Source organism: Oncorhynchus masou, unplaced genomic scaffold, assembly GCF_036934945.1.
Source record: "Oncorhynchus masou masou isolate Uvic2021 unplaced genomic scaffold, UVic_Omas_1.1 unplaced_scaffold_1968, whole genome shotgun sequence".
NCBI lineage: Eukaryota > Metazoa > Chordata > Actinopteri > Salmoniformes > Salmonidae > Oncorhynchus > Oncorhynchus masou.
The window spans coordinates 1-72,089 of NW_027008461.1; the positions used below are offsets into that span (position 1 = coordinate 1).

The 72,089-nt window shown below is 50.4% G+C and overlaps 2 protein-coding genes across 2 annotated transcripts in view; both read right to left on the reverse strand.

Annotated features, from left to right (window-relative positions):
- Nucleotides 1–16,474: 16,474 nt before the first annotated feature.
- On the reverse strand, nucleotides 16,475–21,260 carry LOC135532649 (uncharacterized; the record flags this gene model as incomplete). Its single annotated transcript, XM_064960115.1, has 2 exons — nucleotides 21,177–21,260; nucleotides 16,475–18,691 (listed from the first exon to the last, which is right to left on the reverse strand). Coding segments are annotated over exons 1-2 (2,301 nt in total), but the record flags the coding sequence as incomplete, so codon positions are not given.
- Nucleotides 21,261–54,437: 33,177 nt separating this feature from the next.
- Nucleotides 54,438–72,089, reverse strand: part of LOC135532650 (uncharacterized) — a gene marked incomplete at its 5' end in the record, with an annotated part of 36,031 nt that continues 18,379 nt past the window's right edge. Inside the window, 2 exons of the mRNA XM_064960117.1 lie at nucleotides 54,438–54,471; nucleotides 69,422–69,581. Of these exons, the coding sequence (XP_064816189.1) occupies nucleotides 54,458–54,471; nucleotides 69,422–69,581 (174 nt within the window). The remainder of the gene's footprint in view (nucleotides 54,472–69,421; nucleotides 69,582–72,089) is intronic.

A 72,089-nucleotide genomic window follows, 5' to 3' on the forward strand; every position in this document is an offset into this window, starting at 1 on the left:
GACTGTCTAGTCGGGGTCAGGAGACTGTCTAGTCGGGGTCAGGAGACTGTCTAGTCGGGGTCAGGAGACTGTCTAGTCGGGGTCAGTAGACTGTCTAGTCGGGGTCAGTAGACTGTCTAGTCGGGGTCAGGAGACTGTCTAGTCGGGGTCAGTAGACTGTCTAGTCGGGGTCAGTAGACTGTCTAGTCGGGGTCAGGAGACTGTCTAGTCGGGGTCAGGAGACTGTCTAGTCGGGGTCAGGAGACTGTCTAGTCGGGGTCAGGAGACTGTCTAGTCGGGGTCAGGAGACTGTCTAGTCGGGGTCAGGAGACTGTCTAGTCGGGGTCAGTAGACTGTCTAGTCGGGGTCAGGAGACTGTCTAGTCGGGGTCAGGAGACTGTCTAGTCGGGGTCAGGAGACTGTCTAGTCGGGGTCAGTAGACTGTCTAGTCGGGGTCAGGAGACTGTCTAGTCGGGGTCAGGAGACTGTCTAGTCGGGGTCAGGAGACTGTCTAGTCGGGGTCAGGAGACTGTCTAGTCGGGGTCAGGAGACTGTCTAGTCGGGGTCAGGAGACTGTCTAGTCGGGGTCAGTAGACTGTCTAGTCGGGGTCAGGAGACTGTCTAGTCGGGGTCAGGAGACTGTCTAGTCGGGGTCAGGAGACTGTCTAGTCGGGGTCAGTAGACTGTCTAGTCGGGGTCAGGAGACTGTCTAGTCGGGGTCAGGAGACTGTCTAGTCGGGGTCAGGAGACTGTCTAGTCGGGGTCAGTAGACTGTCTAGTCGGGGTCAGGAGACTGTCTAGTCGGGGTCAGGAGACTGTCTAGTCGGGGTCAGGAGACTGTCTAGTCGGGGTCAGGAGACTGTCTAGTCGGGGTCAGGAGACTGTCTAGTCGGGGTCAGGAGACTGTCTAGTCTGGGTCAGGAGACTGTCTAGTCGGGGTCAGGAGACTGTCTAGTCGGGGTCAGGAGACTGTCTAGTCGGGGTCAGGAGACTGTCTAGTCGGGGTCAGGAGACTGTCTAGTCGGGGTCAGGAGACTGTCTAGTCGGGGTCAGTAGACTGTCTAGTCGGGGTCAGGAGACTGTCTAGTCGGGGTCAGGAGACTGTCTAGTCGGGGTCAGGAGACTGTCTAGTCGGGGTCAGGAGACTGTCTAGTCGGGGTCAGGAGACTGTCTAGTCGGGGTCAGTAGACTGTCTAGTCGGGGTCAGGAGACTGTCTAGTCGGGGTCAGGAGACTGTCTAGTCGGGGTCAGGAGACTGTCTAGTCCGGGTCAGGAGACTGTCTAGTCGGGGTCAGGAGACTGTCTAGTCGGGGTCAGGAGACTGTCTAGTCGGGGTCAGGAGACTGTCTAGTCGGGGTCAGGAGACTGTCTAGTCGGGGTCAGGAGACTGTCTAGTCGGGGTCAGGAGACTGTCTAGTCGGGGTCAGGAGACTGTCTAGTCGGGTCAGGAGACTGTCTAGTCGGGGTCAGGAGACTGTCTAGTCGGGGTCAGGAGACTGTCTAGTCGGGGTCAGGAGACTGTTCAGTTGTGCCTGGTGAGACTGTCTAGTCGGGGTCAGGGAGACTGTCTAGTCCGTCAGTCAGCAGGGACTGTCTAGTCGGGTCAGGACATCATTCAGTCGGGTCAGGAGACTGTCTGAATGGGAATGGTAGACTGTTCTGGGTCAGTCAGAGACTGTCTAGTCGGGGTCAGAGACTGTCTAGTCGGGAGTCAGGAGACTGTCTAGTCGGGGTCAGTAGACTGTCTAGTCAGGTCAGACTGTCTAGTCGGTCAGGAGACTGCCTAGTCGTGGACAGACTGCCTGGGTCGGGGTCAGGAGACTGTCTAGTCAGGTCAGGGAGACTGTCTAGTCGGTCAGGTGCATCTGTCTAGTCGGGGTCAGTAGACTGTCTATCGGGGTCAGTAGACTGTCTGTCGGGGTCAGGAGACTGTCTAGGTCGGGTCAGGGAGACTGTCTAGTCGGGGTCAGTAGACTGTCTAGTCGGGGTCAGTAGACTGTCTAGTCGGGTCAGTAGACTGTCTAGTCGGGTCAGTAGACTGTCTAGTCGGGGTCAGGAGACTGTCTAGTCGGGGTCAGTAGACTGTCTAGTGGGGGTCAGGTAGACTGTCTAGTCGGGTCAGGAGACTGTCCTAGTCCGGGTCAGGAGACTGTCTAGTCGGGGTCAGGAGACTGTCTAGTCGGGGTCAGGAGACTGTCTAGTCCGGGTCAGGAGACTGTCTAGTCGGGGTCAGGGAGACTGTCTAGTCGGGGTCAGGAGACTGTCTAGTCGGGGTCAGTAGACTGTCTAGTCGGGGTCCAGGAGACTGTCTAGTCGGGGTCAGTAGACTGTCTAGTCGGGGTCAGGAGACTGTCTAATGTCGGGGTCAGTAGACTGTCTAGTCGGGGTCAGGAGACTGTAGTCGGGGTCAGGAGACTGTCTAGTCGGGGTCAGGGGACTGTCTAGTCGGGGTCAGGAGACTGTCTAGTGGGTCAGGGAGACCGACAGGCTCACGGTCAGTAAGACCAATAGACCTGTATAATAACAGGGGCCTATGTAGGGGGCCATTTGACCACTATGTAGGGGGCCATTTGGGACACAGCCAGAGATATAGTGCCCTGTTACTGGCGAGGACTTGATATTTAATGACCTGGAGTCAATGAGAATGTTCCTATCAATTTTGTAAAAATGTAAACCTGTCTGGTGACCCAAAATAACACACCCTTCTTTAAGACCGGACCCCAAATATTTTTCAGGACCTAAAATTTTCTGAAGCCTAAAATGACACACCCAAATCTAACTGCCTGAAGCTCAGGACCTAAAATAACAAACCCAAATCTAACTGCCCTGACCTAAAATGACATACCCAAATCTAATGTATATGCATATTCTTGGTACCATTTGAAAGGAAACACTTTAAAGATTGTGGAAATGTGAAATGAATGTAGGATAATATAACACATTAGATCTGGTAAAAGATAATACAAAGAAAAAAACAGCACATTTCTTGCACCATCTTTGAAATGCAAGTGAAAGGCCATAATGTATTATTCCAGCCAAGGTGCAATATAGATTTTGGCCACTAGATGGTAGCAGTGTGACTTGGTCTCAACCTTTAAGTCTTTACTGAAGACTCATCTCTTCAGTGGGTCATATGATTGAGTGTAGTCTGGCCCAGGAGTGGGAAGGTGAACGGAAAGGCTCTGGAGCAACGAACCGCCCTTGCTGTCTATGTCTGGCCGGTTCCCCTCTTTCCACTGGGATTCTCTGCCTCTAACCCTATTACAGGGCTGAGTCACTGGCTTACTGGTGCTCTTTCATGTCGTCCCTAGGAGGGGTGCGTCACTTGAGTTGGTTGAGTTGCTGATGCAATCTTCCTATCTGGGTTGGCGCCCCCCCTTGGGTTGTGCCGTGGTGGAGAACTTTGTGGGCTATACTCGGCCTTGTCGCAGGATGGTAAGTTGGTGGTTGAAGATATCCCTCTAGTTGTGTGGGGGCTGTGCTTTGGGAAAGTGGGTGGGGTTATATCCTTCCTGTTTGCCTCTGTCCGGGGGTGTATCATGGGATGGGGCAACAGTGTCTCCTGATCCCTCCTGTCTCAGCCTCCAGTATTTATGCTGCAGTAGTTTATGTGTGGGGGGCTAGGGTCAGTCTGTTATATCTGGAGTATGTGAATTTGTGTGAATTTAAGTATGCTCTCTCTAATTCTCTCTTTCTTCTTTCTCTCTCTCGGAGGACCTGAGACCTAGGACCATATCTCAGACCACCTGACATGGTGACTCTGGCCGTCCCCAGTCCACCTGGCCGTGCTCTGCCGCTCCAGTTTCAACTGTTCTGCCTGCGGCTATGGGCCCTGACCTGTTCACAGGACGTGCTACCTGTCCCAGACCTGCTGTTTTCAACTCTAGAGACAGCAGGAGCGGTAGATATACTCTGAATGATCGGCTATGAAAAGCCAACTGACATCTACTCCTGAGGTGCTGACTTGTTGCACCTCGACAACTACTGTGATTATTATTATTTGACCCTGCTGGTCATTTATGAACATTTGAACATCTTGGCCATGCTCTGTTATAATCTCCACCCGGCACAGCCAGAAGAGGACTGGCCACCACTCATAGCCTGGTTCCTCTCTAGGTTTCTTCCTAGGTTTTGGCCTTTCTAAGGAGTTTTTCCTAGCCACCGTGCTTCTACACCTGCATTGCTTGCTGTTTGGGGTTTTAGGCTGGGTTTCTGTACAGCACTTTGATATATCAGCTGATGTAAGAAGGGCTATATAAATACATTTGATTTGATGTGCAAAGTTTTTAGACTGATCCAATGAACCATTGCATTGCTGATTAAAATGTTGTATCAAGATTGCCCAAATGTGCCTAATTGGTTTACTAATACATTTTTCAAGTTCATAACTGTTCAACTCTCCTCAAACAATAGCATGGTATTATTTCACTGTAATAGTTACTGTAAATTGGACATTACAGTTAGATTAACAAGATTTTAAGCTTTCTGCCAATATCAGATATGTCAATGTCCTGGGAAATGTTATTGTTACTTACAACCTCATGCTAATCACATTAGCCTACGTTAGCTCAAACGTCCTGCTGGGGACCCACCTGTCGTGTATTAACTTTTCCCCCTGGCCCAATCACATCAGACTTTTCATCCCCTTGCCATTTGTCATGGCCACACAGGGTCCTCAGATCCTCAAAAGTTCTACAGCTGCACCACCCTGACAGGTTGCATCACCGCTGGTATGGCAACTGCTCGACATCCCACCACAAGGCACTACATAGAGGGTGCGGCCCCAGTACATCACTGGGGCCAAGCTTCCCCTGCAATCCAGGACCTCTATACTAGGTGGTATCAGAGGAAGGTCCATTAAATCATTAAAGACTCCAGTCACCCTAGTAATAGACTACTCTGCTACATAAGGTAAGCGGTACCGGAGCACCAAGTCTGGGACCAAAAGGCTCCTTACAGCTTCTACCCCCAAGCCATCAGACTGCTGAACAGCTTCTACCCCCAAACCATCAGACTGCTGAACAGCTTCTCAGACTGCCCCAAGGCCATCAGACTGCTGAACAGCTTCTACCCCAAGCCATCAGACTGCTGAACAGCTGGATCTACCCCCAAACCATCAGACTGCTGAACAGCTTCTACCCCCAAGCCATCAGACTGATGAACAGCTTCTACCATCAGACCAAACCATCAGACTGATGAACAGCTTCTACCCCAAGCCATCAGACTGCTGAACAGCTTCTACCCCCAAGCCATCAGACTGCTGAACAGCTTCTACCCACAAGCCACCAGACTGCTGAACAGCTTCTACCCCCAAGCCATCAGACTGCTGAACAGCTTCTACCCCCAAGCCATCAGACTGCTGAACAGCTTGCTAGCTTCTATCCCCAAGCCACCAGACTGCTGAACAGCTTCTACCCCCCAAGCCATCAGACTGCTGAACAGCTTCTACCCCAAGCCATCAGACTGCTGAACAGCTTCTACCCCAAGCCATCAGACTGCTGAACACTAGCTTCTACCCCCAAGCCATCAGACTGCTGAACAGCTTCTACCCCCAAGCCATCAGACTGCTGAACAGCTTCTACCCCAAGCCATCAGAGACTGCTGAACAGCTTCTACCCCCAAGCCATCAGACTGCTGAACAGCTTCTATCCCCAAGCCATTTGACTGCTGAACAGCTTCTACCCCCAAGCCATCAGACTGCTGAACAGCTTCTATCCCCAAGCCATTAGACTGCTGAACAGATTCTAACCCAAGCCATCAGACTGCTGAACAGCTTCTACCCCCAAGCCATCAGACTGCTGAACAGCTTCTACCCCAAGCCATCAGACTGCTGAACAGCTTCTACCCCAAGCCATCAGACTGCTGAACAGTTCTTCAAATGGCTTCCTGGAGCCATATTTACATTGACCTCCTTTTTTACATTGCTGCCACTCTCTGTTCAGACTGCTATCTATGCATCTGAACACTTCTACCCCTACCTACATGTACAAATTACCTGGACGAACAGCTTCTATCCCCAAGCCACATTGACTCGCAATCAGACTGCTGAACAGTATCCCCCTGTATATAGCCTCCACATTGACTCTGGAACAGCTTCTACCCCAAGCCATCAGACTGCTGAATAGCCTCCAAGCCATCAGACTCTGAACAGTACCAAGCCATCAGACTGAACAGCCTGCCATCAGATATAGCCTCCACATTGACTCTGTACCCCAACACCCTGTATATAGCCTCCACATTGACTCTGTACCAGTACCCCCTGTATATAGACTCCACATTGACTCTGCCATCAGACTGCTGAACAGTACCCCCTGTACAGCTTAGCCTCCACATTGACTCTGAACCATAACACCCTGTATTTACATTGACCTCCTTTTACATTGCTGCCACCCTCTGTTTACCATCTATGCCATAACACCTACATGTACAATTTACCTACTAACTTGTATCCTCACATTGACTCTGTTGTACTCTGTACCATAACACCCTGTATATAGCCTCCACATGTGACTCTGTACCGGTACCCCCTGTATATAGCCTCCACATTGACTCTGTACCAGTACCCCCTGTATATAGCCCTCCACATTGACTCTGTACCGTAACACCCTGTATATAGCCTCCACATTGACTCTGTACCGGTATCCCCTGTATATAGCCTCCACATTGACTCTGTACCAGTACCCTCTGTATATAGCCTCCACATTGACTCTGTACCGGTACCCCCTGTATATAGCCTCCACATTGACTCTGTACCGTACCTGCATATGGCCTCCACATTGACTCCGTACCCCTGTATATAGTCCACCCCCTGTATATAACCTCCACATTGACTCTGTACCAGTATCCCCCTGTATATAGCCTCCACATTGACTCTGTACCGTAACACCCTGTATATAACCTCCACATTGACTCTGTACCAGTACCTGTATATAGCCTCCACATTGACTCTGTACGGTACACCCTGTATATAGCCTCCACATTGACTCTGTACCTGTACACCCTGTATATAGCCTCCACATTGACTCTGTACCATAGCACCTGTATATAGCCTCCACATTGACTCTGTACCATAACACCCTGTATATAGCCTCCCACATTGACTCTGTACCGGTACCCCCTGTATATTGCCTCCACATTGACTCTGTACCAGTACCCCCTGTATATAGCCTCCACATTGACTCTGTACCGGTATCCCCTGTATATAGCCTCCACATTGACTCTGTGCAACACCTGTATATAGCCTCCACATTGACTCTGTACCAGTACCCCTGTATATAGCTCCACATTGACTCTGTACCGTGCACCCCTGTATATAGCCTCCACATTGACTCTGTACCATAACACCCTGTATATAGCCTCCACATTGACTCGGTACCGGTACCCCCTGTATATAGCCTCCACATTGACTCTGCACCGGTACCCCCTGTATATAGCTCCACATTGACTCTGTACCAGTACCCCTGTATATAGCCTCCACATTGACTCTGTACCGTAACACCCTGTATATAGCCTCCACATTGACTCTGTACCAGTACCCCCTGTATATAGCCTCCACATTGACTCTGTACCGTAACACCCTGTATATAGCCTCCACATTGACTCTGTATCTGTACCCCTGTATATAGCCTCCACATTGACTCTGTACCGGTACCCCCTGTATATAGCCTCCACATTGACTCTGTACCATAACACCCTGTATATAGCCTCCACATTGACTCTGTACCAGTACCCTGTATATAGCCTCCACATTGACTCAGGCCACCGGACAGGAAGCAGGCCCTGTATATAGCCTCCACATTGACTCTGTACCAGTACCCCCTGTATATAGCCTCCACATTGAAGAGACAGGAAGACTCTGTGAGACCGGAAGCCCCCTGTATATAGCCTCCACACTTGACTCTTAAAGAGACAGGAAGCAGGGTAAAGAGACAGGAAGCAGGGCCCTGTAAAGAGACCTCCACATTGACTCTAAAGAGACAGGAAGCACCCCCCTGTATATAGGCCCTCCACACCTTGACTCTGTACCGTAACACCCTGTATATAGCCTCCACATTGACTCTGGTACCTAAAGAGACAGGTAGCAGGCCCCTGTATATAGCCTCCACATTGACTCTGAGACAGGAAGCAGGGTAAAGAGACAGGACCCCCTGTATATTACCTCCACATTGACTCTGTACCATAACCCTTATATAGCCTCCACATTGACTCTGAGACCAGGCCACCCCCTGTATATAGCCTCCACATTGGACTCAGGCCACCTTAAAGAGACCGGTAAAGAGACCCCTGCATATAGCCTCCAGGCCATTGACTCTGTACCGCCGCCTTAAAGAGACAGGAAGCAGGCCCCTGACATATAGCCTCCACATTGACTCTGTACCATAACACCCTGTATATTGCCTCCACATTGACTCTGTTCCGGTACCCCCTGTATATAGCCTCCACATTGACTCTGTACCGGTCCAAACCCCCTGTATACAAGCCTCCACATTGGTTCTGAATGAGAGACTCTGTACCGGTACCCCCTGTAAAGTGTGAAATAGCCTCCAAATTGACTCTGTACCGGTACCCCCTGTATATAGCCTTCAGTATTTGACATTGACTCTGTACCAGGTTACCCCCTGTATATGGGAAGCCCCACTCCACATTGACTCTGTCTCTCTTCACAGTCGCCCTGATGGGAACCCCCTGTATATAGTCTCCACATTGACTGTGCCCCACTCCGAGACAGTTCAACCCCCTCACAGTATATGGAAGCCTCCACATTGACTCTGTCTCTCTTTCACCGGTACCCCCTGTATATAACCTCCACATTGACTCTGTACCAGTACCCCTGTCATATAGCCTCCACATTGACTCTGTGCCCCACTCCGAAACAGTTCAACTCCTGTCTCCCCTGTATATGGGAATGCCTCCACAGTTGACTCTGTGCCGTAACACCCTGTATATAGGTCTCCACAGTTGACTCTGTACTCTTAACACCCTGTATATAGGCCTCCACATTGTCTCTCTTGCCACCCGTAACACCCTGTATATAGTCTCCACATTGACTCTGTACCAGTAATACCCTGTCTCTCTTCACAGTATATGGGAAGCCTCCACAGTTGACTCTCACAGTCACCCTGATGGGAAGGCCCCACCCCGACACAGTTCAATAGTCTCCACATTGACTCTGTACCTGTACCCCCTGTATATAGCCTCCACGTTGACTCTGTACCGGTTCCCCCTGTATATAGCCTCCACATTGACTCTGTACCGTAATACCCTGTATATAGCCTACACATTGACTCTGTACCGTCAATACCCTGTATATAGCCTCCACATTGACTCTGTACCAGTACCTCAATGTTGAGCCTCGTTATTGTTATTTTATTGTGTTAATATCTTTCTTACTTTAATTTATTCATTTAGCATTGATTTTCTTTACTTACTTAAAAAAAACATTGTCATTGTTGGTTAAGGGTTGTAAGCATTTCACAGTCACCCTGATGGGTATTCAGCGACTAGATTAGATTTGACATCAGACTCAGGAAGCCCCACCCAGGCTTGACTGCTTTAAAGAGACAGGAAGCAGGCTTGACTGCCTTAAAGAGACAGGAAGACAGGCTTTCTTTACAGTCCCAACAGGAAGCAGCTTGACTGCTTTAAAGTGACTAAGGAAGCAGGCTTGACTGCTTTAAAGAAGGGACAGGAAGCAGGCTTGACTGCCTTAAAGAGACAGGAAGCAGGCTTGACTGCCTTAAAGAGACAGGAAGCAGGCTTGACTGCTTTAAAGAGACAGGAAGCAGGCTTGACTGCTTTAAAGAGACAGGAAGCAGGCTTGACTGCTTTAAAGATGGGAACAGGAAGCAGGCTTGACTGCTTTAAAGAGACAGGAAGCAGGCTTGACTGCTTTAAAGAGACAGGAAGCAGGCTTGACTGCTTTAAAGAGACAGGAAGCAGGCTTGACTCCTGCTTTAAAGAGACAGGAAGCAGGCTTGACTGCCTTAAAAGACAGGAAGCAGGCCGCCTTAAAGAGACAGGAAGCAGGCCGCCTTAAAGATGGGACAGGAAGCAGGCTTGCCTTAATGAGACAGGAAGCAGGCCGCCTTAAAGAGACAGGAAGCAGGCTTGCCTTAAGAGACAGGAAGCAGGCCGCCTTAATGAGACAGGAAGCAGGCCGCCTTAAAGAGACAGGAAGCAGGCCGCCTTCAAAGAGACAGGAAGCAGGCCGCCTTAATGAGACAGGAAGCAGGCCGCCTTAATGAGACAGGGAAGCAGGCCGCCTTAAAGAGACAGGAAGCAGGCCGCCTTAATGAGACAGGAAGCAGGCCGCCTTAAAGAGACAGGAAGCAGGCCGCATTAAAGAGACAGGAAGCAGGCCGCCTTAAAGAAGACAGGAAGCAGGCCGCCTTAAAGAGACAGGAAGCAGGCCGCCTTAAAGAAACAGGAAGCAGGCCGCCTTAAAGAGACAGGAAGCAGGCCGCCTTAATGAGACAGGAAGCAGGAAGCCTTAAAGAGACAGGAAGCAGGCCGCCTTAAAGAGACAGGACGCAGGCCGCCTTAAAGAGACAGGAAGCAGGCCTCCTTAATGAGACTGGAAGCAGGCCGCCTTAAAGAGACAGGAAGCAGGCCACCTTAAAGAGACAGGAAGCAGGCCTCCTTAATGAGACAGGAAGCAGGCCGCCTTAAAGAGACAGGAAGCAGGCCGCCTTAAAGAGACAGGAAGCAGGCCACCTTAAGAGACAGGAAGCAGGCCGCCTTAAAGAGACAGGAAGCAGGCCGCCTTAAAGAGACAGGAAGCAGGCCACCTTAAAGAGACAGGAAGCAGGCCGCCTTAAAGAGACAGGAAGCAGGCCGTCTTAAAGAGACAGGAAGCAGGCCACCTTAAAGAGACAGGAAGCAGGCCGCCTTAAAGAGACAGGAAGCAGCTAGAATTGAATATATTCTGTTGCTGTTTGATTCCACTCCGAGCATCACTTTGTGACATCATACTGAATGACGCTGTATTTGAACCATATGATACTGTATAAAAAAGACCGAATGCAAAACAGAAAGAAGGCATTTTGTTGAGCAGGAAAAGGATTAAGTAGCAGCTAGCTGGTCAGGCTTAGGGATGGAAGTAGAGAGTGACGCTGGAGCCCGAGATGTCTACTTCACTAAACATCATATCAGCTTCCAAACTCCACACAGTTGATATGACAATGACTCTATATACAGCTGATAATGGTTCTGAATGAGAGAGATGACTGGTATATTCCAGAATGTCTGAGTTCATCACAACATACTCTGGTAAAGTGTGAAATACCTTGAAAAAGGAAATGTATTGAAGTAGATACTGGAGCAGATGAAATTGATAGTGTCTTTGTTCATCATATTGAATATAGTCATTGTCCTCTATGTATTCTGCAGTATTTGACAAGAAATAAGCTTGAGGAGTCGCCCTGATGGGAAGGACCCACCCCGAGACAGTTCAACTCCTGTCTCTCTTCACAGTCACCCTGATGGGAAGGCCCCACCCCGACACAGTTCAACTCCTGTCTCTCTTCACAGTCGCCCTGATGGGAAGGCCCCACCCCAACACAGTTCCACTCCTGTCTCTTCACAGTCACCCTGATGGGAAGGCCCCACCCCGACACAGTTCAACTCCTGTCTCTCTTCACAGTCACCCTGATGGGAAGGCCCCACCCAGACACAGTTCAACTCCTGTCTCTTCACAGTCACCCTGATGGGAAGGCCCCACCCCGACACAGTTCAACTCCTGTCTCTCTTCACTTTCACCCTGATGGGAAGGCCCCACCCCGACACAGTTCAACTCCTGTCTCTCTTCACAGTCACCCTGATGGGAAGGCCCCACCCAGACACAGTTCAACTCCTGTCTCTTCACAGTCACCCTGATGGGAAGGCCCTACTCCGAAACAGTTCCACTCCTGTCTCTCTTCACAGTCACCCTGATGGGAAGGCCCCACCCCGACACAGTTCAACTCCTGTCTCTCTTCACAGTCACCCTGATGGGAAGGCCCCACCCGACACAGTTCAACTCCTGTCTCTCTTCACAGTCGCCCTGATGGGAAGGCCCCACCCCGATACAGTTCCACTCCTGTCTCTCTTCACAGTCACCCTGATGGGAAGGCCCCACCCCGACACAGTTCAACTCCTGTCTCTCTTCACAGTCGCTCTGATGGGAAGGCCCCACCCAGACACAGTTCAACTCCTGTCTCTCTTCACAGTCACCCTGATGGGAAGGCCCCACCCCGATACAGTTCAACTCCTGTCTCTCTTCACAGTCACCCTGATGGGAAGGCCCCACCCGATACAGTTCAACTCCTGTCTCTCTTCACAGTCACCCTGATGGGAAGGCCCCACTCCGAAACAGTTCAACTCCTGTCTCTCTTCAGTCACTCTGATTCACAGTTCAACTCCTGTCTCTCTTCACAGTCACCCTGATGGGAAGGCCCCACCCCGACACAGTTCCAACTCCTGTCTCTCTTCACAGTCACCCTGATGGGAAGGCCCCACCCCGATACAGTTCAACTCCTGTCTCTCTTCACAGTCACCCTGATGGGAAGGCCCCACCCCGACAGTTCAACTCCTGTCTCTCTTCACAGTCACCCTGATGGGAAGGCCCCACCCCGACACAGTTCAACTCCTGTCTCTCTTCACAGTCACCCTGATGGGAAGGCCCCACCACCCGATACAGTTCCACTCCTGTCTCTCTTCACAGTCACCCTGATGGGAAGGCCCCACCCCGACACAGTTCAACTCCTGTCTCTCTTCACAGTCGCCCTGATGGGAAGGCCCCACCCCGAGACAGTTCAACTCCTGTCTCTCTTCACAGTCACCCTGATGGGAAGGCCCCAGTCCCCGACACAGTTCAACTCCTGTCTCTCTTCACAGTCACCCTGATGGGAAGGCCCCACTCCGACACAGTTCAACTCCTGTCTCTATTCACAGTCACCTTGATGGGAAGGCCTCACCCCGAAACAGTTCAACTCCTGTCTCTCTTCACAGTCGTCCTGATGGGAAGGCCCTACTCCGAAACAGTTCAACTCCTGTCTCTCTTCACAGTCACCCTGATGGGAAGGCCCCACCCCGACACAGTTCAACTCCTGTCTCTCTTCACAGTCACCCTGATGGGAAGGCCCCACCCTGATACAGTTCAACTCCTGTCTCTTCACAGTCACCCTGATGGGAAGGCCCCACCCAGACACAGTTCAACTCCTGTCTCTCTTCACAGTCACCCTGATGGGAAGGCCCCACCCCGACACAGTTCAACTCCTGTCTCTCTTCACAGTCACCCTGATGGGAAGGCCCCACCCAGATACAGTTCAACTCCTGTCTCTCTTCACAGTCACCCTGATGGGAAGGCCCCACCCAGACACAGTTCAACTCCTGTCTCTCTTCACAGTCACCCTGATGGGAAGGCCCCACCCAGACAGTTCAGTTCAACTCCTGTCTCTCTTCACAGTCACCCTGATGGAAGGCCCCACCCAGACACAGTTCAACTCCTGTCTCTCTTCACAGTCACCCTGATGGGAAGGCCCCACCCAGACACAGTTCAACTCCTGTCTCTCTTCACAGTCACCCTGATGGGAAGGCCCCACCCACAGTTCCAACTCCTGTCTCTCTTAGTCACCCTGATTCAACTCCTGTCTCTCTTCACAGTCACCCTGATGGGAAGGACCCACCCAGACACAGTTCAACTCCTGTCTCTCTTCACAGTCACCCTGATGGGAAGGCCCCACCCAGACACAGTTCAACTCCTGTCTCTCTTCACAGTCACCCTGATGGGAAGGCCCCACCCAGACACAGTTCAACTCCTGTCTCTCTTCACAGTCACCCTGATGGGAAGGCCCCACCCCGACACAGTTCAACTCCTGTCTCTCTTCACAGTCACCCTGATGGGAAGGACCCACCCAGACACAATTCAACTCCTGTCTCTCTTCACAGTCACCCTGATGGGAAGGACCCACCCAGACACAGTTCAACTCCTGTCTCTCTTCACAGTCACCCTGATGGGAAGGCCCCACCCAGACACAGTTCAACTCCTGTCTCTCTTCACAGTCACCCTGATGGGAGGCCCCAGGTTCAACTTCACAGTCACCTTGATGGGAAGGACACAGTTCAACTCCTGTCTCTCTTCACAGTCACCCTGATGGGAAGGCCCCACCCCGACACAGTTCAACTCCTGTCTCTCTTCACAGTCACCCTGATGGGAAGGCCCCACCCCGACACAGTTCAACTCCTGTCTCTCTTCACAGTCACCCTGATGGGAAGGCCCCACCCAGACACAGTTCAACTCCTGTCTCTCTTCACAGTCACCCTGATGGGAAGGCCCCACCCCGATACAGTTCAACTCCTGTCTCTCTTCACAGTCACCCTGATGGGAAGGCCCCACCCCGACACAGTTCAACTCCTGTCTCTCTTCACAGTCACCCTGATGGGAAGGCCCCACCCAGACACAGTTCAACTCCTGTCTCTCTTCACAGTCACCCTGATGGGAAGGCCCCACCCCGACACAGTTCAACTCCTGTCTCTCTTCAGTCACCCTGGTGGGAAGGACTTGAAGCAGGACTCCTGTCATATTCTTCACAGTCACCTGATGGGAAGGCCCCACCCAGACACAGTTCAAATACTTTCAAGTTTGTGTTAATGTGAAAGGAATGTCTCTCTTATTGATGGGAACATAACACATTAGATCTGGTAAAACATAATACAAAGAAAAAAACAACCGTTCTACTTGTTTTTCACCATCATCTTTGAAAAGCACCCAGACACAGAAAGGCCATAATGTACTCCTGTCTTTTCACAGTCACCCATGCCCCACCCCGACACAGTTCAATTTTCTTCAATAGATGGCAGAAATGTATGTGCAACTCCTGTCTCTTCACAGTCACCCTGTCTAGACTGATCCAATGAACCATTGTCACCCTGATGGGAAGGCCCCACCCTGATTAAAATGTTGTCACCCTAAAGGCCCTGCCCAAATGTGCCTAAATGGTTTACTAATACTGTTTTCACAGTCACCCTGATTCACCCCGAACTGTTCAACTCTCCTCAAAGTCACCCTGATGGGAAGGCCCATGGTATTCTTTTCACCCTGATAAGGCCCCACTGAAAAGTTCAACTGTCTCTCTTAGTTAGATTAACAAGAATTCAAGCTTTCTGCCCCAATATCAGATCCTGTCTCTATGTCCTGAAGGAAATGTTCTTGTTACAGTCAATGCTAATCACAGTCACCCTGATGGGAAGGCCTACGTTCAACTCCTGTCTCTCTTCACAGTCACCCTGATGGAAGGGACACCGAACTCCTGTCTCTTCACAGTCACCCTGTGGGAACAGCCAGTCCTGTCTCTCTTCACAGTCGCCCTGATGGGAATGCTGGAACTCTCTTAAGTTGAATAGATGTTCAACTCCTGTCTCTCTTCACAGTGATGGGAAAATGGCACACTGTCTCTCTTCACAGTCACCCTGATCCTTTAACCATCATTTACATCTATAGTACCCTGATACCTCACCGACACAGTTAAATGTTCACAGTCACCCTGATGCGGGGCCTTCAACTCCTGTCTCTCTTCACAGTCACCCTGGGAGGCCCCACCCCGACACAGTTCAACTCCTGTTCTGCACGGTCACCCTGATGGGTGGCCCCAGTGGCTGGGTTCAACTCCTGTCTCTCTTGTCACCCTGATGCGGAAGGGGCTGTCTCTTCACAGTCACCCTGATGGAAGGTGATACAGTTCAACTCCTGTCTCTTCACAGTCACCCTGATGGGTTGCAGTTCAACTCCTGCGGATGGGGCTGGGTGGATGGGAAGGGGTGGCTGGGGGTTGTCAGATGGGAAGGGGCTGAGTGGGTGGGTTAATGTGAAAGGAATGTATTAGAACATGGGGGTTGCAGGCGGAAGGGGCATAATACAAAGAAAAAAACAACCGTTCTATTGTTTTTGTACCATCATCTTGGAAGGGGCAAGTGAGTGGCCATAATGCTATTTTTCCAGCGGAAGGGGCTTTCAATTTTGGCCAATAGATGGGAAATGTATGTGCAAAGTTGCAGACTGATCCAATGAACCATTGCATTGCTGATTAAAATGTTGTATAAAGACTGCCCAAATGTGCCTAAATGGCTACATTTTCAAGTTCATAACTGTGCAACTCTCCTCAAACAATAGCATGGTATTCTTTCACTGTAATAGCTACTGAAAATTGGACAGTGTAGTTAGATTAACAAGAATTCAAGCTTTCTGCCAATATCAGATATGTCTAGTCCTGGGAAATGTTCTTGAGTGGGGTGGGGTCAACCGTCCTGGAAGTTCACAGCCAGTCCGTCAGAGCGGAAGGGGCTGAGTGGGTGGGTGCCAATATGATATGGGGGGTCCGTGGAAGGGACACCGAAGAGGTTAACAGAGCGGCAGTGAGAGAATGCTGGCTTAAGTTGAATAGATGTTGAATGTTGTGGGGTGGCTGATTCTAACAGTCAGTCCTTTAACCATCATTTACATCTATATACTGTACCTCACCGTCATAAATGTTGGCGGCGGGGCCTTGCAGTGCACTTCCCTGACTAGGTTCCGGGCCGGGGTGGCCGAGTGGCTTGGGGTTGCAGAGCGGAAGGGGCTGGGTGGGTGGGGTGGCTGGGGGTTGCAGGGTGGAAGGGGCTGAGTGGCCGGGGTGGCGTTGTGGCTGGGGGTTGCAGGGCGGAAGGGGCTGAGTGGGTGGGGTGGCTGGGGGTTGCAGAGTGGAAGGGGCTGAGTGGGTGGGGGGGGGTGGCTGGGGTTGCAGAGTGGAAGGGGCTGGTGGGTGGGGTGGGGTGGCTGGGGGTTGCAGAGTGGAAGGGGCTGTGGTGGGTGGGGTGGCTGGTGGCTAGGGAGCTGGGGGCTGGCTGGGGGTTGGCTGGGGGTTGCGGAAGGGGCTGAGTGGGTGGGTGGGTTGTGGCTGGGGGTTGCAGGTGGAAGGGGCTGAGTGGGTGGGGTGTGGAAGGGGCTGAGGTGGGTGGGGCTGGGTGGCTGGGGGTTGCTGGGTGGCTGAGGGCTGGGTGGCGGAAGGGGCTGGTGGGTGGGGTGGGTGGCTGGGGGTTGCAGAGTGGAAGGGGCTGGTGAGTGGGGTGGCCAGTGGCTGGGGGTTGCAGAGCGGAAGGGGCTGAGTGGGTGGGGTGGCAGTGGCTGGGGGTTGCAGATGTGGAAGGGGCTGGGTGGGGTGGGGTGGCTGGGGGTTGCAGAGTGGAAGGGGCTGAGTGGTGGGGTGGGGTGGCTGGGGGTTGCAGAGTGGAAGGGGCTGAGTGGGTGGGGTGGCTGGGGTTGCAGAGTGGAAGGGGCTGAGTGGGTGGGGTGGCAGTGGCTGGGGGTTGCAGAGTGGAAGGGGCTGAGTGGGTGGGGTGGCTGGGGGTTGCAGAGTGGAAGGGGGCTGAGTGGGTGGGGTGGCTGGGTGGCTGGGGTTGCAGGTGGAAGGGGCTGAGTGGGTGGGGTGGCCGAGTGGCTGGGATTGCAGGTGGAAGGGGCTGAGTGGGTGGGTGGGGTGGCTGGGGGTTGCAGAGCGGAAGGGGCTGAGTGGGTGGGTGGGGTGGCCAGTGGCTGGGGGTTGCAGAGCGGAAGGGGCTGAGTGGGTGGGGTGGCCGAGTGGCTGGGGGTTGCAGAGAGGAAGGGGCTGAGTGGGTGGGGTGGGGTGGCTGGGGGTTGCAGAGTGGAAGGGGCTGAGTGGGTGGGGTGGGGTGGCTGGGGGTTGCAGAGTGGAAGGGGCTGGTGGGTGGGGTGGCTGGGGGTTGCAGAGTGGAAGGGGCTGAGTGGGTGGGGTGGCGAGTGGCTGGGGGTTGCAGAGTGGAAGGGGCTGGGTGGGTGGGGTGGCCGAGTGGCTGGGGGTTGCAGAGTGGAAGGGGCTGGGTGGGTGGGGTGGCCAGTGGCTGGGGGTTGCAGAGTGGAAGGGGCTGAGTGGGTGGGGTGGCGAGTGGCTGGGGGTTGCAAAGTGGAAGGGGCTGAGTGGGTGGGGGGGGGCAGTGGCTGGGGATTGCAGGTGGAAGGGGCTGAGTGGGTTGGGGGGGCCGAGTGGCTGGGGGTTGCAGAGCGGAAGGGGCTGAGTGGGTGGGGTGGCTGGGGGTTGCAGGGCGGAAGGGGCTGAGTGGGTGGGGTGGCCGAGTGGCTGGGGGTTGCAGAGCGGAAGGGGCTGAGTGGGTGGGGTGGCCGAGTGGCTGGGGGTTGCAGAGTGGAAGGGGCTGAGTGGGTGGGGTGGCTGGGGGTTGCAGAGCGGAAGGGGCTGAGTGGGTGGGGTGGCTGGGTGGCTGGGGGTTGCAGGCGGAAGGGGCTGAGTGGGTGGGGTGGCTGGGTGGCTGGGGGCTGGGGGTTGCAGAGCGGAAGGGGCTGAGTGGGTTGGGGGGCTGGGTGGCTGGGGGTTGCAGAGTGGAAGGGGCTGAGTGGGTTGGGGGGCTGGATGGCTGGGGGTTGCAGAGCGGAAGGGGCTGAGTGGGTTGGGGGGCTGGATGGCTGGGGGTTGCAGAGCAGAAGGGGGTGAGTGGTTAGGGGGGCTGGGTGGCTGGGAGCAGCCGGGGTGGCCGGGTGACTGGATGGTTGGAGGGGCTGGGAGCAGCCGGGGTGGCCGGGTGGCTGGATGGTTGGGGGGGCTGGGAGCAGCCGGGGTGGCCGGGTGACTTGGGGGACTCGGTGGCTCAGGGGCTGGGTGCCTGGGAGCAGCCAGGGTGGCCGGGTGGCTGGGTGGCTAGGGGGCTGGGTGGCTAGGGGGCTGGGTGGCTAGGGGGCTGGGTGGCTAGGGGCTGGGTGGCTAGGGGGCTGGGTGGCTGGGGGGCTGGGTGGCTGAGGGGCTGGGTGGCTGGGGGCTGAGGGGGCTGGGTGGCTGGGGGGCTGGGTGGCTAGGGGGCTGGGTGGCTAGGGGGCTGAGGGGCTAGGTGGCTGGGGGCTGGGTGGCTAGGGGGCTGGGTGGCTGGGGTCTGGGTGGCTGGGGGCTGGGTGGCTGGGGGCTGGGTGGCTAGGGGGCTGGGTGGCTAGGGGGCTGAGGGGCTAGGTGGCTGGGGGGCTGGGTGGCTAGGGGGCTGGGTGGCTGGGGGCTGGGTGGCTATGGGGCTGGGTGGCTGGGGGCTGGGTGGCTAGGGGGCTGGGTGGCTATGGGGCTGGGTGGCTGGGGGCTGGGTGGCTAGGGGGCTGGGTGGCTGGGGGGCTGGGTGGCTATGGGGCTGGGTGGCTGGGGGCTGGGTGGCTAGGGGGCTGGGTGGCTATGGGGATGGGTGGCTGGGGGCTGGGTGGCTAGGGGGCTGGGTGGCTATGGGGATGGGTGGCTGGGGGCTGGGTGGCTAGGGGGCTGAGGGGCTGGGGGCTGGGTGGCTGGGGGCTGGGTGGCTGGGGGCTGGGGGCTGAGGGGCTGGGGGCTGAGGGGCTGGGTGGCTGGGGGCTGAGGGGCTGGGGGCTGAGGGGCTGGGTGGCTGGGGGGCTGGGTGGCTATGGGGCTGGGTGGCTGGGGGGCTGGGTGGCTAGGGGGCTGGGTGGCTATGGGGATGGGTGGCTGGGGGGCTGGGTGGCTAGGGGGCTGGGTGGCTATGGGGATGGGTGGCTGGGGGGCTGGGTGGCTGGGGGCTGGGTGGCTGGGGGCTGGGTGGCTGGGGGCTGGGGGCTGAGGGGCTGGGGGCTGGGGGCTGGGGGGCTGAGGGGCTGGGTGGCTGGGGGGCTGAGGGGCTGGGGGCTGAGGGGCTGGGTGGCTGGGGGCTGGGTGGCTGGGGGCTGAGGTGAGAGGATATAACACGTCCCTGACACCTTGGTGAAAGAAGAGGTCTTTTGAAGCATATTGTTCTGACCGGCTCTTGACCGACCCAATAACAGTTTAATTGTTCTGACCGGCTCCTGACCGACTGGCTCAATAACAATTTCATTGTCTTGCCAAGACAGGAAGGAGCTAGCTAGCATTACCCTAACCATGAAAGGGACCAGTGTTGTTTAAAACCTCCATCAGGAGCTGTTAACAGACTAGTAAAACACACCAACACAGTAAACCATAGGAGATCTGGGATGGCAGGGAGGCGTTTGGTCAGTCAAGCCAAGTTATTAAACAGTTCGTAGTTGAAATGCCATGTTAAGCTACTACATGTATTGTACTATTAATAAAGCTAGTTTATATATTGAATATTCAGCACCCCCCACCCATCAACTCAGAAGAACATAGGAAAAATAATAAACTCATAACACTGCAACTAAACATGCAGTAGTTTTCACCTTCAGGGGATGCTGATCCAAAGCCTGTATCAATATTATAAGACCATCTCTGGCTGAAACTGCCTGGCTAGCCTAGGCTCCAATCCCCCTGAAGTAGCCTAGGCTCCAATCCCCCTGAAGTAGCCTAAGCTCCAATCCCCATGAAGTAGCCTTGGCTCCAATCCCCCTGAAGTAGCCTAGGCTCCAATCCCCCTGAAGTAGCCTAGGCTCCAATCCCCCTGAAGTAGCCTTGGCTCCAATCCCCCTGAAGTAGCCTAGGCTCCAATCCCCCTGAAGTAGCCTATGCTCCAATCCCCCTGAAGTAGCCTAGGCTCCAATCCCCCTGAAGTAGCCTAGGCTCCAATCCCCCTGAAGTAGCCTAGGCTCCAATCCCCCTGAAGTAGCCTAGGCTCCAATCCCCCTGAAGTAGCCTAGGCTCCAATCCCCATGAAGTAGCCTAGGCTCCAATCCCCAGAGCAGAGGGCTCCAGTCCCCAAGAGCAGAGGGCTCCAGTCCCCAAGAGCAGAGGGCTCCAGTCCCCAAGAGCAGAGGACTCCAGTCCCCAAGAGCAGAGGGCTCCAGTCCCCAAGAGCAGAGGACTCCAGTCCCCAAGAGCAGAGGGCTCCAGTCCCCAAGAGCAGAGGGCTCCAGTCCCCAAGAGCAGAGGACTCCAGTCCCCCAAGAGCAGAGGGCTCCAGTCCCCCAAAACAGAGAGCTCCAGTCCCCCAGAGCAGGGGGCTCAAGTCCCCCAGAGCAGAGGGCTTAAATACCCCTGAAGTAGCCTAGGACCTGCTGTCCTCTTCACCTCTCTCTCAGTCATCTGGCCTGCACTTGAACTCTGTTAAACTTTGTTCCACCCCTCCAGCCCTACAGCCCTCTAACCCTGAAGCCCTCTACCCCTCCTCAATAAAGTATTTATCAGCAAAGTTAGTGCTAGTGGGAGCTGCCTCCTGTAGGGGTGGGAGGGCCAGGAGACCAGAGGTGACAGAAGGTAACAGGGAGGGGCAGTTCCTCCTACTGCTCTGTATTCAAGTACCATGGTCTTGTAGTGGAGTGTGTGGAGGAGCGGAGTGATATGGGAGGACTTGGGAAGGTTGAACACCAGGTGGGCTGCAAGCATGCTAGATAAGTTGCAGGGGTTTGATAGCACAAGTAGTGAGCTCAGCCAACAGCTGGTTGCAGTAGTCCAGACGGGAGATGACAAGTGCCTGGATTAGGACCTGCACCACTTCCTGTGTGATGTAAGGTCGTACACTACGGTTGTAGAGCATGAACCTGCAGGAGTGAGTCACTGCTTTGATGTTTGCAGAGAACGACAGGGTGTTGTCCAGGGTCACGCCAAGGTTCTTTGCACTCTGGGAGGGGGACACCGTGGAGTTGTCAACCCGTGATGGAGAGGGCTTGGAGCGGGCAGGCCGAGGTTGAGCTTGAAGTGATGGACTGACATCCAAGCTAAGATATCTGACAGGCATGCAGAGATGCGTGTCGCCACCTGGGTGTCAGAAGGGGGAAGGAGATAGATAGATCCAACGTAGGCACCATAGAGAACAAGCAGTACCTAGCACCAAGGCAAGCAGTACCTAGCACCAAGGCAAGCAGTACCTAGCACCAAGGCAAGCAGTACCTAGCACCAAGGCAAGCAGTACCTATGCACCAAGGCAAGCAGTACCTAGCACTAAGGCAAGCAGTACCGATGCACCAAGGCAAGCAGTACCTAGCACCAAGGCAAGCAGTACCTATGCACCAAGGCAAGCAGTACCTAGCACCAAGGCAAGCAGTACCTAGCACCAAGGCAAGCAGTACCTATGCACCAAGGCAAGCAGTACCTAGCACTAAGGCAAGCAGTACCGATGCACCAAGGCAAGCAGTACCTAGCCCCAAGGCAAGCAGGACCTAGCACCAAGGCAAGCAGTACCTAGCACCAAGGCAAGCAGTATCGATGCACCAAGGCAAGCAGTACCTAGCACCAAGGCAGAGCAGTACCTAGCACCAAGGCAAGCAGTACCTAGCACCAAGGCAAGCAGGAGCTATCACCAAGGCAAGCAGTACCGATGCACCAAGGCAAGCAGTACCTAGCACCAAGGCAAGCAGTACCTAGCGCCAAGGCAAGCAGTACCGATGCACCAAGGCAAGCAGTACCTAGCGCCAAGGCAAGTAGTACCGATGCACCAAGGCAAGCAGTACCTAGCACCAAGGCAAGCAGTACCTAGCACCAAGGCAAGCAGTACCTAGCACCAAGGCAAGCAGTACCGATGCACCAAGACAAGCAGTACCTAGCACCAAGGCAAGCAGTACCTAGCGCCAAGGCAAGCAGTACCTAGCACCAAGGCAAGCAGTACCGATGCACCAAGGCAAGCAGTACCGATGCACCAAGGCAAGCAGTACCTAGCGCCAAGGCAAGCAGTACCTAGCACCAAGGCAATCAGTACCTAGCACCAAGGCAAGCAGTACCTAGCACCAAGGCAAGCAGTACCTAGCACCAAGGCAAGCAGTACCTAGCACCAAGGCAAGCAGTACCTAGCACCAAGGCAAGCAGTACCGATGCACCAAGGCAAGCAGTACCTAGCACCAAGGCAAGCAGTACCGATGCACCAAGGCAAGCAGTACCTAGCACCAAGGCAAACAGTACCTAGCACCAAGGCAAGCAGTACCTAGCACCAAGGCAAGCAGTACCTAGCACCAAGGCAAGCAGTACCGATGCACCAAGACAAGCAGTACCTAGCACCAAGGCAAGCAGTACCTAGCGCCAAGGCAAGCAGTACCTAGCACCAAGGCAAGCAGTACCGATGCACCAAGGCAAGCAGTACCTAGCACCAAGGCAAGCAGTACCTAGCGCCAAGGCAAGCAGTACCTAGCACCAAGGCAAGCAGTACCTAGCACCAAGGCAAGCAGTACCTAGCACCAAGGCAAGCAGTACCTAGCACCAAGGCAAGCAGTACCTAGCGCCAAGGCAAGCAGTACCTAGCACCAAGGCAAGCAGTACCTAGCACCAAGGCAAGCAGTACCTAGCGCCAAGGCAAGCAGTACCTAACAGCACCAAGGCAAGCAGTACCTAGCACCAAGGCAAGCAGTACCTAGTGCCAAGGCAAGCAGTACCTAGCACCAAGGCAAGCAGTACCTAGCACCAAGGCAAGCAGTACCTAGCACCAAGGCAAGCAGTATCGATGCACCAAGGCAAGCAGTACCTAGCACCAAGGCAGAGCAGTACCTAGCACCAAGGCAAGCAGTACCTAGCACCAAGGCAAGCAGGAGCTATCACCAAGGCAAGCAGTACCGATGCACCAAGGCAAGCAGTACCTAGCACCAAGGCAAGCAGTACCTAGCGCCAAGGCAAGCAGTACCGATGCACCAAGGCAAGCAGTACCTAGCGCCAAGGCAAGTAGTACCGATGCACCAAGGCAAGCAGTACCTAGCACCAAGGCAAGCAGTACCTAGCACCAAGGCAAGCAGTACCTAGCACCAAGGCAAGCAGTACCGATGCACCAAGACAAGCAGTACCTAGCACCAAGGCAAGCAGTACCTAGCGCCAAGGCAAGCAGTACCTAGCACCAAGGCAAGCAGTACCGATGCACCAAGGCAAACAGTACCGATGCACCAAGGCAAGCAGTACCTAGCGCCAAGGCAAGCAGTACCTAGCACCAAGGCAATCAGTACCTAGCACCAAGGCAAGCAGTACCTAGCACCAAGGCAAGCAGTACCTAGCACCAAGGCAAGCAGTACCTAGCACCAAGGCAAGCAGTACCTAGCACCAAGGCAAGCAGTACCTAGCACCAAGGCAAGCAGTACCGATGCACCAAGGCAAGCAGTACCTAGCACCAAGGCAAGCAGTACCGATGCACCAAGGCAAGCAGTACCTAGCACCAAGGCAAACAGTACCTAGCACCAAGGCAAGCAGTACCTAGCACCAAGGCAAGCAGTACCTAGCACCAAGGCAAGCAGTACCGATGCACCAAGACAAGCAGTACCTAGCACCAAGGCAAGCAGTACCTAGCGCCAAGGCAAGCAGTACCTAGCACCAAGGCAAGCAGTACCGATGCACCAAGGCAAGCAGTACCTAGCACCAAGGCAAGCAGTACCTAGCGCCAAGGCAAGCAGTACCTAGCACCAAGGCAAGCAGTACCTAGCACCAAGGCAAGCAGTACCTAGCACCAAGGCAAGCAGTACCTAGCACCAAGGCAAGCAGTACCTAGCGCCAAGGCAAGCAGTACCTAGCACCAAGGCAAGCAGTACCTAGCACCAAGGCAAGCAGTACCTAGCGCCAAGGCAAGCAGTACCTAGCACCAAGGCAAGCAGTACCTAGCACCAAGGCAAGCAGTACCTAGTGCCAAGGCAAGCAGTACCTAGCACCAAGGCAAGCAGTACCTAGTGCCAAGGCAAGCAGTACCTAGCACCAAGGCAAGCAGTACCTAGCGCCAAGTCTGGAACCAACAGGACCCTGAACAGCTTCTATCCCCAAGACATAACACTGATAAATAGTTAGTTAAATAGTTAACCAAATAGCTACCTGGACTTACAACTGACCCTGCATCTGCGTTGTCGGGAAGGACCCATAAGTCAGCATTCACATCCGTTGTTTACCAAGCCTATGACAAATAAAAATGGATTTATTTATTTTATTTCACCTTTATTTAACCAGGTAGGCAAGTTGAGAACAAGTTCTCATTTACAATTGCGACCTGGCCAAGATAAAGCAAAGCAGTTCGACACATACAACGACACAGAGTTACACATGGAGCAAAACAAACATACAGTCAATAATACAGTAAATTTGATTTGATCTCGGTGTCAGACTGGTAAACTGGGCCCTTTATGGTTGGTGTCCATCACTAGGGACAGAAACTGGGCCCTTTATGGTCAGTATTCATCACTAGGGACAGAAACTGGGCCCTTTATGGTCAGTATTCAAAACTAGGGACAGAAACTGGGCCCTTTATGGTTGGTGTCCATCACTAGGGACAGAAACTGGGCCCTTTATGGTTGGTGTCCATCACTAGGGACAGAAACTGGGCCCTTTATGGTTGGTGTCCATCACTAGGGACAGAAACTGGGCCCTTTATGGTTGGTGTCCATCACTAGGGACAGAAACTGGGCCCTTTATGGTCAGTATTCATCACTAGGGACAGAAACTGGGCCCTTTATGGTCAGTATTCATCACTAGGGACAGAAACTGGGCCCTTTATGGTTGGTGTCCATCACTAGGGACAGAAACTGGGCCCTTTATTCTCAGTATTCATCACTAGGGACAGAAACTGGGCCCTTTATGGTCAGTATTCATTACTAGGGACAGAAACTGGGCCCTTTATGGTCAGTATTCATCACTAGGGACAGAAACTGGGCCCTTTATGGTCAGTATTCATTACTAGGGACAGAAACTGGGCCCTTTATTCTCAGTATTCATCACTAGGGACAGAAACTGGGCCCTTTATGGTCAGTATTCATTACTAGGGACAGAAACTGGGCCCTTTATGGTCAGTATTCATTACTAGGGACAGAAACTGGGCCCTTTATGGTCAGTATTCATCAATAGGGACAGAAACTGGGCCCTTTATGGTCAGTATTCATTACTAGGGACAGAAACTGGGCCCTTTATGGTCAGTATTCATTACTAGGGACAGAAACTGGGCCCTTTATGGTCAGTATTCATCAATAGGGACAGAAACTGGGGCCTTTATGGTCAGTATTCAAAACTAGTCCTAATTGAGATGTAGATTATTTTCAACCACAGATTAATTGGGGGGCAACACTTGTGCACTTCTACACCGATATACATCACTTCCATGCACCAATAGCTTCCCAGATGGTACTGAAACAGAATGTTCCGGTACTATGAGAGGTGAGGAGGTGTCCTGTTGACAGATTGAGAGGGATGGGATGACTCAAGGTGAATCAGAGGGCAGACGTGTGAGAATCCAAGGGCCTCTTTTCAACAGAGCATGCACCGACCACGACACGTCCGCTAGCTACTGGTTCTTCACAGTACCTCTCTCTCTCTCTGTCTTTCTCCCCCTCCTCTCGCTCTCCCTCCGCTTCTCTCTCCCCCTCTCTATATCTCTCTCTCCACCTTCCCCTCTCTCTCTTTCTCCCTCCCCCTTCTCTCGCTCTATGTTCTCTCCCACTTCTCTCTCTGTCCCCCTCTCCATCTCTGTCTCTGTCTCGCTCTCCACCTACCCTCTCTCTCCCCCTCTCTCTTTCTTCCTCTCCCTCCCTCTCTCCTCCACTCTCTCTCTCTCTCCATCTCTCCCTGCTTGCCTTCCTGCCCATACATTCATCATGCAGTTTCACTTTTGTTAAGGCCATACATCATGTGATCACTCATAGCCCGGTGTTAGTTGGACTGTCAGCCATCTTTCATTGTCACCATCAAAGAGGGGAGAAAAGAGAGAAAGAGGGGGTAGGTGACAATGAAAGATGGCAGACAGTTCAACTAACACCGGGCTATGAGTGATGAATGTATGGGCAGGAAGGCAAGCAGGGAGAGGAGGCAGGGAGGGAGGGAGACGGGGAGGGAGACAGGGAGGGAGGGAGACAGACAGGGAGGGAGGCAGGGAGGGAGGGAGACAGGGAGGGAGACAGGGAGGGAGGCAGGTAGGCAGGGAGGGAGGGAGACAGGGAGGGAGACAGGGAGGAAGGGATGCAGGGAGGTAGGTAGGGAGGGAGGCAGGGAGGGAGGGAAGGAGGGGAGGCAGGCAGGGAGGAAGGGAGGCAGGCAGGGAGGGAGGGGGAGGGAAGCAGGGAGACAGGCAGGCAGGCAGGGAGGGAGGGAGACAGGGAGGGAGGCAGGCAGGGTGGGAGGAAGGGAGGCACAGCGGAGGTAGGTAGGGAGGGAGGGAGGCAGGGAGGGAGGGAAGCAGGCAGGCAGGCAGGCAAGGCAGGGAGGAAGGGAGGCAGGCAGGGAGGGAGGGAGGGAAGCAGGGAGACAGGCAGGCAAGGCAGGGAGGGAGGGAGGCAGGGAGGGAGGGAGGGAGGCAGGCAGGGAGGGAGACAGAGGGGGGGCAGGGAGGCAGGCAGGGAGGGAGGAAGGGAGGTAGGGAGGGAGGCAGGGAGGGAGGGAGGGAAGCAGGCAGGCAGGCAGGCAGGCAAGGCAGGGAGGGAGGGAGACAGGGAGGCAGGCAGGGAGGGAGGAAGGGAGGCAGAGAGGTAGGTAGGCAGGGAGGGAGGCAGGGAGGGAGGGAGGGAAGCAGGCAGGCAGGCAAGGCAGGGAGGGAGTGAGGGAGGGAGACAGGGAGGGAGGCAGGCAGGGAGGGAGGGAGGCAGGGAGGTAGGTAGGGAGGGAGGCAGGGAGGGAGGGAGGCAGGCAGGCAGGGAGGAGGGGGCAGGGAGGCAGGCAGGCAGGGAGGCAGGCAGGCAGGGAGGCAGGCAGGCAGGAAGGGAGGCAGGGAGGGAGGAAGGGAAGCAGGGAGGGAGGAAGGAGGCAGGGAGAAGGGTAGGCAGGGAGGGCTGCGAGGCAGGAAGGTTGGCAGGGAGGGCTGGGAGGCAGGCAGGCAGGTAGGGAGGGAGGTAGGCAGGTAGGTAGGCAGGGAGGCAGGCAGGTATGTAGGCAGGCAGGGAGGGAGGTAGGGAGGTAGGCAGGCAGACAGGCAGGCAGACAGGCAGGCAGGCAGGCAGGCAGGCAGGCAGGTAGGGAGGGAGGTAGGTAGGCAGGGACGGCTGGGAGGTCCTCTTCAACCCAGAACAGCTAATGGAAGTTCCAAAGCCACACCGTGTCTCAACGTTGCCTGGAGATCACTACAGTTTCTACTGGTTCATGGAGGGGAATGACTCCATCAGCATGGAATCACTACAGTTTCTACTGGTTCATGGAGGGGAATGACTCCATCAGCATGGAATCGCTACAGTTTCTACTGGTTCATGGAGGGGAATGACTCCATCAGCATGGAATCGCTACAGTTTCTACTGGTTCATGGAGGGAATGACTCCATCAGCATGACTCCATACTGGTTCATGGAATGACTCCATCAGCATGGAATCACTACAGTTTCTACTGGTTCATGGAGGGGAATGACTCCATCAGCATGGAATCACTACAGTTTCTACTGGTTCATGGAGGGGAATGACTCCATCAGCATGGAATCACTACAGTTTCTACTGGTTCATGGAGGGGAATGACTCCATCAGCATGGAATCACTACAGTTTCTACTGGTTCATGGAGGGGAATGACTCCATCAGCATGGAATCACTACAGTTTCTACTGGTTCATGGAGGGGAATGACTCCATCAGCATGGAATCACTACAGTTTCTACTGGTTCATGGAGGGGAATGACTCCATCAGCATGGAATCACTACAGTTTCTACTGGTTCATGGAGGGAATGACTCCATCAGCATGGAATCACTACAGTTTCTACTGGTTCATGGAGGGGAATGACTCCATCAGCATGGAATCACTACAGTTTCTACTGGTTCATGGAGGGAATGACTCCATCAGCATGGAATCACTACAGTTTCTACTGGTTCATGGAGGGGAATGACTCCATCAGCATGGAATCACTACAGTTTCTACTGGTTCATGGAGGGGAATGACTCCATCAGCATGGAATCACTACAGTTTCTACTGGTTCATGGAGGGGAATGACTCCATCAGCATGGAATCACTACAGTTTCTACTGGTTCATGGAGGGGAATGACTCCATCAGCATGGAATCACTACAGTTTCTACTGGTTCATGGAGGGAATGACTCCATCAGCATGGAATCACTACAGTTTCTACTGGTTCATGGAGGGGAATGACTCCATCAGCATGGAATCACTACAGTTTCTACTGGTTCATGGAGGGGAATGACTCCATCAGCATGGAATCACTACAGTTTCTACTGGTTCATGGAGGGGAATGACTCCATCAGCATGGAATCACTACAGTTTCTACTGGTTCATGGAGGGGAATGACTCCATCAGCATGGAATCACTACAGTTTCTACTGGTTCATGGAGGGGAATGACTCCATCAGCATGGAATCACTACAGTTTCTACTGGTTCATGGAGGGGAATGACTCCATCAGCATGGAATGGTGGATTCCTGAAGTGCAGCAAAGCTTTCATCGTCTGCCACTTTACACCACTAACACCCTCATCTAAACTGTTTGTCCTTAACAAAGGAAGAACAACATCCTACTGGTCCTAGTGTATCTGGGTGGTGTTGCCCCCCCCCCCCCCCGGGCCTGTAGTGTTCTGTTATCCCTCTCCCCCTCTGCCTGTCTCCCAGCATCGCTCTCCTTTCAGCTCCCTCTGACCGAGTCGTTGTCTCATAAAGAGGAGTTTATCAAAGTGTGTTTATGAAGGAGAGCCTCTTTGATCCCACTGCCTTTATAACGCTTAAAACCTGCACCTTCTGTCCCGACCAGAATCCAGTCCCACAGAGGACTGTTCTCCCTGAAGATCTGACTAACACTGTCTGTCCCGACCAGAATCCCACAGAGGCCTGTTCTCCCTGAAGACCTGACATGGCAGCTCTCTACGGCATAAACTCACCGACAACCTGGTAATGTTTGAGACTGAAAGAAAGTTTCCAAATAATGTCGAAACGTCACATGTATCTGAGACCCAGGTGAGACCTGTTGACCAGAAATCTATTATGCTCCCACAAAATGTCCATTGTCAAAGATTGACAGCTATTGTCGACCTTCAAATGTTTTAGGATATTTTCTCCCTATTAACCTGATATGTTGTGCTGCTGGTCGAGTTTGACCCATAGCCCCGTTTATAACTGCCACAAACATGCCTCCCTCGTCCTAATCTTGTTGTCACGCCCTGGTCTTAGTATGTTGTGTTTTCTTTATTTATTTGGTCAGGCCAGGGTGTGACATGGGTTTTGGTATGTGGTGTGTTTTGTCTTGGGGTTTTTCATAGGTATTGGGGTTGTAGCTTAGTGGGGTTTTCTAGCTTAGTCTATGGCTGTCTGAAGAGGTTCTCAATCAGAGGCAGGTGTTTATCGTTGTCTCTGATTGGGAACCATATTTAGGCAGCCATATTCTTTGAGTGTGTCGTGGGTGATTGTCCTTGTTCCTGTCTCTGTGTTACTTTGCACCAGTATAGGCTGTTTCGGTTTTGGTGTTACCTTTCTTGTTTTGTAGTGTTTGTGTTTAGTTGTTTTCATTAAACATGAATCTAAATAGCCACGCCGCATTTTGGTCCGACTCTCCTTCACCTAAAGAAAGCCGTTACAGAATCACCCACCACAACAGGACCAAGCGGCGTGACAACAAGCAGCAGCAGCAGCAGCAAAATAAAAACTTCTGGACTTGGGAAGAAATCCTTGACGGGAGAGGACCCTGGGCTACACCAGGGAGTGTAGCCGCCCCAAGGTGCAGCAGGAGACGAGGCAACAGGAGCAGCTCAAAGAGGAGCTGGAGGCAGCGAAGGTAGAGAGGCGCTGGTATGAGGAGGCAGCACGGCGGTGTGGATGGAAGACCGAGAGTCAGCCCCAAAAATGTATTTGGGGGAGGCTCACAGGAAGTATGGCGAAGCCAGGTAGGGGAACTGCGTCGACTTCTTGTGGTGACCGGGGGGTAGAGAGACCGGGCAGAGGCACCGTGTTATGCTGTGAAGCGCACGCTGTCCCCAGTCCGGGTGCATAGCACTAACATGCCACCCTTGTCCTAATCTTGTCCACATTCTGCTTGTCCCCACATTTTCAGAAACGTGTCTGCACATGGCGTTATAACGTGTCTCCTATCCGTTCGGCATTGTGACCACATTGTGGTGGTCCCTCCTTGTATACAAATGATTTAACAGCTATTCTTTCAAAACAATATTTATTTATTTTAAGGTAAATACTGATGCCATACGTCAATGGTGTCACCTGACAATGATCTGTGTGTTTACTCCATGTGTAACTCTGTTGTGTGTTTACTCCATGTGTAACTCTGTGTTGTTGTGTGTTTACTCCATGTGTAACTCTGTGTTGTTGTATGTTTACTCCATGTGTAACTCTGTTGTATGTTTGTTTACTCCATGTCTAACTCTGTGTTGTTGTATGTTTACTCCATGTGTAACTCTGTGTTGTTGTGTTTACTCCATGTGTAACTCTGTGTTGTATGTTTGTTTACTCCATGTGTAACTCTGTTGTTGTATGTTTACTCCATGTGTAACTCTGTTGTTGTATGTTTACTCCATGTGTAACTCTGTGTTGTATGTTTGTTTACTCCATGTGTAACTCTGTGTTGTATGTTTGTTTACTCCATGTGTAACTCTGTGTTGTATGTTTGTTTACTCCATGTGTAACTCTGTTGTATGTTTGTTTACTCCATGTGTAACTCTGTGTTGTATGTTTGTTTACTCCATGTGTAACTCTGTGTTGTATGTTTGTTTACTCCATGTGTAACTCTGTTGTATGTTTACTCCATGCCTAACTCTGTTGTATGTATGTTTACTCCATGTGTAACTCTGTTGTATGTTTACTCCATGCGTAACTCTGTTGTATGTATGTTTACTCCATGCCTAACTCTGTTGTATGTATGTTTACTCCATGCCTAACTCTGTGTTGTTTGTGTCGAACTGCTTTGCTTTATCTTGGCCAGGTCACAGTTGTAAATGAGGACTTGTTCTCAACTTGCCTATCTGGTTAAATAGAGGTAAAAAAAAAAAAAAAAATGTATTAAAAAATGTAGAGGGCAGGATAATGACGAGTAAGATGGTTTCACTGTCCAGCTCCGTCTATATGTGTAAAGATATCCAGACACAATGTGTGCCTGATGACCTTATGACATGGGCAGGAAGATCAGATCACAATGTGTCTTTTACACATCTACAGCTGTCTAATAATGTGGCTACAATCACAATTTGCACCAGGGCATAAACGGGGCTATTGACAATATGTATCTGTATTGTATGTGTTAAGTTGGGATGAATCTGGTCATTAATCAGTGGGTCATTGAACAGAGTGAAGCATTAGGCCTTAATAGGTAATACATAAGAGTTAAGGTCACAGGAGTTGAGTTGGGGTCGGGACAGGGTCTATAGTTACTTAAATAGTTCTTGCACTAACGTCTTAGACTGATCACACTGCTACTGTTTATTATCTATCCTGTTGTCTAGTCATTTTATTCCTATTTATATCATAACTACTGTATCACCTCATGCTAAATCTTGCAGAATTTCTATATAAAAAATTAGGTTTTAGGTTTCACCTAATGCTAGCTAGCTAACGTTTCCTAGCCAGCTAACGTTTCCTAGCTAGGTAGGGACAGAGGAGCGTGTGAAATCATCCAGTCATCATGTCCAAAAGTGAAAAGAATCGTATACAGAATTTACCCTCTCTCTCCTCTGTCAACATATTTCACTTGTGAACAACGTATCTTTTGCACAATCTCTTCTGTCTGGCCTTTGCACACTTGCCATAGCTACGTCCTTCCTGATTCTACACGACGTCACGTTATGTCAGTTTAAACACAACATTCTGGGCACGTTCCAGGTGGTCTTTATGTCACAGTTGGGCTGATCTCACAAAATTGGGGGAAATTCTCAGAAACCAGCGAACCACCCCAGTAATATGACTTGGGATCTTCAGATGAGGCCTTCATTCCTGGAATATATAAATCCACCGATGCATCATTAGGGTTTCAAACGTAGGGCAAGAGGCATCATGGGAGATGACTGGTGCTCTGAAAACTCCCCATTACAGTTCCTGGGACAGAGCAACAATGCATCACACTCAAACGTGACAAAATAACTATAGTTTAACTGTGCAACCATTGAAAATGAGGTTGAATGATACACAATGGTTCAATATTAGACGCATTTGTAAGTGCATTAATAAATGTCTAACAGCTGGAGGTAAATAGTGTCTCACTATTTGGCAAACACTGACTGGCTATCTCACTATTTAGCAAGCACTGACTGGCTATCTCACTATTTTGACCAATTTGTTATAACCCATTTATTAATGGTTTATAATAATTTACTAATGATTAAATAACCGTTAATAACGTAATAACAAATCCTCTATAAACCCTTTACAAATGGAACCTCATTGTAAAGAATAATCAACATTTGATTTGACAACCTATGTGCCCCTACCCTCTTACTGAACCCTGGGTTGCCCTGCTTCCTGAGTCTCCACACACACAATTACCCTGTGGTTACCCTCCCGTTACCCTGGGTGAACTACAGATGAACCCTGCTCTCTCTCTCTCTCTCTCTCTCTGAACCAGGCAGCTGCTCATACATCTGAATCCATGGTTCATTTCCAGCCCCAATTCATCAGCACAACCGCTCGCCCTCTCTCTCTCTCCTCTATGATGTAACATCTGAACTGGCATCACCTCGCTCTGATCACTTCACGCTTGGAGGACCGGATTCTGCTGTGTTATGTCACAGGAAATGACTGTCAGTGTCAATTCACCCCCCCTTAATCAATTCTTTGAAGCTCAGCTCAACCTCAGTCACACCCCCACCAGATATCTCCAGTCACACCCCCACCAGATATCTCCAGTCACACCCCCACCAGATATCTCCAGTCACACCCCCACCAGATATTATCTTCTCAACATGCACACACACACACAGCTGGAGATTGCTAATTTTTGGTTTCCTTCAAAATATCTGTTATGGTGTGGATTCAACTGTGTGTGAAACTGTGCAATACTTAGATCAGTTGAAACAAGTTTTTTTTGTTGCCTTCTGCTATTGTTGTCTCCTGGCTGACCAATCGGTTGTTTGTATCTTATTCCAGGAATCTAACAATGCTCTCATCTGATCCATTACAGGATCTGACTGCACCTGCACTACTGGGCCAGGAGCCAAGAAGCCAATATCCAGCCAGCGAGCTGCGGAGAGAGCAGTCTGTTTTACGGTCACTGGGTTAATACACGGCCACCAGGGTAGAGATGTCAGCTGCACAGTCAGAGCCTGGGGAGACACTCTGGCGGGGCAGGAGAGAAGAGAAGGGGGCAGCAGGGAGGGAGGGAGGCAGAATCACTGGAAAGGAAGGGGGGATATGCTGGAGGTGCTCTAACCCTGGAGGATCCCCTCCTTGCTCCCCTAACCCTGGAGGATCCCCTCCCTGCTCCCCTAACCCTGGAGGATCCCCTCCCTGCTCCCCTAACCATGGAGGATCCCCTCCCCCTGCAGGCTCCCCTAACCCTGGAGGATCCCCTCCCTGCTCCCCTAACCCTGGAGGATCCCCTCCCTGCTCCCCTAACCCTGGAGGATCCCCTCCCTGCTCCCTAACCCTGGAGGATCCCCTCCCTGCTCCCCTAACCCTGGAGGATCCCCTCCCTGCTCCCCTAACCCTGGAGGATCCCCTCCCTGCTCCCCCTAACCCTGGAGGATCCCCTCCCTGCTCCCCTAACCCTGGAGGATCCCCTAACCCTGGAGGATCCCCTCCTGCTCCCCTAACCCTGGAGGATCCCCTAACCCTGGAGGATCCCCTCCCTGCTCCCCCAACCCTGGAGGATCCCCTAACCCTGGAGGATCCCCTCCCTGCTCCCCTAACCCTGGAGGATCCCCTAACCCTGGAGGAGCCCCTCCCTGCTCCCCTAACCCTGGAGGATCCTCTAACCCTGGAGGATCCCCTCCCTGCTCCCCTAACCCTGGAGGATCCCCTCCCTGCTCCCCTAACCCTGGAGGATCCCCTCCCTGCTCCCCTAACCCTGGAGGATCCCCTCCCTGCTCCCCTAACCCTGGAGGATCCCCTCCCTGCTCCCCTAACCCTGGAGGATCCCCTAACCCTGGAGGATCCCCTCCCTGCTCCCCTAACCCTGGAGGATCCCCTAACCCTGGAGGATCCCCTCCCTGCTCCCCTAACCCTGGAGGATCCCCTAACCCTGGAGGATCCCCTAACCCTGGAGGATCCCCTCCCTGCTCCCCTAACCCTGGAGGATCCCCTAACCCTGGAGGATCCCCTCCCTGCTCCCCTAACCCTGGAGGATCCCCTAACCCTGGAGGATCCCCTCCCTGCTCCCCTAACCCTGGAGGATCCCCTCCCTGCTCCCCTAACCCTGGAGGATCCCCTCCCTGCTCCCCTAACCCTGGAGGATCCCTCCCTGCTCCCCTAACCCTGGAGGATCCCCTAACCCTGGGGATCCCTCCCTGCTCCCCTAACCCTGGGGGATCCCCTCCCTGCTCCCCTAACCCTGGAGGATCCCCTCCCTGCTCCCCTAACCCTGGAGGATCCCCTAACCCTGGGGGATCCCCTCCCTGCTCCCCTAACCCTGGAGGATCCCCTCCCTGCTCCCCTAACCCTGGAGGATCCCCTCCCTGCCCCCTAACCATGGAGGATCCCCTAACCCCGGAGGATCCTCCCTGCTCCCCTAACCCCGGAGGATCCTCCCTCTGCTCCCCTAACCCATGAGGATCCTCCCTCTGCTCCCCTAACCCATGAGGATCCTCCCTCTGCTCCCCTAACCCATGAGGATCCTCCCTCTGCTCCCTAACCCTGGAGGATCCCCTCCCTGCTCCCCTAACCCTGGAGGATCCCCTCCCTGCTCCCTAACCCTGGAGGATCCCCTCCCTGCTCCCCTAACCCTGGAGGATCCTCCTGCTCCCCCTAACCCTGGAGGATCCCCTAACCCTGGAGGATCCCCTCCCTGCTCCCCTAACCCTGGAGGATCCCCTAACCCCGGAGGATCCTCCCTGCTCCCCTAACCCCGGAGGATCCTCCCTCTGCTCCCCTAACCCATGAGGATCCTCCCTCTGCTCCCCTAACCCATGAGGATCCTCCCTCTGCTCCCCTAACCCATGAGGATCCTCCCTCTGCTCCCCCTAACCCTGGAGGATCCCTCCCTGCTCCCCTAACCCTGGAGGATCCCCTCCCTGCTCCCCTAACCCTGGAGGATCCCCTCCCTGCTCCCCTAACCCTGGAGGATCCTCCCTGCTCCCCTAACCCTGGAGGATCCCCTAACCCTGGAGGATCCCCTCCCTGCTCCCCTAACCCTGGAGGATCCCCTAACCCTGGAGGATCCCTCCCTGCTCCCCTAACCCTCCAGGCTCCCCTCCCTGCCCCCCTAACCCTGGAGGATCCCCTCCCTGCTCCCCTAACCCTCCAGGCTCCCTCACTGCTCCCTTAATCCTGGAGGATCCCCTAACCCTGGAGGATCCTCCCTGCTCCCCTAACCCTGGAGGATCCTCCCTGCTCCCCTAACCCTAGAGGATCCTGCCTGCTTCCCTAACTGATGGAGGGAGGGTGGGATGGTGGGACTGAGGGAGAGACTGAGGCAGGGATGGAGGGACTGAGGGAGAGACTGAGGGAGAGATTGGTGGGACAGAGGGAGAGACTGATGGAGGGAAAGAGGGATGATGGGACAGAGGGAGAGACTGATGGAGGGAAAGAGGGATGATGGGACAGAGGGAGAGACTGATGGAGGGAAAGAGGGATGATGGGACAGAGCGAGAGACTGATGGAGGGAGGGACTGACTATGTACCGAGTGTGAAAACAATAGATAACATCAGGGCACCCACTGAGCAGGAGATCACCCAGAGCAGCAGCAGGCCAAATCACCCTCAGACCCCCAAACATGTTGTGTTTGGCCCGGTCAGCCCACACATCTCCAGTCGACAGGCCCCATGCCTTGGCCACACCACAGAGTGTCCTGGGCCCCTGACACAGACCTCAAGCCTCTTCACACAGGAACCCTCCTAGAACCCAGACCTTGATCCTAGAAGGTAAAACCTGCTGTCGCAGGGACATGGCTGGAGCGGACAGAACAGACAGAGGAACCAGGAAGTAAAGCGTCCGAACACACACCCCTGTCATTGATCTGTGGAGGCGGTAGGGAGGTCGCAGGGAGGACAGATCAGACAGGCAGCCTCTGCCCTTGCTTTAAACTCTCACCCCCTCACCTCCACCTCCTCCTCGCCTCATCCCTTCCCTTTCCTCCCCGACTCCCAGCCCCAAAGACACGAGCTGATTCAATCAGATTTGTCCGTTTTTAAGGTCCTGACCCCTGTGCCTTCGGGAATGTGAACTTTTCCTGTTTGTTGATGTTCGTCAGGCCAACGCTTGTGGATAACAGCTGTGTGTGTGTTTGTGAGAGAAACGAACTCCATCTGTGGATAGCTCCTGTTCAGCCAATCACAAGCCCCGTCTCTGCATTTCCCCCTCTGCCAGTCCAAGTTTCACACTTTATAAACACACAGTAACAGGTGTTTACTACCACCTCAAACATCCAAAGGAAAGAGATGGAAACCTGTTGGTTGACACCAGCCCTGGGTGAATACCTGTTGGTTGACACCGGCCCTGGGTGAATACCTGTTGGTTGACACCGGCCCTGGGTGAATACCTGAGACACCGGCCCTGGGTGAATACCTGAGACACCGGCCCTGGGTGAATACCTGAGACACCGGCCCTGGGTGAATACCTGAGACACCGGCCCTGGGTGAATACCTGAGACACCGGCCCTGGGTGAACACCTGAGACACCGGCCCTGGGTGAACACCTGAGACACCGGCCCTGGGTGAACACCTGAGACACCGGCCCTGGGTGAACACCTGAGACACCGGCCCTGGGTGAATACCTGAGACACCGGCCCTGGGTGAATACCTGCGACACCGGCCCTGGGTGAATACCTGTGTCACCGGTCCTGGGTGAATACCTGAGACACCGGCCCTGGGTGAATACCTGAGACACCGGCCCTGGGTGAATACCTGAGACACCGGCCCTGGGTGAATACCTGAGACACCGGCCCTGGGTGAATACCTGAGACACCGGCCCTGGGTGAATACCTGAGACACCGGCCCTGGGTGAATACCTGAGACACCGGCCCTGGGTGAATACCTGTTGGTGACACCGGCCCTGGGTGAATACCTGTGACACCGGCCCTGGGTGAATACCTGAGACACCGGCCCTGGGTGAATACCTGAGACACCGGCCCTGGGTGAATACCTGAGACACCGGCCCTGGGTGAACACCTGAGACACCGGCCCTGGGTGAACACCTGAGACACCGGCCCTGGGTGAACACCTGAGACACCGGCCCTGGGTGAACACCTGAGACACCGGCCCTGGGTGAACACCTGAGACACCGGCCCTGGGTGAACACCTGAGACACCGGCCCTGGGTGAACACCTGTGTATCGTCCCACTGTCCTGCTGTTGGCTGTTTGCGCTGAAGGCCTAACATGTGACAGGCAAGGAGGAGCCCAGGCAGTCGAGGGGGGCAGTAGAGTCAGTCTGCTGTCAGCAGAACAGATTTATGACGCCTCCTGTCACTTTGAACACTGCTCCTGTTTGCTTAATTAAAGACCCCTAACTACTCTACATGGTCTGGCTCAACCCCTCAGCCCTCTGGTTCTCTACCCTGTCTCAGCCCCTCAGCCCTCTGGTTCTCTACCCTGTCTCTCTGGCTCAGCCCCTCAGCTCTCTGGTTCTCTATCCTGTCTATCTGGCTCAGGCCCTCAGCCCTCTGGTTCTCTACCCTGTCTCAGCCCCTCAGCCCTCTGGTTCTCTACCCAGTCTCTCTGGCTCAGCCCCTCAGCCCTCTGGTTCTCTATCCTGTCTCAGCCCCTCAGCCCTCTGGTTCTCTATCCTGTCTCAGCCCCTCAGCCCTCTGGTTCTCTATCCTGTCTCTCTGGCTCAGGCTCTCAGCCCTCTGGTTCTCTATCCTGTCTCTCTGGCTCAGCCCCTCAGCCCTCTGGTTCTCTATCCTGTCTCAGCCCCTCAGCCCTCTGGTTCTCTATCCTGTCTCAGCCCCTCAGCCCTCTGGTTCTCTATCCTGTCTATCTGGCTCAGGCCCTCAGCCCTCTGGTTCTCTACCCTGTCTCAGCCCCTCAGCCCTCTGGTTCTCTACCCTGTCTCAGCCCCTCAGCCCTCTGGTTCTCTATCCTGTCTATCTGGCTCAGGCCCTCAGCCCTCTGGTTCTCTATCCTGTCTCAGCCCCTCAGCCCTCTGGTTCTCTACCCTGGTTCTCTATCCTGTCTCAGGCCCTCAGCCCTCTGGTTCTCTACCCTGTCTCAGCCCCTCAGCCCTCTGGTTCTCTACCCTGTTTCTCTGGCTCAGCCCCTCAGCCCTCTGGTTTTCTATCCTGTCTCAGCCCCTCAGCCCTCTGGTTCTATACCCTGTCTCAGCCACTCAGCCCTCTGGTTCTCTATTCTGTCTCAGCCCCTCAGCTCTCTGGTTCTCTATCCTGTCTATCTGGCTCAGGCCCTCAGCCCTCTGGTTCTCTATCCTGTCTCTCTGGCTCAGCCCCTCAGCCCTCTGGTTCTCTATCCTGTCTCAGCCCCTCAGCCCTCTGGTTCTCTATCCTGTCTCAGCCCCTCAGCCCTCTGGTTCTCTACCCTGTCTCAGCCCCTCAGCCCTCTGGTTCTCTACCCTGTCTCAGCCCCTCAGCCCTCTGGTTCTCTATCCTGTCTCTCTGGCTCAGGCCCTCAGCCCTCTGGTTCTCTATCCTGTCTCAGCCCCTCAGCCCTCTGGTTCTCTATCCTGTCTCTCTGGCTCAGCCCCTCAGCCCTCTGGTTCTCTATCCTGTCTCAGCCCCTCAGCCCTCTGGTTCTCTATCCTGTCTCAGCCCCTCAGCCCTCTGGTTCTCTACCCTGTCTCAGCCCCTCAGCCCTCTGGTTCTCTACCCTGTCTCAGCCCCTCAGCCCTCTGGTTCTCTATCCTGTTTCTCTGTCTCAGCCCCTCAGCCCTCTGGTTCTCTATCCTGTCTCAGCCCCTCAGCCCTCTGGTTCTCTACCCTGTCTCAGCCCCTCAGCCCTCTGGTTCTCTACCCTGTCTCAGCCCCTCAGCCCTCTGGTTCTCTACCCTGTCTCTCTGTCTCAGCCCCTCAGCCCTCTGGTTCTCTACCCTGTCTCAGCCCCTCAGCCCTCTGGTTCTCTATCCTGTCTCTCTGGCTCAGGCCCTCAGCCCTCTGGTTCTCTATCCTGTCTCAGCCCCTCAGCCCTCTGGTTCTCTATCCTGGTTCTCTATCCTGTCTCAGCCCCTCAGCCCTCTGGTTCTCTACCCTGGTTCTCTATCCTGTCTCAGCCCCTCAGCCCTCTGGTTCTCTACCCTGTCTCAGCCCCTCAGCCCTCTGGTTCTCTATCCTGTTTCTCTGTCTCAGCCCCTCAGCCCTCTGGTTTTCTATCCTGTCTCAGCCCCTCAGCCCTCTGGTTCTATACCCTGTCTCAGCCCCTCAGCCCTCTGGTTCTCTATCCTGTCGCAGCCCCTCAGCCCTCTGGTTCTCTATCCTGTCTCTCTGGCTCAGGCCCTCAGCCCTCTGGTTCTCTATCCTGTCTCTCTGGCTCAGCCCCTCAGCCCTCTGGTTCTCTACCCTGTCTCAGCCCCTCAGCCCTCTGGTTCTCTACCCTGTCTCAGCCCCTCAGCCCTCTGGTTCTCTACCCTGTCTCAGCCCCTCAGCCCTCTGGTTCTCTATCCTGTCTCTCTGGCTCAGGCCCTCAGCCCTCTGGTTCTCTATCCTGTCTCAGCCCCTCAGCCCTCTGGTTCTCTATCCTGTCTCAGCCCCTCAGCCCTCTGGTTCTCTATCCTGTCTCTCTGGCTCAGGCCCTCAGCCCTCTGGTTCTCTATCCTGTCTCAGCCCCTCAGCCCTCTGGTTCTCTATCCTGGTTCTCTATCCTGTCTCAGCCCCTCAGCCCTCTGGTTCTCTACCCTGTCTCAGCCCCTCAGCCCTCTGGTTCTCTAACCTGTCTCAGCCCCTCAGCCCTCTGGTTCTCTATCCTGTTTCTCTGTCTCAGCCCCTCAGCCCTCTGGTTCTCTACCCTGTCTCAGCCCCCTCAGCCCTCTGGTTCTCTACCCTGTCTCAGCCCCTCAGCCCTCTGGTTCTCTACCCTGTCTCTCTGTCTCAGCCCCTCAGCCCTCTGGTTCTCTACCCTGTCTCTCTGGCTCAGACCCCCCTCTTTCATCCCCCATCCCTTCACCCCCATCCCTACACCCCCATCTCTTCATCCCTCATTCCTTCATACCTTCATCCATCATCCCTTCACCCCATCCCTTCATCCTCCATTTCTTCATCCCTTCATCTTCCATCCCCCATCCATTCACTTTATCCCTTCATCCACCATCCCCCATCCACCATCCACATCCCTTCATCCCCCATCCCTTCACTTCATCCCCCATCCCTCCACTTCATCCCTTCATCCCCCTTCACTTCATCCCTCCACTTCATCCCTTCACTTCATCCCTTCATCCTTCATCTCCCATCCCTCCTTTCCCCCATCCCTTCATCCTTCATCCCCATACCACCATCCTTCATCCCCCATCCCTTCATCCTCCCTTCACTTCATCCCTCCATCCCTTCACTTCATCACTTCATCCCCCATCCCTTCACTTCATCCTCCATCCCCATACTTCATCCCTTCATCCACCATCCCTTCATCCTTCACCCACCATCCCGTCATCCTTCATCTCCCATCCCTTCATCCCATCACTCCTTTCCCCCATCCCTTCATCCACCATCTTCATCCCCATCCACCATCCCCCATCCACCATCTTCATCCCCCATCCACCATCCCCCATCCCTTCCTCCCCATCCCCCATACACTGCTCTTCATCATCTCATCACACTGCTCTTCATCATGTCAACACTCATCACACTGCTGTGAATAACACTGTCAATGAACCTCTTCTTTACTAATTGTTTTGTGTTGTTGATGTACATCATCCATTTACATTACATTTAAGTCATTTAGCAGACGCTCTTTAGCAGACGCTCTTATCCAGAGCGACTTACAAATTCATCCCTCATAGTTCAGCATCAATCAGCACTCTAAACACGTGGTGGGTGTGTTTTAGTAATCAACAATATTTAATAAATCATTGACTGTTCCTCTGAATGAACTGATTTAGTGAAGGTTAACTCATGGAAGGATGTTGCTATAATCAATATAAATATAGTTAGCTGCACCATGTCATGTTAACAATTTGACTCTGTTTTATTCAAACCATGTTAAATGTGTTTCTGGTCAAGTTGGTGTACTATGGGAAATGTGGAATCCCAAAATTCGTTGCATTGAATACCAAAGTCCTCTCTTTTTTCTGATTTGAATGTTCCACAGCGACCCCTGGTGGAGGCGATTAGAACTGGGGAAATTAAATCCATTGTGAGTGCCTTGAAGAGAACTGGCCAGAGAAGGGTACTTACCTCCCGGTAATAACAACAACAGGATGACAAAGGAATATTCACACACAATACAAGTATAATAATAATATAAATATTATATGGGGGGGCCCATTGAGGTGGGGAGGGAAATATCCATCCGAACCTTTGCCACCTAGGACATCGTTATTTATCGGCGTAGTAACAAACCCCACCTCACAACCTATTCGACCCCAAACATGTTCAAACTATTTACACCCTTCTTGTTTGCAGAGAGAACATTTTGCCATTTTAAAACAAATTTCCTGTAATTCTCCACATTCCACTATGTGTTGTGTTTGTATGATACCAGGGGTCGAAGCCCGACCAAGTTGGCTCCGTTCTGGTTCCGGACCGCCAGCAGAGTATGGGGCTCAATATAGTAAGCAGATAGACCATCCAGCCTTAGGGTGTATGTGCTTGTCAATTAAGAGCGTTGGGCTAGTAACCGGAAGGTTGCAAGTTCAAATCCCGAGCTGACAAGGTACAAATCTGTCGTTCTGCCCCTGAACAGGCAGTTAACCTGCTGTTCCCAGGCCGTCATTGAAAATAAGAATTTGTTCTTAACTGACTTGCCTAGTTAAATAAAAAATATGAATTTAAATAATGATTCCCAGATAGGTTGAGTCTGTAATACAGACATCCCCCAGCTCCAGGCTTTTTGTGTCCAGAGCAGGCCTGAATCCTCATCTAGGCCCCAGCCTGTATCCTCAGCCAGGCCCCAGCCCGAGTCCTCAGCCAGGCCCCAGTCTGTATCCTCAGCCAGGCCCCAGTCTGTATCCTCAGCCAGGCCCCAGTCTGTATCCTCAGCCAGGCCCCAGTCTGTATCCTCAGCCAGGCCCCAGTCTGTATCCTCAGCCAGGCCCCAGTCTGTATCCTCAGCCAGGCCCCAGTCTGTATCCTCAGCCAGGCCCCAGCCGAGTCCTCAGCCAGGCCCCAGTCTGTATCCTCAGCCAGGCCCCAGTCTGTATCCTCAGCCAGGCCCCAGTCTGTATCCTCAGCCAGGCCCCAGTCTGTATCCTCAGCCAGGCCCCAGTCTGTATCCTCAGCCAGGCCCCAGTCTGTATCCTCAGCCAGGCCCCAGTCTGAATCCCAAATGGAACCTTATTACCTATATAGCAGCACTACTTTTATCCCATAGCATTACAGGCTCCATTTGGGACACACATCTAGGCTGGGTGATACACCGACCGTCTCTCCTGACAGATGAGGCCGGGAGGGTTTTCTGTGATTGTGGTCTGACCTTTGAATGATGATGGCCATTCTGGGTCATGACTCTGTGTCGTTGGGAAAGAGCTTGTCAGTCAGAATGTCACTAAGGTCTACATCGGTTATAATCTGCAGGTGACAAATGAAATGTGACGACTAGAAGTCCCATCAGAGGAATCCCTATCAGCTGTTGATTGGTAGTAATGCATTATATTCCACTTGTTGCCATTGTTTTGTTGAAAACCACATGATCATGCAGACATTTTTGAATGTATAAATTTATTTACAACACCTCTATGATACATTCCCACACGAATCAGACCGAGGTCACTGGTTTAGTAGATAAAGCTTTGGTATTAAATAGATTTCATCACATGGTTAAAAGCATCCCAGAATGCAGCAGGACACATTCTGAAACAGATGACATCAAAGCCTTACAAAAGGACATCGTTTTGGAAGAGGGTGCAAAAACATTGGTTATGAGAAAAAAAAAGCTTTGTTCCAAAATCTAAAACAGGAAATACAGTCATTCAAACTGGACAGGCCAGTTACGGTCAACACAAACATCAACATTGGGTTTGCATCCCTAATGGCACCCTATTCCCTAAGTAGTGCACTACTTTAGAGCAGGGCCCATTGGGTAGTGCCCTGTATAGGGAATGATGCCATTTGGGACACATCTAACAGGCTTCTCTGTTCCCCTTCTCTCATTGGTTTATTCCTCCGGAAGGATTAAGGGACACTTTTGGTCAGCTGTTACTTGGTAACAATCTTTTTAAGTGTGCCAGAATGATCACTATTATAAATGTATTCTACTATTTAAATAGGCTAAACTCAAAATACAGGGCAGCATATATGACAAAATGAAGATAAATTAATTATATAACCCCTCAACAAAATAAAGCCAAGATCCTAAAAAGTCCACATCCGAACATTAAAACGACCACCCCAGAAAATAAGACCCATGCAACAAAAAGACTTGTGACTAAAAGACAGAAAACCTTTAAGATTCTTTCTGTACAGCTACCGCTGTAACGATGTTTTACAGACACACACAGTCACAATAACGGAATAAATATAGTGAGTTGATGGTTCATTTAAAAAAAAAAAAAAGACAGATGCTCCCAGCGTGAATAGAATTAGACCCCAGGACAGTTTTAAAAGACAGACGCTCCCAGCGTGAATAGAATTAGACCCCAGGACAGTTTAAAAAGACAGACGCTCCCAGCGTGAATAGAATTAGACCCCAGGACAGTTTAAAAAGACAGACGCTCCCAGCGTGAATAGAATTAGACCCCAGGACAGTTTTAAAAAAGACAGACGCTCCCAGCGTGAATAGAATTAGACCCCAGGACAGTTTTAAAAAGACAGACGGCTCCCAGCGTGAATAGAATTAGACCCCAGGACAGTTTAAAAAGACAGACGCTCCCAGCGTGAATAGAATTAGACCCCAGGACAGTTTTAAAAAGACAGACGCTCCCAGCGTGAATAGAATTAGACCCCAGGACAGTTTTAAAAAGACAGACGCTCCCAGCGTGAATAGAATTAGACCCCAGGACAGTTTTAAAAGACAGACGCTCCCAGCGTGAATAGAACTAGACCCCAGGACAGTTTAAAAGACAGACGCTCCCAGCGTGAATAGAATTAGACCCCAGGACAGTTTTAAAAAGACAGACGCTCCCAGCGTGAATAGAATTAGACCCCAGGACAGTTTAAAAAGACAGACGCTCCCAGCGTGAATAGAATTAGACCCCAGGACAGTTTTAAAAGACAGACGCTCCCAGCGTGAATAGAATTAGACCCCAGGACAGTTTTAAAAGACAGACGCTCCCAGCGTGAATAGAATTAGACCCCAGGACAGTTTTAAAAAGACAGACGCTCCCAGCGTGAATAGAATTAGACCCCAGGACAGTTTAAAAGACAGACGCTCCCAGCGTGAATAGAATTAGACCCCAGGACAGTTTTAAAAGACAGACGCTCCCAGCGTGAATAGAAATAGACCCCAGGACAGTTTTAAAAAAGACAGACGCTCCCAGCGTGAATAGAATTAGACCCCAGGACAGTTTAAAAGACAGACGCTCCCAGCGTGAATAGAATTAGACCCCAGGACAGTTTAAAAAAGACAGACGCTCCCAGCGTGAATAGAACTAGACCCCAGGACAGTTTTAAAGGCCCAGGAGAACAGTTCCACAGCATCGTTCTCCATGGAATGGACGGCCAAACATGTCCGTAGCGAGTCACTGATATGGATGTTGGAGCCGTCAGTCGTCCTTCCTGAATTGTTGACTGATTTCCTGGTCCGTCCCAAAAAGCCTATTCCCATTCTAGTGCACTACTGTTGGCCAGGGCCCATAACGCACTACTGTTGGCCAGGGCCCATAATGCACTACTGTTGGCTACTTTTAGCCAGGACCCACCGTGCTCTGGTCAACAGTAGAGCACTACAGAAGGAAACCCATCCATGGCACCAGCCAGCAGTCACGTCTCCTGGACATTACATGGCACTGTAGGTCGCAGCAGTCAGAACCGGCCTCCGCTTCCCTTTGATCTTCAGAGATCCATAACGGGCCTGTTGGACAGAACGGATGAGACAACGATGTATTGATCATCAGACTGGAGTAACTCTGACCTAGTTAATATACTATAACAAGCATTACAGCCTCCTGAACCAGACCATCAGACTGGTGTAACTCTGACCTAGTTAATATACTATAACAAGCATTACAGCCTCGTGAACCAGACCAGACTGGTGTAACTCTGACCTAGTTAATATACTATAACAAGCATTACAGCCTCCTGAACCAGACCATCAGACTGGTGTAACTCTGACCTAGTTAATATACTATAACAAGCATTACAGACTGGTGTAACTCTGACCTAGTTAATATACTATAACAAGCATTACAGCCTCCTGAACCAGACCAGACTGGTGTAACTCTGACCTAGTTAATATACTATAACAAGCATTACAGACTGGTGTAACTCTGACCTAGTTAATATACTATAACAAGCATTACAGACTGGTGTAACTCTGACCTAGTTAATATACTATAACAAGCATTACAGCCTCCTGAAACAGACCAGACTGGTGTAACTCTGACCTAGTTAATATACTATAACAAGCATTACAGCCTCGTGAAACAGACCATCAGACTGGTGTAACTCTGACCTAGTTAATATACTATAACAAGCATTACAGACTGGTGTAACTCTGACCTAGTTAATATACTATAACAAGCATTACAGCCTCCTGAAACAGACCAGACTGGTGTAACTCTGACCTAGTTAATATACTATAACAAGCATTACAGCCTCGTGAAACAGACCATCAGACTGGTGTAACTCTGACCTAGTTAATATACTATAACAAGCATTACAGCCTCCTGAACCAGACAAGCACAGACTGGTGTAACTCTGACCTAGTTAATATACTATAACAAGCATTACAGACTGGTGTAACTCTGACCTAGTTAATATACTATAACAAGCATTACAGCCTCCTGAAACAGACCAGACTGGTGTAACTCTGACCTAGTTAATATACTATAACAAGCATTACAGACTGGTGTAACTCTGACCTAGTTAATATACTATAACAAGCATTACAGCCCCCTGAACCAGACCAGACTGGTGTAACTGACCTAGTTAATATACTATAACAAGCATTACAGACTGGTGTAACTCTGACCTAGTTAATATACTATAACAAGCATTACAGCCTCCTCAGACTGGTGTAAACCAGACCATCAGACTGGTGTAACTCTGACCTAGTTAATATACTATAACAAGCATTACAGACTGGTGTAACTGACCTAGTTAATATACTATAACAAGCATTACAGCCTCCTGAACCAGACCATCAGACTGGTGTAACTCTGACCTAGTTAATATACTATAACAAGCATTACAGCCTCCTGAACCAGACCATCAGACTGGTGTAACTCTGACCTAGTTAATATACTATAACAAGCATTACAGCCCACTGAACAGACATCAGACTGGTGTAACTCTGACCTAGTTAATATACTATAACAAGCATTACAGCCTCCTGAACCAGACCAGACTGGTGTAACTCTGACCTAGTTAATATACTATAACAAGCATTACAGCCTCCTGAACCAGACCAGACTGGTGTAACTCTGACCTAGTTAATATACTATAACAAGCATTACAGCCCCCTGAACCAGACCATCAGACTGGTGTAACTCTGACCTAGTTAATATACTATAACAAGCATTACAGACTGGTGTAACTCTGACCTAGTTAATATACTATAACAAGCATTACAGCCTCCTGAACCAGACCATCAGACTGGTGTAACTCTGACCTAGTTAATATACTATAACAAGCATTACAGCCTCCTGAACCAGACCATCAGACTGGTGTAACTCTGACCTAGTTAATATACTATAACAAGCATTACAGCCTCCTGAACCAGACCAGACTGGTGTAACTCTGACCTAGTTAATATACTATAACAAGCATTACAGCCTCCTGAACCAGACCAGACTGGTGTAACTCTGACCTAGTTAATATACTATAACAAGCATTACAGACTGGTGTAACTCTGACCTAGTTAATATACTATAACAAGCATTACAGCCTCCTGAACCAGACCATCAGACTGGTGTAACTCTGACCTAGTTAATATACTATAACAAGCATTACAGACTGGTGTAACTCTGACCTAGTTAATATACTATAACAAGCATTACAGCCCCCTGAACCAGACCATCAGACTGGTGTAACTCTGACCTAGTTAATATACTATAACAAGCATTACAGACTGGTGTAACTCTGACCTAGTTAATATACTATAACAAGCATTACAGCCTCGTGAACCAGACCATCAGACTGGTGTAACTCTGACCTAGTTAATATACTATAACAAGCATTACAGACTCAGTGGTGTAACTGACCTAGTTAATATACTATAACAAGCATTACAGACTGGTGTAACTCTGACCTAGTTAATATACTATAACAAGCATTACAGCCCCTGAACCAGACCATCAGACTGGTGTAACTCTGACCTCGTTAATATACTATAACAAGCATTACAGCCTGGTGTAACTCTGACCTAGTTAATATACTATAACAAGCATTACAGCCTCCTGAACCAGACCAGACTGGTGTAACTGACCTAGTTAATATACTATAACAAGCATTACAGCCTCCTGAACCAGACCATCAGACTGGTGTAACTCTGACCTAGTTAATATACTATAACAAGCATTACAGCCCCCTGAAACAGACCAGACTGGTGTAACTCTGACCTAGTTAATATACTATAACAAGCATTACAGCCTCCTGAACCAGACCATCAGACTGGTGTAACTCTGACCTAGTTAATATACTATAACAAGCATTACAGCCCCCTGAAACAGACCATCAGACTGGTGTAACTCTGACCTAGTTAATATACTATAACAAGCATTACAGCCTCCTGAACCAGACCAGACTGGTGTAACTCTGACCTAGTTAATATACTATAACAAGCATTACAGACTGGTGTAACTCTGACCTAGTTAATATACTATAACAAGCATTACAGCCTCCTGAACCAGACCATCAGACTGGTGTAACTCTGACCTAGTTAATATACTATAACAAGCATTACAGACTGGTGTAACTGACCTAGTTAATATACTATAACAAGCATTACAGCCTCCTGAACCAGACCATCAGACTGGTGTAACTCTGACCTAGTTAATATACTATAACAAGCATTACAGCCTCGTGAACCAGACCATCAGACTGGTGTAACTCTGACCTAGTTAATATACTATAACAAGCATTACAGCCCCCTGAACCAGACCATCAGACTGGTGTAACTCTGACCTAGTTAATATACTATAACAAGCATTACAGACTGGTGTAACTCTGACCTAGTTAATATACTATAACAAGCATTACAGCCCCTGAACCAGACCATCAGACTGGTGTAACTCTGACCTAGTTAATATACTATAACAAGCATTACAGCCTCGTGAACCAGACCATCAGACTGGTGTAACTCTGACCTAGTTAATATACTATAACAAGCATTACAGACTGGTGTAACTCTGACCTAGTTAATATACTATAACAAGCATTACAGCCTCCTGAACCAGACCATCAGACTGGTGTAACTCTGACCTAGTTAATATACTATAACAAGCATTACAGACTGGTGTAACTCTGACCTAGTTAATATACTATAACAAGCATTACAGACTGGTGTAACTCTGACCTAGTTAATATACTATAACAAGCATTACAGCCTCCTGAACCAGACCATCAGACTGGTGTAACTCTGACCTAGTTAATATACTATAACAAGCATTACAGACTGGTGTAACTCTGACCTAGTTAATATACTATAACAAGCATTACAGCCTCCTGAACCAGACCATCAGACTGGTGTAACTCTGACCTAGTTAATATACTATAACAAGCATTACAGACTGGTGTAACTCTGACCTAGTTAATATACTATAACAAGCATTACAGCCCCCTGAACCAGACCAGACTGGTGTAACTCTGACCTAGTTAATATACTATAACAAGCATTACAGCCTCCTGTAAACCAGACCAGACTGGTGTAACTCTGACCTAGTTAATATACTATAACAAGCATTACAGACTGGTGTAACTCTGACCTAGTTAATATACTATAACAAGCATTACAGCCTCCTGAAACAGACCAGACTGGTGTAACTCTGACCTAGTTAATATACTATAACAAGCATTACAGACTGGTGTAACTCTGACCTAGTTAATATACTATAACAAGCATTACAGCCTCCTGAACCAGACCATCAGACTGGTGTAACTCTGACCTAGTTAATATACTATAACAAGCATTACAGCCCCCTGAACCAGACCAGACTGGTGTAACTCTGACCTAGTTAATATACTATAACAAGCATTACAGACTGGTGTAACTCTGACCTAGTTAATATACTATAACAAGCATTACAGCCTCCTGAACCAGACCATCAGACTGGTGTAACTCTGACCTAGTTAATATACTATAACAAGCATTACAGACTGGTGTAACTCTGACCTAGTTAATATACTATAACAAGCATTACAGCCCCCTGAACCAGACCAGACTGGTGTAACTCTGACCTAGTTAATATACTATAACAAGCATTACAGCCTCCTGAACCAGACCAGACTGGTGTAACTCTGACCTAGTTAATATACTATAACAAGCATTACAGACTGGTGTAACTCTGACCTAGTTAATATACTATAACAAGCATTACAGCCTCCTGAACCAGACCATCAGACTGGTGTAACTCTGACCTAGTTAATATACTATAACAAGCATTACAGCCTCGTGAAACAGACCAGACTGGTGTAACTCTGACCTAGTTAATATACTATAACAAGCATTACAGCCTCCTGAAACAGACCCTTTGTAAAAAGACTGAAGAATAAGACCCTTGTCTAGAGACTGTAGAGGTGGTCACCAGTCTCTCCTCAGTCCAGATCACTTTCAGTGGCAAAACGCAGATTTATTTAAACATTCAATGCAACTTTAACCCAATAAAAACAGTTCTGGAGGAATGTGGTTTGGGCAGTAGCCCTAATACATTATCACAGCATAGTGTCTGGTCTAATACATCATCACAGCATAGCTATATGCCTGAATACATTATCACAGCATATATGCCTGGTCTAATACATTCATCACAGCATAGTGTCTGGTCTAATACATTATCACAGCATAGTGGCTATATGCCTGGTTGAATACATTATCACCGCATAGTGCCTGGTCTAATACATTATCACAGCATAGTGGCTATATGCCTGGTCGAATACATTATCACAGCATAGTGCCTGGTCTAATACATTATCACAGCATAGACCAGGCATATAGACACTAATACATTATCGCAGCATAGTGTCTGGTCTAATACATTATCACAGCATAGTGTCTGGTCTAATACATTATCACAGCATATTGTCTGGTCTAATACATTATCACAGCATATTGTCTGGTCTAATACATTATCACACTATAGTGTCTATATGCCTGGTCTAATACATCATCACAGCATAGTGGCTATATGCCTGGTCTAATACATTATCACAGCATAGAGTCTGGTCTAATATATTATCACAGCATAGTGTCTGGTCTCATACATTATCACAGCATAGTGTCTATATGCCTGGTTGAATACATTATCACAGCATAGTGTCTGATCTAATACATTATCACAGCATAGTGGCTATATGCCTGGTCTAATACATCATCACAGCATAGTGGCTATATGCCTGGTCTAATACATTATCACAGCATATTGTCTGGTCTCATACATTATCACAGCATGGTGGCTATATGCCTGGTCTAATACATCATCACAGCATATTGTCTGGTCTAATACATTATCACAGCATAGTGTCTGGTCTAATACATTATCACAGCATAGTGGCTATATGCCTGGCCTAATACATTATCACATCATAGTGGCTATATGCCTGGTCTAATACATTATCACATCATAGTGGCTATATGCCTGGCCTAATACATTATCACATCATAGTGGCTATATGCCTGGCCTAATACATCATCACAGCATAGTTGCTATATGCCTGGTCTAATACATTATCACAGCATAGTGGCTATATGCCTGGTCTAATACATTATCACAGCATAGTGGCTATATGCCTGGTCTAATACATTATCACAGCATAGTGGCTATATGCCTGGTCTAATACATTATCACAGCATAGTGGCTATATGCCTGGTCTAATACATCATCACAGCATAGTGGCTATATGCCTGGCCTAATACATTATCACAGCATAGTGGCTATATGCCTGGCCTAATACATTATCACAGCATAGTGGCTATATGCCTGGTCTAATACATCATCACAGCATAGTGTCTGGTCTAATACATTATCACAGCATAGTGGCTATATGCCTGGTCTAATACATTATCACAGCATAGTGGCTATATGCCTGGCCTAATACATTATCACATCATATGGCTATATGCCTGGTCTAATACATTATCACATCATAGTGGCTATATCACCTGGTCTAATACATTATCACAGCATAGTGGCTATATGCCTGGTCTAATTATCACAGCATAGTGGCTATATGCCTGGTCTAATTATCACAGCATAGTGGCTATATGCCTGGTCTAATACATTATCACAGCATAGTGGCTATATGCCTGGTCTAATACATTATCACATCATAGTGGCTATATGCCTGGCCTAATACATTATCACAGCATAGTGGCTGTATGCCTGGTCTAATACATTATCACAGCATAGTGGCTATATGCCTGGCCTAATACATTATCACATCATAGTGGCTATATGCCTGGCCTAATACATCATCACAGCATAGTGGCTATATGCCTGGTCTAATACATTATCACAGCATAGTGGCTATATGCCTGGTCTAATACATTATCACAGCATAGTGGCTATATGCCTGGCCTAATACATTATCACAGCATAGTGGCTATATGCCTGGCCTAATACATTATCACAGCATAGTGGCTATATGCCTGGCCTAATACATTATCACAGCATAGTGGCTATATGCCTGGTCTAATACATTATCACAGCATAGTGTCTGGTCTAATACATTATCACAGCATAGTGGCTATATGCCTGGTCTAATACATTATCACAGCATAGTGTCTGGTCTAATACATTATCACAGCATAGTGGCTGTATGCCTGGTCTAATACATTATCACAGCATAGTGGCTATATGCCTGGTCTAATACATCATCACAGCATAGTGGCTGTATGCCTGGTCTAATACATTATCACAGCATAGTGGCTATATGCCTGGCCTAATACATCATCACAGCATAGTGGCTGTATGCCTGGTCTAATACATTATCACAGCATAGTGGCTATATGCCTGGTCTAATACATCATCACAGCATAGTGGCTGTATGCCTGGTCTAATACATTATCACAGCATAGTGGCTGTATGCCTGGCCTGTCAATGTAGTTATTCAGACAGACATCTCTACAGCGTGTTATATTCAGACAGACATCTCTACAGCGTGTTATAGACAGACAGACATCTCTACAGCGTGTTATAGACAGACATCTCTACAGAGTGTTATAGACAGACATCTATACAGCGTGTTATATTCAGACAGACATCTCTACAGCGTGTTATATTCAGACAGACATCTCTACAGCGTGTTATATTCAGACAGACATCTCTACAGCGTGTTATATTCAGACAGACATCTCTACAGTGTGTTATATTCAGACAGACATCTCTACAGCGTGTTATGGCCAGACTTACATCAGCGGGCTTTGCCGCACGATCTTGACACTCTGGGACCTCCTCAGACCTCTCTGGGTGACGGCCTCGTCCTCTATCAGAACAGTTGTTCCCCCTCTCGTCTGTCATGTCCTCCATCATAGACAGGGTACTCTGGGGAGACATGTCCACATCAGTTAGACAGGGTACTCTGGGGAGACATGTCCACATCAGTTAGACAGGGTACTCTGGGGAGACATGTCCACATCAGTTAGACAGGGTACTCTGGGGAGACATGTCCACATCAGTTAGACAGGGTACTCTGGGGAGACATGTCCACATCAGTTAGACAGGGTACTCTGGGGAGCATGTCCACATCAGTTCTAAGACAGGGTACTCTGGGGAGACATGTCCACATCAGTTAGACAGGGTACTCTGGGGAGACATGTCCACATCAGTTATCACAGGGTACTCTGGGGAGACATGTCCACATCAGTTAGACAGGGTACTCTGGGGAGACATGTCCACATCAGTTAGACAGGTGTACTCTGGGGAGATACATTATCACACATCAGTTAGACAGGGTACTCTGGGAGACATGTCCACATCAGTTAGACAGGGTACTCTGGGGAGACATGTCCACATCAGTTAGACAGGGTACTCTGGGGAGACATGTCCACATCAGTTAGACAGGGTACTCTGGGGAGACATGTCCACATCAGTTAGACAGGGTACTCTGGGGAGACATGTCCACATCAGTTAGACAGGGTACTCTGGGGAGACATGTCACATCAGTTAGACAGGGTACTCTGGGAGACATGTCCACATCAGTTAGACAGGGTACTCTGGGAGACATGTCCACATCAGTTAGACAGGGTACTCTGGGGAGACATATCCACATCAGTTAGACAGGGTACTCTGGGGAGACATGTCCATATCAGTTAGACATAGTACAACTAAACCAGAAGAAGGTTAACTTGGTCTTCACCAGACTCCTAGGTCGTGTCCTCATGGTAGAAGTGCTGAGTCGAGGGGGGCTGACTGACATTCTGACTGGTGTGTTGGAGAGAGAGAGAGAGAGAGAGAGAGAGAGAGAGAGAGAGAGACAGGCTGCCTGGGGACGGAGCCAATCACTGGGGACGGATTCCACAGCTGATGCCACAACAACCAACAGATTGCTATAACATCCACTACATGACCTAAATTATGTGTAAACTATACAGGACAGTCATAGTTCTTCACACATGATCTCCACAAACCATTTCTGATTGGACCTCACTTGGGTCCATGGGGGCATTATCATGGTGAAACATTATCACAGCATAGTGAAATGGCCTTTGAATACCCCAAGCGGTTGCCACAAAGTTGGAAGCACAGAATCATCTAGAATGTCATTGTATACTGTAGTGTTAATATTTCCCTTCACTGGAACTAAGGGGCCCTGAACCATGAAAAACAGCCCCAGACCATTATTCCTCCTTTACACATTTGGCACTGTGCTTTGGGGAAGGTAATACATGGCATCCGCCAAACTCAGATATTGTCTGGTCATCAGACAGCACAGATGGTGAAACATGATTCATCACTCCAGAGAACAAGTTTCCACTGATCCACAGTCAAGTGGTATATGCCTGGATTTACACCACTACTAACTGACTGGGGCTGTTCTGTAATATCATCACTGGGCTACGACCCTACTAACTGAGGGCTGTTCTGTAATATCATCACTGGGCTACGACCCCTACTAACTGACTGGGGCTGTTCTGTAATATCATCACACTGTGTCTGGACATTATCCCTACTAACTGACTGGGGCTGTTCTGTAATATCATCACTGGGCTACCCCTCCCTAACTGACTGGGGCTGTTCTGTTCTGTAATATCATCACTGGGCTATGACCCCTACTAACTGACTGGGGCTGTTCTGTAATATCATCACTTCGGTCCCTACTAACTGACTGGGGCTGTTCTGGTCTAATATCATCACTGGGCTATGACCCCTACATTAACTGACTGGGGCTGTTCTGTAATATCATCACTGGGCTACGACCCCTACTAACTGACTGGGGCTGTTCTGTAATATCATCACTGTGGCTGTATGCCTGACCCTAATACTGACTGGGGCTGTTCTGTTCTGTAATATCACAGCATAGTGCCTGGGCTATATTATCACCCCTACTAACTGACTGGGGCTGTTCTGTAATATCATCACTGGGCTATATGACCACTGTCTAACTGACTGGGGCTGTTCTGTTCTATAGCATATCATCACTGGGCTATGACCACTACTAACTGACTGGGGCTGTTCTGTAATATCATCACTGGGCTGTGACCCCTCTAACTGACTGGGGCTGTTCTGTAATATCATCACTGGGCTATGACCACTACTAACTGACTGGGGCTGTTCTGTAATATCATCACTGGGCTATGACCCCTACTGACTGACTGGGGCTGTTCTGTAATATCATCACTGGGCTCGACCCCTACTAACTGACTGGGGCTGTTCTGTTCTGTAATATCATCACTGGGCTATGACCCCTACTAACTGACTGGGGCTGTTCTGTAATATCATCACTGGGCTATGACCCCTACTAACTGACTGGGGCTGTTCTGTAATATCATCACTGGGCTATGACCCCTACTAACTGACTGGGGCTGTTCTGTAATATCATCACTGGGCTATGACCACTACTAACTGACTGGGGCTGTTCTGTAATATCATCACTGGGCTATGACCACTACTAACTGACTGGGGCTGTTCTGTAATATCATCACTGGGCTATGACCCCATACTAACTGACTGGGGCTGTTCTGTAATATCATCACTGGGCTACGACCCTACTAACTGACTGGGGCTGTTCTGTAATATCATCACTGGGCTATGACCCCTCCTAACTGACTGGGGCTGTTCTGTTCTGTAATATCATCACTGGGTTACGATCCCTACTAACTGACTGGGGCTGTTCTGTAATATCATCACTGGGCTATGACCCCTACTAACTGACTGGGGCTGTTCTGTAATATCATCACTGGGCTACGACCCCTACTAACTGACTGGGGCTGTTCTGTAATATCATCACTGGGCTATGACCCCTACTAACTGACTGGGGCTGTTCTGTAATATCATCACTGGGCTATGACCCCTCCTAACTGACTGGGGCTGTTCTGTTCTGTAATATCATCACTGGGCTACGACCCCTACTAACTGACTGGGGCTGTTCTGTTCTGTAATATCATCACTGGGCTACGACCCCTACTGACTGACTGGGACTGTTCTGTAATATCATCACTGGGCTATCACCCTTACTAACTGACTGGGGCTGTTCTGTTCTGTAATATCATCACTGGGCTATGCCGACCCCTACTAACTGACTGGGACTGTTCTGTAATATCATCACATCAGGGCTATGACCCCTACTAACTGACTGGGGCTGTTCTGTTCTGTAATATCATCACTGGGCTATGACCCCTACTAACTGACTGGGGCTGTTCTGTTCTGTAATATTATCACTGGGGTCGACCCCTCTAACTGACTGGGGCTGTTCTGTAATATCATCACTGGGCTACTGACCCCTACTAACTGACTGGGGCTGTTCTGTTCTGTAATACCATCACTCTACGACCCTACTAACTGACTGGGGCTGTTCTGTTCTGTAATATCATCACAGGGTACTATGACCCCTACTAACTGACTGGAACTGTTCTGTTCTGTAATATCATCACTGGGCTATGACCCCTACTAAGTTGACTGGGGCTGTTCTGTTCTGTAATATCATCACTGGGACATGACCCCTCCTAACTGACTAGGGCTGTTCTGTAATATCATCACTGGGCTACGACCCCTACTAACTGACTGGGGCTGTGTCTGTTCTGTAATACCATCACTGGGCTCGCCCCTACTAACTGACTGGGGCTGTCCACATCTGTTCTGTACTCACTGGGCTATGACCCCTCTACATCAGTGACTGGGACTCTTCATGTTCTGTACATCAGTTAGACACTGGGGAGACCCATCTACTAACTGACTGGGACATGTTCTGTAATATCATCACTGGGCTATGATGTCCCATCTGACTGACAGGGCTGTTCTGTAATATACTGGGCTACAAACTAGACTGACTGGGACTGTTCTGTTCTGTAATATCATCACTGGGCTATGACCCCTACTAACTGACTGGGGTTCTGTTCTGTAATATCATCACTGGGGACCCTACTAACTGACTGGGATGACCCTACTAACTGACTGGGGCTGTTCTGTAATATCATCACATCAGTTAGACCCCTACTAACTGACTGGGGCTGTTCTGTAATATCATCACTGGGCTATGACCCCTACTAACTGACTGGGGCTGTTCTGTAATATCATCACTGGGCTACGACCCCTCCTAACTGACTGGGGCTGTTCTGTAATATCACTGGGCTACGTCCCCTACTAACTGACTGGGGCTGTTCTGTAATATCATCACTGGGCATGACCCCTACTAACTGACTGGGGCTGTTCTGTAATATCATCACTGGGACCCTACTAACTGACTGGGGCTGTTCTGTAATATCATCACTGGGCTCGACACCCACATCTAACTGACTGGGGCTGTTCTGTAATATCATCACTGGGCTCTGGGGACGACCCCTCCTAACTGACTGGGGCTGTTCTGTAATATCATCACTGGTTAACTTGGTCTTGGGGAGACGACCCCCCCCTAACTGACTGGGGCTGTTCTGTAATATCATCACTGGCCTACGACCCCTCCTAACTGACTGGGGCTGTTCTGTAATATCATCACAGGGCTCGACCCCTCTAACTGACTGGGGCTGTTCTGTAATATCATCTGGAAGCTGTCCAGACATCTCTAACTGACTGGGGCTGTTCTGTAATATCATCACTGGGCTGGTTGACCCTACTAACTGACTGGGGCTGTTCTGTAATATCATCACTGGGCTACGACCCCTCTAACTGACTGGGGCTGTTCTGTAATATCATCACTGGGCTACGACCCCTCCTAACTGACTGGGGCTGTTCTGTAGTTATATCATCACTGGGTTCTCCTGGGGAGACATGTCCACATCTAACTGACTGGGGCTGTTCTGTAATATCATCACAGCCAGATGGTGGAAACATGATTCATCACTCCAACTGACTGGGGCTGTTCTGTAATATCATCACTGGGCTACGACCCTACTAACTGACTGGGGCTGTTCTGTAATATCATCACTGGGCTATGACCCCTACTAACTGACTGGGACTGTTCTGTAATATCATCACTGGGCTATGACCCCTACTAACTGACTGGGGCTGTTCTGTAATATCATCACTGGGCTATGACCCCTCCTAACTGACTGGGGCTGTTCTGTAATACCATCACTGGGCTAAGACCCCTACTAACTGACTGGGGCTGTTCTGTAATATCATCACTGGGCTATGACCCCTACTAACTGACTGGGGCTGTTCTGTTCTGTAATATCATCACTGGGCTATGACCCCTCCTAACTGACTGGGGCTGTTCTGTAATATCATCACTGGGCTACGACCCCTACTAACTGACTGGGACTGTTCTGTAATATCACTGGGCTACGACCCCTACTAACTGACTGGGGCTGTTCTGTAATATCATCACTGGGCTACGACCCCTACTAACTGACTGGGACTGTTCTGTAATATCATCACTGGGCTACGACCCCTACTAACTGACTGGGGCTGTTCTGTAATATCATCACTGGGCTACGACCCCTACTAACTGACTGGGGCTGTTCTGTTCTGTAATATCATCACTGGGCTGTGACCCCTACTAACTGACTGGGCTGTTCTGTTCTGTAATATCATCACTGGGCTATGACCCCTACTAACTGACTGGGGCTGTTCTGTAATATCATCACTGGGCTATGACCCCTACTAACTGACTGGGGCTGTTCTGTAATATCATCACTGGGCTGTGACCCCTACTAACTGACTGGGGCTGTTCTGTTCTGTAATATCATCACTGGGCTGTGACCCCTACTAACTGACTGGGGCTGTTCTGTTCTGTAATATCATCACTGGGCTACGACCCCTACTAACTGACTGGGACTGTTCTGTTCTGTAATATCATCACTGGGCTATGACCCCTGACTGACTGACTGGGGCTGTTCTGTAATATCATCACTGGGCTATGACCCCTACTAACTGACTGGGGCTGTTCTGTAATATCATCACTGGGCTACGACCCCTACTAACTGACTGGGGCTGTTCTGTTCTGTAATATCATCACTGGGCTATGACCCCTACTAACTGACTGGGGCTGTTCTGTTCTGTAATATCATCACTGGGCTACGACCCCTACTAACTGACTGGGGCTGTTCTGTAATATCATCACTGGGCTACGACCCCTACTAACTGACTGGGGCTGTTCTGTAATATCATCACTGGGCTACGACCCCTACTAACTGACTGGGGCTGTTCTGTAATATCATCACTGGGCTACGACCCCTACTAACTGACTGGGGCTGTTCTGTTCTGTAATATCATCACTGGGCTATGACCCTACTAACTGACTGGGGCTGTTCTGTTCTGTAATATCATCACTGGGCTACGACCCCCTACTAACTGACTGGGGCTGTTCTGTAATATCATCACTGGGCTACGACCCCTACTAACTGACTGGGGCTGTTCTGTAATATCATCACTGGGCTATGACCCCTCCTAACTGACTGGGGCTGTTCTGTAATATCATCACTGGGCTATGACCCCTCCTAACTGAACTGACTGGGACTGTTCTGTTCTGTAATATCATCACTGGGCTATGACCCCTACTAACTGACTGGGGCTGTTCTGTAATATCATCACTGGGCTATGACCCCTACTAACTGACTGGGCTGTTCTGTTCTGTAATATCATCACTGGGCTATGACCCCTACTAACTGACTGGGGCTGTTCTGTTCTGTAATATCATCACTGGGCTATGACCCCTACTAACTGACTGGGGCTGTTCTGTAATATCATCACTGGGCTACGACCCCAACTAACTGACTGGGGCTGTTCTGTTCTGTAATATCATCACTGGGCTATGACCACTACTAACTGACTGGGACTGCTGTTCTGTAATATCATCACTGGGCTATGACCCCTACTAACTGACTGGGGCTGTTCTGTAATATCATCACTGGGCTATGACCCCTACTAACTGACTGGGGCTGTTCTGTAATATCATCACTGGGCTGATGATCATCCCTACGACCCCTACTAACTGACTGGGGCTGTTCTGTAATATCATCACTGGGCTATGACCCCTACTAACTGACTGGGCTGTTCTGTTCTGTAATATCATCACTGGGCTATGACCCCTACTAACTGACTGGGGCTGTTCTGTAATATCATCACTGGGCTACGACCCCTACTAACTGACTGGGGCTGTTCTGTTCTGTAATATCATCACTGGGCTATGACCCCTACTAACTGACTGGGCTGTTCTGTAATATCATCACTGGGCTACGACCCCTACTAACTGACTGGGGCTGTTCTGTTCTGTAATATCATCACTGGGCTGACCCCTCCTAACTGACTGGGGCTGTTCTGTAATATCATCACTGGGCTATGACCCCTACTAACTGACTGGGGCTGTTCTGTAATATCATCACTGGGCTACGACCCCCCTAACTGACTGGGGCTGTTCTGTAATATCATCACTGGGCTACGACCCCTACTAACTGCTGTTCTGTAATATCATCACTGACCCCTCCTAACTGGCTGGGGCTGTTCTGACCCCTACTAACTGACTGGGGCTGTTCTGTTCTGCATTATCATCACTGGGCTATGACCCCTACTGACTGACTGGGGCTGTTCTGTTCTGCATTATCATCACTGGGCTATGACCCCTACTGACTGACTGGGGCTGTTCTGTAATATCATCACTGGGCTACGACCCTACTAACTGACTGGGGCTGTTCTGTTCTGTAATATCATCACTGGGCTATGACCCCTACTAACTGACTGGGGTTCTGTTCTGTAATATCATCACTGGGCTATGACCCCTACTAACTGACTGGGGCTGTTCTGTAATATCATCACTGGGCTATGACCCCTACTAACTGACTGGGGCTGTTCTGTTCTGTAATATCATCACTGGGCTACGACCCCTGACTGACTGACTGGGGCTGTTCTGTTCTGCAATATCATCACTGGGCTACGACCCCTACTAACTGACTGGGGCTGTTCTGTAATATCATCACTGGGCTATGACCCCTACTAACTGACTGGGGCTGTTCTGTAATATCATCACTGGGCTATGACTAACCCTACTAACTGACTGGGGCTGTTCTGTAATATCACTGGGCTATGACCCTACTAACTGACTGACTGGTTCTGTTCTGTAATATCATCACTGGGCTACGACCCCTACTAACTGACTGGGGCTGTTCTGTAATATCACTGGGCTATGACCCCTACTAACTGACTGGGGCTGTTCTGTTCTGTAATATCATCACTGGGCTATGACCCTACTAACTGACTGGGGCTGTTCTGTAATATCATCACTGGGCTATGACCCCTACTAACTGACTGGGGCTGTTCTGTAATATCATCACTGGGCTATGACCCTACTAACTGACTGGGGCTGTTCTGTAATATCATCACTGGGCTATGACCCCTACTAACTGACTGGGGCTGTTCTGTAATATATCACTGGGCTATGACCCCTACTAACTGACTGGGGCTGTTCTGTTCTGTAATATCATCACTGGGCTATGACCCCTACTAACTGACTGGGGCTGTTCTGTAATATCACTGGGCTATGACCCCTACTAACTGACTGGGGCTGTTCTGTTCTGTAATATCATCACTGGGCTATGACCCCTGACTGACTGACTGGGGCTGTTCTGTAATATCATCACTGGGCTACGACCCCTACTAACTGACTGGGGCTGTTCTGTAATATCATCACTGGGCTATGACCCCTACTAACTGACTGGGGCTGTTCTGTATTATCATCACTGGGCTATGACCCCTACTAACTGACTGGGGCTGTTCTGTAATATCATCACTGGGCTATGACCCCTACTAACTGACTGGGGCTGTTCTGTAATATCATCACTGGGCTATGACCCCTACTAACTGACTGGGGCTGTTCTGTAATATCATCACTGGGCTATGACCCCTACTAACTGACTGGGGCTGTTCTGTAATATCATCACTGGGCTATGACCCCTACTAACTGACTGGGGCTGTTCTGTTCTGTAATATCATCACTGGGCTATGACCCCTACTAACTGACTGGGGCTGTTCTGTAATATCATCACTGGGCTATGACCCCTACTAACTGACTGGGGCTGTTCTGTAATATCATCACTGGGCTATGACCCCTACTAACTGACTGGGGCTGTTCTGTAATATCATCACTGGGCTATGACCCCTACTAACTGACTGGGGCTGTTCTGTAATATCACTGGGCTATGACCCTACTAACTGACTGGGGCTGTTCTGTAATACCATCACTGGGCTACGACCCCTACTAACTGACTGGGACTGTTATGTGTTGAGTCACAACAGCTGCCATTCTACCAGCCTCCACCAGGGGGCAGCAGTAACATAGTAACTGCCTCCAGTCCTCCTTTCCTTTGTTCCTGTAGTCACATCTGCTCTCCATTCTAGAAAGATCCTTGGGATCTGGAGCCACTATTAACTCTTAACTCTACAAGGCTGTTCATATTTGTTTGAGGATTTAAACTTTCTGCAACCTAAGAAATTTGTTTTTTTTTATGCTAGCCTTCACACAGTCCAAGGCAAACTGGTATCAGATGAAGCTATTGAGCCCTATTGGTTGACAGCTGTTTTAGGAGAAACGTCTAATTCTCCACATCAGATATCATTTTCCTAGTATGACAAAGGTGAGGAGCCCATTCCATTCATCCCACTAATGATCTATTTATCTGTCTTCTGGCATACCTCTGACTGGTCATGGCTGAGCTAGTCCAGTCCAGAACAGTCCAGCCCAGCGCATACTGGCGAGATGACGAGTAATGTGACTATCCCTCCCTGAGAACAGAACCAACCCCTCCCTGTACTGATCATCTGTCAACCTGAGAACAGAACCAACCCCTCCCTGTACTGATCCTCTGTCAACCTGAGAACAGAACCAACCCCTCCCTGTACTGATCCTCTGTCAACCTGATCCTCTGGAGAACAGAACCAACCCCTCCCTGTACTGATCCTCTGTCAACCTGAGGAGAACAGAACCAACCCCTCCCTGTACTGATCCTCTGTCAACCTGAGTAGAACAGAACCAACCCCTCCCTGTACTGATCCTCTGTCAACCTGAGGAGAACAGAACCAACCCCTCCCTGTACTGATCCTCTGTCAACATGAGTAGAACAGAACCAACCAACCCCTCCCTGTACTGATCCTCTGTCAACCTGAGTAGAACAGAACCAACCCCTCCCTGTACTGATCCTCTGTCAACCTGAGAACAGAACCAACCCCTCCCTGTACTGATCCTCTGTCAACCTGAGAACAGAACCAACCAACCCCTCCCTGTACTGATCCTCTGTCAACCTGAGGAGAACAGAACCAACCCCTCCCTGTACTGATCCTCTGTCAACCTGAGAACAGAACCAACCAACCCCTCCCTGTACTGATCCTCTGTCAACCTGAGGAGAACAGAACCAACCCCTCCCTGTACTGATCCTCTGTCAACCTGAGAACAGAACCAACCCCTCCCTGTACTGATCCTCTGTCAACCTGAGGAGAACAGAACCAACCCCTCCCTGTACTGATCCTCTGTCAACCTGAGAACAGAACCAACCCATCCCTGTACTGATCCTCTGTCAACCTGAGGAGAACAGAACCAACCCCTCCCTGTACTGATCCTCTGTCAACCTGAGAACAGAACCAACCCCTCCCTGTACTGATCCTCTGTCAACCTGAGAACAGAACCAACCCCTCCCTGTACTGATCCTCTGTCAACCTGAGGAGAACAGAACCAACCCCTCCCTGTACTGATCCTCTGTCAACCTGAGAACAGAACCAACCCTCCCTGTACTGATCCTCTGTCAACCTGAGGAGAACAGAACCAACCCCTCCCTGTACTGATCCTCTGTCAACCTGAGAACAGAACCAACCCCCTCCTTGTACTGATCCTCTGTCAACCTGAGTAGAACAGAACCAACCCCTCCCTGTACTGATCATCTGTCAACCTGAGAACAGAACCAACCCCTCCCTGTACTGATCCTCTGTCAACCTGAGGAGAACAGAACCAACCCCTCCCTGTACTGATCATCTGTCAACCTGAGGAGAACAGAACCAACCCCCTCCCTGTACTGATCCTCTGTCAACCTGAGGAGAACAGAACCAACCCCTCCCTGTACTGATCCTCTGTCAACCTGAGGAGAACAGAACCAACCAACCCCTCCCTGTACTGATCCTCTGTCAACCTGAGAACAGAACCAACCCCTCCCTGTACTGATCCTCTGTCAACCTGAGGAGAACAGAACCAACCCCTCCCTGTACTGATCCTCTGTCAACCTGAGGAGAACAGAACCAACCCCTCCCTGTACTGATCCTCTGTCAACCTGAGGAGAACAGAACCAACCAACCCCTCCCTGTACTGATCCTCTGTCAACCTGAGAACAGAACCAACCAACCCCTCCCTGCACTGATCCTCTGTCAACCTGAGAACAGAACCAACCAACCCCTCCCTGTACTGATCCTCTGTCAACCTGAGGAGAACAGAACCAACCCCTCCCTGTACTGATCCTCTGTCAACCTGAGGAGAACAGAACCAACCCCTCCCTGTACTGATCCTCTGTCAACCTGAGAACAGAACCAACCCCTCCCTGTACTGATCCTCTGTCAACCTGAGGAGAACAGAACCAACCCCTCCCTGTACTGATCATCTGTCAACCTGAGGAGAACAGAACCAACCCCTCCCTGTACTGATCCTCTGTCAACCTGAGGAGAACAGAACCAACCCCTCCCTGTACTGATCCTCTGTCAACCTGAGGAGAACAGAACCAACCCCTCCCTGTACTGATCCTCTGTCAACCTGAGGAGAACAGAACCAACCCCTCCCTGTACTGATCCTCTGTCAACCTGAGGAGAACAGAACCAACCCCTCCCTGTACTGATCCTCTGTCAACCTGAGGAGAACAGAACCAACCCCTCCCTGTACTGATCCTCTGTCAACCTGAGGAGAACAGAACCAACCCCTCCCTGTACTGATCCTCTGTCAACCTGAGGAGAACAGAACCAACCCCTCCCTGTACTGATCCTCTGTCAACCTGAGGAGAACAGAACCAACCCCTCCCTGTACTGATCCTCTGTCAACCTGAGGAGAACAGAACCAACCCCTCCCTGTACTGATCCTCTGTCAACCTGAGGAGAACAGAACCAACCCCTTCCTGTACTGATCCTCTGTCAACCTGAGGAGAACAGAACCAACCCCTCCCTGTACTGATCCTCTGTCAACCTGAGGAGAACAGAACCAACCCCTTCCTGTACTGATCCTCTGTCAACCTGAGGAGAACAGAACCAACCCCTCCCTGTACTGATCCTCTGTCAACCTGAGGAGAACAGAACCAACCCCTCCCTGTACTGATCCTCTGTCAACCTGAGGAGAACAGAACCAACCCCTCCCTGTACTGATCCTCTGTCAACCTGAGGAGAACAGAACCAACCCCTTCCTGTACTGATCCTCTGTCAACCTGAGGAGAACAGAACCAACCCCTTCCTGTACTGATCCTCTGTCAACCTGAGGAGAACAGAACCAACCCCTCCCTGTACTGATCCTCTGTCAACCTGAGGAGAACAGAACCAACCCCTCCCTGTACTGATCCTCTGTCAACCTGAGAACAGAACCAACCCCTCCCTGTACTGATCCTCTGTCAACCTGAGGAGAACAGAACCAACCAACCCCTCCCTGTACTGATCCTCTGTCAACCTGAGGAGAACAGAACCAACCCCTCCCTGTACTGATCCTCTGTCAACCTGAGAACAGAACCAACCAACCCCTCCCTGTACTGATCCTCTGTCAACCTGAGAACAGAACCAACCAACCCCTCCCTGTACTGATCCTCTGTCAACCTGAGAACAGAACCAACCAACCCCTCCCTGTACTGATCCTCTGTCAACCTGAGGAGAACAGAACCAACCCCTCCCTGTACTGATCCTCTGTCAACCTGAGAACAGAACCAACCAACCCCTCCCTGTACTGATCCTCTGTCAACCTGAGAACAGAACCAACCCCTCCCTGTACTGATCCTCTGTCAACCTGAGGAGAACAGAACCAACCCCTCCCTGTACTGATCCTCTGTCAACCTGAGAACAGAACCAACCAACCCCTCCCTGTACTGATCCTCTGTCAACCTGAGGAGAACAGAACCAACCCCTCCCTGTACTGATCATCTGTCAACCTGAGAACAGAACCAACCCCTCCCTGTACTGATCTTCTGTCAACCTGAGGAGAACAGAACCAACCAACCCCTCCCTGTACTGATCCTCTGTCAACCTGAGTAGAACAGAACCAACCCCTCCCTGTACTGATCCTCTGTCAACCTGAGGAGAACAGAACCAACCCCTCCCTGTACTGATCCTCTGTCAACCTGAGGAGAACAGAACCAACCCCTCCCTGTACTGATCCTCTGTCAACCTGAGTAGAACAGAACCAACCCCTCCCTGTACTGATCCTCTGTCAACCTGAGAACAGAACCAACCAACCCCTCCCTGTACTGATCCTCTGTCAACCTGAGAACAGAACCAACCCCCTCCCTGTACTGATCCTCTGTCAACCTGAGGAGAACAGAACCAACCCCTCCCTGTACTGATCCTCTGTCAACCTGAGAACAGAACCAACCCCCTCCCTGTACTGATCCTCTGTCAACCTGAGGAGAACAGAACCAACCCCTCCCTGTACTGATCATCTGTCAACCTGAGGAGAACAGAACCAACCCCTCCCTGTACTGATCCTCTGTCAACCTGAGGAGAACAGAACCAACCAACCCCTCCCTGTACTGATCCTCTGTCAACCTGAGAACAGAACCAACCCCTCCCTGTACTGATCATCTGTCAACCTGAGAACAGAACCAACCCCTCCCTGTACTGATCTTCTGTCAACCTGAGGAGAACAGAACCAACCAACCCCTCCCTGTACTGATCCTCTGTCAACCTGAGTAGAACAGAACCAACCCCTCCCTGTACTGATCCTCTGTCAACCTGAGGAGAACAGAACCAACCAACCCCTCCCTGTACTGATCCTCTGTCAACCTGAGGAGAACAGAACCAACCCCTCCCTGTACTGATCCTCTGTCAACCTGAGAACAGAACCAACCCCTCCCTGTACTGATCCTCTGTCAACCTGAGGAGAACAGAACCAACCAACCCCTCCCTGTACTGATCCTCTGTCAACCTGAGGAGAACAGAACCAACCCCTCCCTGTACTGATCCTCTGTCAACCTGAGTAGAACAGAACCAACCCCTCCCTGTACTGATCCTCTGTCAACCTGAGGAGAACAGAACCAACCCCTCCCTGTACTGATCCTCTGTCAACCTGAGAACAGAACCAACCCCTCCCTGTACTGATCATCTGTCAACCTGAGAACAGAACCAACCCCTCCCTGTACTGATCATCTGTCAACCTGAGTAGAACAGAACCAACCCCTCCCTGTACTGATCCTCTGTCAACCTGAGGAGAACAGAACCAACCAACCCCTCCCTGTACTGATCCTCTGTCAACCTGAGGAGAACAGAACCAACCCCTCCCTGTACTGATCCTCTGTCAACCTGAGTAGAACAGAACCAACCCCTCCCTGTACTGATCCTCTGTCAACCTGAGGAGAACAGAACCAACCCCTCCCTGTACTGATCCTCTGTCAACCTGAGAACAGAACCAACCCCTCCCTGTACTGATCATCTGTCAACCTGAGTAGAACAGAACCAACCCCTCCCTGTACTGATCCTCTGTCAACCTGAGAACAGAACCAACCCCTCCCTGTACTGATCCTCTGTCAACCTGAGGAGAACAGAACCAACCCCTCCCTGTACTGATCCTCTGTCAACCTGAGGAGAACAGAACCAACCCCTCCCTGTACTGATCCTCTGTCAACCTGAGAACAGAACCAACCAACCCCTCCCTGTACTGATCCTCTGTCAACCTGAGAACAGAACCAACCCCTCCCTGTACTGATCCTCTGTCAACCTGAGGAGAACAGAACCAACCCCTCCCTGTACTGATCCTCTGTCAACCTGAGGAGAACAGAACCAACCCCTCCCTGTACTGATCCTCTGTCAACCTGAGGAGACACTACATAGGGAATAGGGTGCAGAATGGAACCACCACATCTGACCTTGCAGCTGATCACACTACATAGGGAATAGGGTGCACTACATAGGGAATAGGGTGCAGAACGGTTGTCTTGCAGTGATCAACAACCAATTCGAAAGAGCATGAAGAAGTTTGAAAATAATAGAAATGGGCAAATGTTGTACAATCCAGGTGTGCAAAGCTCTTAGAGACGAACAGCTGGAATCACTGGCTCATAGGCACCCTACATCCTATAGAGGACACTGCTTTAGACCAGGGCTCACAGGGAGGGTTAACCCGTGTTACTCACAGGGAGGGTTAACCCGTGTTACTCACAGGGAGGGTTAACCCGTGTTACTCACAGGGAGGGTTAACCCGTGTTACTCACAGGGAGGGTTAACCCGTGTTACTCAACACAGACCCAGCTATAGAGGATGTTTGAGGAAGGTGGAGACCAGAGTCTTACTGTGGTATAATTGGCTCCCTCTTCAGATCAATGATTAACAGACCAGTGGAAGGTACGAGGTGATGGGTTCATGTATGGACCTGTGTGTGTGTAAAACATGTCCTACCTGTTCTGTCGGTCGAGTTTGCGGCGAGCGCCCTCCTGCTCACGGCAGGGTTGCCGGCATGGGCCGTATAGATCTGATTGGCTGCTGCGTCGTCGAGGGGTATCTGAGTCAGGTCGTGCATACTGAAGCTCCTCAGCTTCTCTGTGATCGCCCCCTGGCCCTATACACACACACACACACACACACACACACAGTTAGTGTCACCACAGGGATAACACTGTCCTCTAAACGCCTCTCCTCATGACATCATGGCTCCAGTATCTCCGACAAAATACAGTAACATGCTGAAGGAGTGTTTGTGTTCTGATACAGTAACATGCTGAGGGAGTGTTTGTGTTGTTGTGTTCTGACAGACAGTAACATGCTGAGGGAGTGTTTGTGTTGTTGTGTTCTGACAGACAGTAACATGCTGAGGGAGTGTTTGTGTTGTTGTGTTCTGACAGACAGTAACATGCTGAGGGAGTGTTTGTGTTGTTGTGTTCTGACAGACAGTAACATGCTGAGGGAGTGTTTGTGTTGTTGTGTTCTGACAGACAGTAACATGCTGAGGGAGTGTTTGTGTTGTTGTGTTCTGACAGACAGTAACATGCTGAGGGAGTGTTTGTGTTGTTGTGTTCTGACAGACAGTAACATGCTGAGGAGTGTTTGTGTTGTTGTGTTCTGACAGACAGTAACATGCTGAGGGAGTGTTTGTGTTGTTGTGTTCTGACAGACAGTAACATGCTGAGGGAGTGTTTGTGTTGTTGTGTTCTGACAGACAGTAACATGCTGAGGGAGTGTTTGTGTTGTTGTGTTCTGACAGACAGTAACATGCTGAGGGAGTGTTTGTGTTGTTGTGTTCTGACAGACAGTAACAGGCTGAGGGAGTGTTTGTGTTGTTGTGTTCTGACAGACAGTAACATGCTGAGGGAGTGTTTGTGTTGTGTTCTGACAGACAGTAACATGCCGAGGGAGTGTTTGTGTTGTTGTGTTCTGACAGACAGTAACATGCTGAGGGAGTGTTTGTGTTGTGACAGACAGTAACATGCTGAGGGAGTGTTTGTGTTGTTGTGTTCTGACAGACAGTAACATGCTGAGGGAGTGTTTGTGTTGTTGTGTTCTGACAGACAGTAACATGCTGAGGGAGTGTTTGTGTTGTTGTGTTCTGACAGACAGTAACATGCTGAGGGAGTGTTTGTTGTTGTGTTCTGACAGACAGTAACATGCTGAGGGAGTGTTTGTGTTGTTGTGTTGTGACAGACAGTAACAGGCTGAGGGAGTGTTTGTGTTGTTGTGTTCTGACAGACAGTAACATGCTGAGGGAGTGTTTGTGTTGTTGTGTTGTGACAGACAGTAACATGCTGAGGGAGTGTTTGTGTTGTTGTGTTCTGACAGACAGTAACAGGCTGAGGGAGTGTTTGTGTTCTGATACAAACTACTACATAAGTTAAATTCCTAGAATCTATTCAGTGTTTATCATCGTGTTTTCAAACAGCTTATGACAACGCAGAACCTTTTCCATAACAGAACTGGGGAACAGACAGGATGTGTACTATCATAAAGGGAACATTAGTGGTCGTGTGTGCAGCACAGCTTGACAACATCACAGAAAATACCAAAAAGATAACAGACTAGCAAACGCCATAAAAACCGATGAATAGGTGAATCTATGAATGAGCTGAGTCGGGCTGGGCGGTATACTGTGTTCAGCGATATACCGGTACTGGTGCACGGACTGGTTGGGGTTTTAACTTTACCTTCTATCCCAGGTATTTGAATGTTTGACTTGTTAAATGTGACGGCAGTGTGTAACGTCCATGTGTTCCTCTCTCTTTATGACGCCTTCCGCACACACCTAGCCCCGCCCCCTGTCACTCAAGGAGCGCATTGGATGTTCCTCAACCACGTGACCCATGTGTTCAGTCCGCCTGGTCAATGCAGCACAAGTAACACTGTTGACGACAACAACGTTGCTTTCCCTTTGCTTCTTAATATATACATCTACTAGCGTTCTATAATTACACTATTAGCTTGTTTGTCTTTTCTTAGTAAGTTGTTCCTAAATCTTAGCCGCTAATTGTTAGCCACTAATGCTAATCGCTAGCTAGCTAATAAATGTACTGCGTAAGAGCAAACGTAACTTAGCTAATACAGCCTGATAATATCAGTGATTGTTTAGGCCTGAATCAGCATGTTGTTTGTGCAACAGTGTCTTATAAATTAAAGAGGTAAACGCAAAGCAAGAATATGTTAGATACATGAAGTATGACAACACGTTCAATCGAGCCAAAGATCATAGTTCCTACCCTGTCACACAACTCCTCCCTGACAATTTCATTCGTTGTCTCAGTCAAACACTGTATTAAAAGTGCCCAATTATATTTTTACTATATAATTATAATATACATTCTATTCCCATGATTCCAACAGTTAACCCAAGTGTTTCGCTCTAAATCTCATGTCAAATTGCAACATTTGGTTCAAAATAAGGCCCAGATGACTAGCCCATATAATGCAGGCCTACGGGACAGTGTGGAAATTCTCAATATGCAGAAATCGAATTTACAATTTTTTTTTGCTATAATCGTGATATGTGTCATTATCGGGATATGTGAGATTTTGGCCATAATCGCCCAGCCCGAGATCTGAGGCATTTCTTCATGCTCCAGTAAAATATATCTCTATCATT